Genomic DNA, 69,191 nt, shown 5'->3' on the forward strand with positions numbered 1-69,191 from the left:
AACGTCGTCACTGTGGAGATCGATGGATCACCCATCACCTGAAGCAGCAGAAAAGGCACAGCCCTGCCCCTCAGAACCGAACAGCACCCGTCACTCCTCCCCTCACTCTCTTTAGGATCCGTCCAATCAGCCTCACTTGAGACTAGACTACTCCCCAACGCAATGGCATGGCACCTCTCAGAACTGTATTCATCTTGACCTAGGCTCCTTTCCTGTTGATCCATAGCTGTTCCTGCTGGTGTGCTCATCCACCCGTCACATCCATGTGCATGGCCGTATATAGTCATATACTCGATATGGGCGTGAGATCTCACGCCTGTTTGCTGGTGACCTTATCAGCTGATGAGTACTCGCTCCACCATGCATGGCCAAGCGCCTTCTACAGTGGTGTGCAGCAAGTTTGGGTCATGGTCAAGCTGAAGAAGCAGCAGCCATGTAGGTAGGAGTATGTCATGTCATGTGCACCCCAACCAACTGCCTCGGCGGCGGCAGGAGGCGCCCAGAAAAAGGATCCGGGCTTTCCATGGATCAGGCTGTCGGAAGACTCTGAACCATTGTCTACCCTGTATACAGAGAAGATTCTGTTCTGTATGTGTTCTAGCAGCATTCTCTAAATGATCCTCTAAAATAGAGAACCCTACAGGTTTCCTCTATATACAGAGATTCTCTCTCCTCTTCTCTATTTTTTCTTTACGTTTTAAACACTGGATTAAATAAAAATAAAATATGTTCATAGCATTTGAGGTATGATAGATACGTACGTACAAAAATTTGGAACAAAATACGTTTCTAATATAGGGTTTAATGTATAGAGAACGAGATTTAGAGAACGTTGTTGGAGAGAAATGAGATATAGAGGAGAGAATCTTATAGAGAAGTATGTAAATGACGGATATAAAGAAGGATACAGAGAGCGACGGTTGGAGATAGCCTCATGACAGGCAGCCAGCCATCTCCAGCCAGCCAGCTGCGCGCACAGTAAAGCTTAAAGCAGCAGCAACGCGGCGTGCAGCAGCTCTGATCTGAGATGCTGGCACTGGCCGGCCGGCCGGGCTTTCTTGAGATTCTACACTACACCACACCACACCTAGCCCAGGCAGCCAGCTAGTGGTACTGCTGGGGTGTAGCATGCATTTCTTCGCAGCCGGCCGGCCGGCCGGCCGCAGCCGGCACGCTTACACATCACACACACACACACAGAGATGCAGTTGGAGTCCCCAAGAAAAGCTACCCAGGCCAGGCCAGCGGTAGAGAGACGACTGGACTCTGCATCACAGCACTACTGAGTAGTGGTAGTAGTAGTGTAGACAGGACAGTAATAAGTTTCGGAGTGACAACACACAAAGGAGCTGAGGCTTGCACTAAGTTGCAAAGCTTGAATGGATCCTGTGGTTGGTGCATCCTGGTTCTGTGGTTCAATGCAGAACATACAGTGCAATGCAAAGCAAAAGGAGCCAAAGATCGATGGTCCAAGGCTGAAGGCTTCAAGCCTCCACAGTACAGAGTGGGCAGGCAGGTCACAGGCCAACCAAGCTATAGGACTCCACACACACTTGAGTGTGCACGGCTGTGTGTACATGTATGCCGCTGCCAAGCCCCTTTTGGCATGCCTTTATTTGTGCTGTATATCTTTGCAACTTTATATATGCATCATATAGATAGACATCATAAGATTGCCTCTACTCTCTAGCCAGCTGCATCTTCTGCCTCCGGTCCAGCCCTCTGCTGCCGCCCCGCCCCACACCAAAGCAAAGGTAGATGCGAGCCTGTCTGTCATAGCAACCCCACGCATGTTCTGGCGATTGTAATACTCGGATCTTAATTTGAGTCATACCAACACTGCTCGGATTACACTCTGAGCATGCAATCAATCTCCTGTTTGCCTTGTTCAACCAGATAGATTGTAGCTAGTTGCTCCTTCTGTTTCTGTTGATCTGATCACTTTCGGCAGCTTGTGATGTGCACCGCATTGATGTTTCAGGGTACAGATCAGTCATAAGTACGCGTCCTTGGGTGTGTAGCCAGCAATCAATGGTCATGGCGAAGCAGCACGAGAAGGGCTCACCAAAGCGAGCTTCCAATGAGCCTGCTCCCCGCAGCGCCGTCGCCGGCCGGCCACGGCCAGGCCCGCCGGCTCCTTTCAGGCTTGAGCAGTGTTGCCGTTGCGACGACCACCGCCGTCAGGAGGACGATGGCTCGTCGAACGGCGCTGGCCCGTTGCTCCTGACTCTCGGGCCTCTCGGCCCGGCCACCGACCGCCGCTGCTCGTGTGTCGTCGCGCCGGCGCCGGCGCCGACGCCGGCCACGATGTCCGTCCTGCGAGGATCCCGGTACCTGAGGCCGGCGCAGGAGCTGCTGGGCGAGGTGGTGCGCATGGCCGACCTGGCGGCTGGCGCGGGCGACGAGGAGGCGGCTGCAGACAAGCAGGAGCGGCTCGAGGCCGGCGGTCACCGTGCGGTGCGTCGAGCGGCCAAGAACGACGGCGACGGAATCCAGGCCAAGCTCCTCGCCCTGCTCAGCGAGGTAACATGCTGTTACAGTTCTTGCGTTCTATCGGATAGCAGATTACCACTGTATTTTGCTGGTTACAAAAAAATGCCATGGCAAATCGCTTGCAGCTGGAGAGCCGGCAGGAGCGCTACTTCGGCGAGCTGGGGCGCGTGGCGTCGTCGTTCGAGCCGGCGCTGGGGGACGGCGCGGCGTCCGCCTACACGTCCCTGATGGCGCAGGCCATGGCGCGGCACTTCGGCAACCTGCGCCGCGCCATCCTGCGCAGGCTGAGGCTCCACGCCGCCGCCGCGGCGAAGCGGTCGCCGCGGGCCGGCGAGGAGGGGGAGCACGGCGACGGCGAGGAGGAGGAGGAGGTGACTGAGGAGATGGTGGACAGGGTGGCCCGGCGGACGAAGCTGGCCGCGGTGGCGCGGGCGGAGCAGGCGTGGCGGCCGATCCGGGGCCTGCCAGAGGGCTCCGTGGCCGTGCTCCGGGCGTGGCTCTTCGACCATTTCCTCCACCCGTAAGTGCCCGAAACTTCCGCCATGCGATGTGACCACACACCTGTGCTGCTCGCAGCCTCATCAATGGCGCTTCGTCCCGCAACGCAACAGGTACCCCGACGACGGCGAGAAGCTGAGGCTGGCGGTGACCACCGGTCTGAGCAGAAGCCAGGTTCGTACTGCTGCTCCACACAACATCACAGATTAATCTGCATTTGGCATTGCAATTAGCTGCGTAACTGACAACCAGCTTTTACGACGAGCAGATATCGAACTGGTTCATCAACGCGCGCGTGCGGCTGTGGAAGCCGATGATCGAGGAGATGTACAAGGACGAGTTCTCCGAGGGTTCCGCCGTTTCCAGGGACGACGACACCAGCGGCGCCTCCTCGTCGTCTTGATCAACTATGACTAATCCTGGTGAAGAGCGACGAGCTATTTGAGAACTGGAGATTGTCACATGTCGGTTGGGTATCACCACATTATATTTATTTATATATCCATGCTTAATCACGTGTCTTTTTTCTAAGAAACACACGCGACAAAGATTAGACTGATGAACAAGAGAGAAGGAGGCGACCATGTTTGTAGTGTAGGAATCATGGGATTGTTCATGTTCGTGTTGCTATCGTCAGAGTAGCCAGGTGTCTTCTGTTTTTTATCAGAGCGGGCACACTTGTATAACGAAGTGCTCGTTTTTTCCTCCAGTGGCATGACCACCTGCCATTTTTGTTCATGCTTTCATCAATCATTTCTTCCTGTCCAGTGCTAGAGTTTGGACTCAATTCAGATTCATTTCTTTCCATTTTCGGACTAGCAGCTATTGCATCTGAATGGCTATAGTTAACTGCTATTAGCCATGGCAAACAAGCGGGAAAACATCCTTTAGTCCAGATAACAAAATAATTCAGTTGTTTTGTGTCAAAAAATAAGGGCAGTCTATGTTAGGCTTCGGGCCCATGCAAAATTATCCTCCATTGCGCTTGGGCCCCCATGGCTAATTGTTACAACTGGCTTGGGTCCCCAGCAGCGCCAGTCAAGAAATTGTTCGTTCGGCCCGCTACAACTTGCTACGGTCCAACTGTTCGACCCCAAGAATTAAGGCCCAATGACGGCTACAATATGTTCCACGCTGTACTGATAATTGTTTAAGGAAAGCAGAGCACTGCTGATTCATTCGAGAAGAAATTCTAGATTACAAATGGTTCAATATTACATAAAAATATAAACTCACTCTTCGCTTACATATAAGATACTAAAAGAACTCTAACCCAACTCAGGGTTACCACACGCTCGAAGCCGTAAACTGATAATTGTTTTGCTGGACCAAGACATACCGAAAAAAAAAATTTCGCCTCCGATTTGGCCATCCAAAACTCAAAGCACAGACGATGTCGATGGAAAAAAAATGAGGCGAGCCAAACCAGGTGTGGTGGACTGACCGTGTGAACAAATAACCTAGAGGAAGAAGCGCGGACGTGAGTCTAGGCTTCTAGGGGAATGGGCAATGCGCACGCGCACCCGCATCCCGCGGGTATAGGATGTGTGTGCGAGTGCCGAGCAAACCAGGAGAGGGGGCACGCCGAGCTGACCGAGTCCATATGCATACACCACCCCATGTATATTCACTTATTTTTTGACAAAAAGATGCCCGAGGGTGGATAATTCTTTTTCAGCATTCGCATTTCCACGCACTCGCAAGTCGTAACAAGACCTTGGGTTTGTTTGTCCGGGGTGGTTTGGTATCACCAACCTTTCAGCATCCTAGCATGAACTGTCGCCAAGGATATCAATTAGCCACATGCAAATGTTAATAGTGTAGTGTTTGGCTACCATAACGAGAATATGGAGAAACATCTAGGCCAATTCTAACGCACTGTATCATATCACCATTTCTAAAGCTGCTGCATCATAAATATTAAAGGTAATCGGTGTTTCCTCATATTTCCATGCCGGAGTTGTGTTAGCTAAGAAATGTTTTGAATCCAGTCAACTTCTGATCTCCAATCAGACACCCAAGAGTCAAGACATGAATGAAATGTACAATTTCAACTATTGAAATGAAAGACGCCAATATATACTATGGTTGCATCCCAAGCAAAACGCTTTATGCAAGTGAAAAATCGGAGCATCATGCTAGCTATATTATCCGATGATGATCATGACGGTAAATGCAAACAAATTTTCAAACACAACCAGAAAGATGCTTACAGAAATGCCAGCTAGTGTTTCTTAAGTTACGGCAAAACCGCAAGTTCAGGCACTGTTCGAAAATCCCTCTTTATGTCCGACCAACAGAAACTGCCATTTCAGAGACTAGCAGGGAACCATAAGAGTGTACTATTTTCTCCTTGTGATATACAGAAAATTGTGATGACCGAATGAAACTTCTTTCCGCTCAAAAAAAAAGAGAAACATCCGAAACCAGCAGGTAACTCGCCCAAGCCCTACTCAAATGGTCAGGCACTTTGTCGAGCAGAATGTTTCTTGATCATTGCCTCATCAGCCTCCCTGAAAATGTCAGCAAGATTATTCACAGATATGAAAATTTTGGCTTTAAGAAACATTGAAAGTGAAAGATACATTTATCTAAGATTATCATTTTGTTTACAATGAAAAATATGATAAGTTTGCGCAGAAGAAGTTCACATAGTTTGGAGGTTTACACCAACAATATATCATGGCAAAGCATAGATTAATGCAACATGTTTCATTTGATTACCACAATCCTGGTGTAGAAAATGTCAGACCATTTCGAGCTGCCTTTTTTTTAACATTTTGGCCCTTTTCACAGAAAAAGTTTACGTAAAAAGTTTACGTTTGGACCACTGATAGACTTATTCCGATGTTTGGACCTTGGGGGTCGGCGCCATTATCCACGGCGCCAAGGTCACACGTCTCGACGCCATAATTCATGGCGCCAAGATGCCACATGCCCTGCCTAGCTAGCGCCGATATGGCAGCGAGCTCGGCGCCAGGGTCTACAGCGCCGAGCTCGGCGCCAAAGATCTTGGCGCCGAGCTCGCTGCCAATATACCACGACCATCTTCCCCTGTCCGAGCCTTCCTCCCCATATTCTTACCCCGTCTCAATTTTTCTATCTCTCCTCCACCCGTCCAACCTCATCAATCGACGTATTTGATCTTGAAAATTTGAGTTTTCAATTTGATCCATAGATCTTCGAGAGCAAGGTATCCTCTCTCCCTGTGACGCCCTAAAGATTTACCGAATTGAATCACGCGCTAGAGTGCTTCGTTTAAAAACTGTTCGTCGTCAAAACCCTAGCCCCGACCCCTTTTCCAATGTCTGTACCCTCTTTTTCTTCGCCGCTGTCCCATCCCGCACCGCTCGGCGGTCCGACGACCGCGCGCGACCGCTTTCCGCAATCAACGCCGACGCAATCCCTTTCCCCTCGCGCAGCGCACGAATGTCGCGCGCGTGGCCGACCGGCCGCGGTCGCCGCCGCGATCGACGCCGACGCGACCTCTCTCTCCCTCTTCTTTTTCCCTTTTCCTCCCTCTTCTGTTTCTTCCCTTTTTTTCCCTTTTCTTTTCCTCTCCTTCTTTCCTTTCTTCCTTCTCTTTCTTCCTTTCCTCTTTTCCCTCCTGCTTGGCTTCCGAGCCACGGCCACCTCTTTCCCCTCGCGCGCACGCACGGCCCACGCACGCACGCCCAGCGCGTGCATCGCGTGACCGCGCCGCCCGCCGTGCCGCCCGACGCTCGCCACGCCGCCCGGCCTCCGGCCCCAGCCACGTCGCCCCGTTCCCCGGCCGCGCACGCCGCCGTACGCGCGCGCACCGCCGAACCGCGCACGCGCACGCGTCCGGCCCACGCGCACGCGCACGGCCGTACCGCAGCGCGCACGCGCTGCACGGCTCGCCGCCCCGCCGCTGCTGGCGCCCCGCCTCGCCGCTCGCGCCGTCGCCCTGTGCCGCAAAGCACCCAGCCCCCTCCCCCACGTGCTCGACGCCGCCCTCGGCGCTTGCGCCTTGCCGCACGCCGAGCGCCATTAATGGCCGCCCCGGAGCCGCCCCGCCGGCCACCAGCCGCCCGCCCGCTCCTCCACCACGGCCGCCTATAAATTGGCCCCCCCGCACCCCGGCACCCCCACAACCCGCGCCGCCGCCCCCCCAGCTCCCTTCCCAGGCCCCCCCTCACCGCCCCGCCGGCCCGCACTGCCCGCCGCCGCCCGCCCCGTCGGCCGGCTGCCTCGCGCCACCCCCGCCCGAAGTAAGGCCCGGAATGGGACCCCCTCCTCCCCCTCTCCCTTTCCCCCCAACCCCGAGCCGCTATCGGGCCCCGGGCCGCCGAGATTGGCTGGCGCCGGACCTCCCCCTCCCCTCCTCTGTTTCCTGCTGGCAAGAGGAGGAAGAAAGGGGCAATTTTGCCCTTAAGCCCCTCCCATTTCCCCCTATCCGGTTAAGGGCCCCCACCCTTTGTACACTTTTGCAGGAAGGGCCCCCCTCTTTACTATTTTTCCAAACAAGACCCTTCCACTATGTAGGTTTATTTTCAAAGAGACCCCTCATACTTTCTGTCGTACCCCCAATGTTTCTAGGATTCACAAACAAGCCCCTCTCCTTTCAGAAAACTTACAAATGAGCCCCTGGGCCCCTGTTTAACCCCTGAACCCCTCTTTACCTCGTCATTTTATGTGCGAAACGATCTCCGATCGACCCGAAACTTTACCACGCCCTTTCTAGTATAGTTCTAGCCATGCCATTAAGAAACCACCCAAAAAAATATTACCCCTAACTCCGTAACTAAATTATTTCCGATTCAAGCTCAACGATGAAAGCTTTTAGTTCTTTCGCTTGATTGTGTGTCTGTTTGTTTGTGCCTTAGGACACGGAGTGAACGAGGAAGGTTCCGACTGTGACCAGGTGAACGAGGACCAGTTCTGCGATCCCGAGCCCGAGGGACAGTGCTTCGATCAGGACCTTCCGCAGGGGTTTGATGATGGCAAGTTCAATCCCGCCCTTTGATGCATGTTTCTGTCCTAGTTTTTATAAACGCAACCCAGTGGCCTGTTTTCTAAAATTGCATGGCTTTGCTTGCTGAAAACATGGTAGGATAGCCACCCTATTTGTGATAACCATACCTTGATCACCTGGTTTCATAAAGAAAGTGTGTGTGTGTGTGGGAAGGGATAAAATATGGTTTGAAAGACGAGTCAGATGGGATGGATGGCATTTCTGTGTGAATTGCCGAGGGTGTGCTCGTACCTGTGTGGTAGAGCGAGGAAGGGAGTTATCCATCTTGTCACCTCTAAGGACCGAGTTGATGTGTCATCTCACCTAACTTCCTATCGTGCAAACCACTTGACCGTTGTATGGGCAACGGCTTAGCCCAAATCCCACTAGTTGGTCTGATAGCCATCAGGAGAGCTGAGAGCAGCGGGTGATCAAGGAGAAGGGATAAGCTCTGTGTGACTTATGCCCCGGTTAAACCTCGGAGATAGGTCGAATGACCCCTTGATAGATCCCGTGGTGGCTAGTCAGGTCTAGCCAGGATGGGTAATGGCTTTGATGGGATCTGCACCGGCACTAAGGTGTTCGTGCTGTGGTACCCCACCTGTGGGTAAAGTTGCACACCTCTGCAGAGTTAAAATCTATTCGAATAGCCGTGCCCACGGTATTGGGCAAGTTATGGTGTGGTCACACAACTAGTGTTTCTCTCCGGGAATGGTTGGGCTGGTGTGAGTTGTTTGAAAAGTGTCCGGCAGTTGTGCCGTGTGCTACGGCGGACGGGGAGTCCGGTAGCAGTTTAAAACTTGGATCCTGTGTGGATCAACATCGTGTGCTCTTTGGTACTAGAAAACTCGTTTTGGAAATGTTTTTTTTTAAATGAACCTTTGCATACAACCGAGTTTTCCGCAAATGAACCATAACCTTATCCTTGGATTGTTCTGTGCATTAATTTCTGTTATACCCCCCTCCGTGGGTGTGATTGGACTTGCTGAGTACGTTTGTACTCACCCCATTCTTACTTTTACAGTGGAAGATCCAGACTACATCCCCGAAGACGTCGAGTAGGGTTTCGTCCTGCACCCAGTCTTGCCTGTGGTTAAGGCCACCGTTGGAGTTCCGCATGGCGCAAGACTCTGATGATCCTCTTTTCGTAGCTAGTGTAGTAGTGTGGGTTTTAGTTGTAATCCTCGCGATAGTGGCGCTTCACTGCCCATTACCGCGTAGAGTTGTACGGTGATGTACCATCTGATGTAATAAAAGTGTTATCAGCCTCCTGGAACTGATAAAGCAACACTTTTAAGTCTTCCCTGATGGGGGGAACGCTTCACTCCCCTCCTCAATTTTACGTATTGATTTGGTCTATATTATGTGTATTATTTAGTGTAATTGTTTAAAGTTTAGGGTTTAGTTATTAATATATGTAATATACAATCTTAGATGCCTAGGCGCGGTAAATCTAGTAAATCAAAGATAATGACGGGAACAACATTCACCCATTTGCCGCTGCCTAGTGGTGTTCCTGTGTCGATGTGCTTCTGCGGTGATCCTTGATAGCCAAGTCTAATGAAGAGGAATCATATAACCAGAATTATTGGATGTGTGAAAATTATGCGTTCGACCCTACTCCTCGTCGGATTCGCATTGAGTTGTAAGAATATTTATTTTTCTAATAATATTTTTGCTGTAAAAATATATAGAATCATGTATGCTTTACGAGTAATAGCAGGTGTGTAACAATTGAATGTTTTGCAGACCCCTCCCTCGCTTTGTGACTTTGAGCAGTGGATCAACACTGAGATCGAAGAGGAGGACACGAAGTATCTGCATAGAATGAAAGAGTGGGTTGCAGAGCGAACGGAGTTGTTGGAGAAGAGACGGCAAGAGAAGGTAGCAGAAAAAGAGCGAAAATAAAAGCTGTAAAGGAGGCACGCTGCTCAGCACATGGAGAAGAGGGAACACAAGCTGGAGCGTATTCGCCGTGCGAAGACAGCAATGGAGGAGAATCCAGATGCATTGAGGAAGGGAAAGTGGCCTCCACGCACTCACTAGTATGCAAGATTTGCTAGTTGTATGGTTTATTCATGTAATGAACTTGTCATTGTGTTCAAATTGTGTTCTCATGTACTTGATTTTTTATTATGTTGTCATTTATTGCATCTTCCATATATTATTATGTTATTATGTACTTGACTTTCCAAGCACTGATTATTTATTGCATCTTCCACGAGCTCAAGTGGGCTCATAATATTTATTTTAATTTATTTAGAGATAATAAAATAAGGTAACGAAATGGAATCAAGGCCAATAAAATAGTGCATTACATAAATAAACGCACAACACATGAAGTGGCATGTGAGGACCAATACGAAACAAGGGTAAATAGATCCTGGATTAAATCTAACTTGCCTTAGGTAATTAAACAAAACAACAAACACATAGATGTAACATATGAATAAGACAGATTACTCTCCTAGTACCATTCCCACATAGCAAATTTCCTTCTCCATAGTATCCTCCCATTGCAGGCGGTGGTGGCGGAGGCCTCTTGTTCCTATTATAAGGGCAGTTGCAATATAGATTAATGCACGACACCTTCTGTGAACCGGCACCATTCTTGTTATCGTCCTCATCCTTATCCTTGTCACCGCTGCTCATTTCCCTTTCTAGATTGAAGATACGATTCTTCAGGTAATAGATGTACTTCTGTTGCGGATGAAGTGGAGGAGGATCAACGCACCTAACGAACCTGCAGTTTTCTGGAGCATCTAAAACATATCTCATGTAAATTGTAGAATAGAAGATAAATATGTGTAACAAAACGAATACGATCAGCAGTAACGGTTACAAGCTCGCGGGCATTCGAAGAAATCACGACCTCCATCCGTCCCGCGGACGATCCCCGCCCGCCGCCGGCGCCGCGGCGACGCCTCCCGCTCGGCATGTGATCAGAGCACTGTAGAAGCGGCGGATGGGATGGGAGATGGGACGGGTTAGTTTTGGACAGTGAGGCGGTAGCTTCGATTGGAAGCTAAGGCTGATATCAGCAGCGTTGCTATCAGCCTGTGTAAAATCATAGGTGCTCCCTCGTTTGCGTTTTGCCAGCCCAGTCGGAGCCCATCTCAGCAGAAAGTGAAAACGCGTTTGCAAACTTCCCGCGCGCCGATTGAAATTTCCGTGACTCCCCCGCGCTCCCTGTGTCGAGACCTCCACATCTCGTCCGGTCGTCCTGCCCGAGCGACAGCAACGCTACGCCGCGCTGCAGCTCCTCCCGCCCAGCAGATCTGCCACCCGAGAGCAGCTCCTCCCGCCCAGTAGATCCTCCGCCCGAGAGCCCCTCCTCGCATCCAGCACCTCTCCACCCGGCCAACTACGCCTCGTCCGGAGCCGCGGGCGGCGTCCCCTCCCCACCCGGGCGACACCGACTCCTCCCATGCGGCCACCGTCGTCCCCTATCCGCCCGGCAGACAGCGGCTTCGCCCCTGCGTCGGACGGCTCCCTCCCCCTCCCCTCCCCCTCCCCCCAGGCGGCGAACCGGCGACCACCCACTGCTCCCCTGCGGCCTACAGCGTCGGATCCCCACTCCTCCGACAGCAGCAGCTTCCCCGCCGGTCGACGCTGTCCCTTGCCCGCCAGGCCGGCAGCGGCTGGCGGCCGACGGCATCCCCTGAGCACCCGGCCGCCAGCGGCTCCTCCCCTATGGCCGACGGCATCCCCTCGTGTCCGACAACATCCCCTCCCCACCCGGCCGACTGCTCGGGTACATGCACACTCAGAAGCAGAGTATCTAATTTCGCAATAGAATTAGTTCAAATGTCAATTGCTACTGCAGTGGTTTAGGAGGAAGTAGTTTGCTTAGTTCGGCACATAAGTAGGGTTGCTTATTGCTACTGCTGCGGTGTAGTAGCAAGTTCAATTTCCCTGCTAGTGTCCCGTCTCTGGTTTAAGCGAACTGAGAAGTATAGTTGCTTTGTTGGGTTTAGCATTTAGTTTAGTGAGCCACTCTATTGGTGTTTGTATATTTTCCATATTGTTCATGGACTATAATAAACATTCTTTGTCCCATGTATTACAGTTTGCAGCCGAGCAATGGGTCACCATTACCGACGTGCGATGCGCGAGTACCAAGGGCTACCTCCGGATGGGGAGACGAGTGAAGAAGACGAACAGCAGATTCTCGCAGCATATGCAAATGGCCTACTTGCTGCTGCTCATAGCCAGGCCAAGCGGAGCCGTTACAGTGTCAAACGCATCATGGTCAAGCGAAACATCCGGGAGGGTTGGCATCGGCTGCGTCTTGACTACTTTGACCCCCAAAAAGTTTACCCCGACGCATTCTTCCGGAGGAGGTGAGCACATATGAGCCAATTTTCATTTGTTTCTCATGCCTATGTTGTGACGAGAGTCTGCGTTGACATTTTGTCAAGCTTTTTCCAGGTTTCATGTGTCACCTAGGCTGTTTTGCCGTGTAGCAGATGCTGTTACTGAGTACGATGACTACTTCAAGGAGAAGGAAAATGCAGCCGGGAAGATGGGATGCCATCCTTACCAAAAGATTGCTGCTTGCTTCAAACTGCTTGCCACCGCCTGCACACCTGATTCTCTGGACCGAGAGTTTCGTATGTCTGGCTCTGTCATTATGGAAAGCTTCAAGCATTTCATCCAGGGTGTGGTTGACCTCTTCGAACAACGCTACTTACGCAGCCCAAATGAGACCGATATACAGGCCTTCCTGCAGGTTGCTGAGGACAGAGGGTTCCCAGGAATGCTTGGAAGCTTAGATTGTATGCATTGGGTATGGGAGAACTGCCCTGTTGCCTGGCACGATGAGCACCGAGGACACACACAGAAGCCAACCATTATACTGGAGGCTGTGGTCGGGCCCGACCTATGGTTTTGGCACGCCTTCTTTGGTCTCCCTGGGTCACTGAACGATATCAACGTTCTCCATAGGTCCCCTGTTTTTGATGACTTCGCCTCTTGTAATGCCCCTGCTGTCAACTTCACCGTGAATGGTCACCATTACGACATGGGGTACTACCTGGCAGATGGCATATACCCGGATTGGGCGACACTAATCAAAGGAGTTCCTAGTCCAGTTACTGAGAAGCAGAAGCTCTTCACTTTAAAGCAGTCTGCTTACAGGAAGGATGTCGAGCGAGCATTCGGTGTGCTACAAGCAAAATTTGCAATTGTCAAATGTCCTGCCAGAATGTTCATGGTAGCAGATTTAAAGAACATCATGAGTTGTTGTATTATCCTGCACAACATGGCAATTGCGGACGAGCGAGGACTTCCGCTGGCGACCATTGATGACTTCGAAGATGCCACTGCACCTGTGCTTCTCCCGAGGAACGTGCCAAGCATACAGACTTTGATAGCAAACCACAAAAAAATCGAAGATCGAGGCATGCATCACCGGCTGCAGGAAGACCTCATGGAGCATGTGTGGAACGAGTGTGGCAGCACCTGGGGTAAGGACAACGGATTGCTCATTGCTTGTTTCTGTTAGGTACATTGCTTGGTTGGTTCAAGTTTTATGCTTTAGTTACATTGCTTGAGAATTGTGGTATTTTTATAGTGTCTTTGTTTTAACTTGCTCACTGTTTATGTTTAATCTCCGTTCATTGTCTCAGCGATTGGACCTGCACTTACTGCAGGGTGATTCAGGTATATTACTTTTTATCCAGGAAATTTGAAGGGATAAAGGTTCTATAGTTTTGCCATGAGACATTTGCTTGTAGAAACTGCTACGTCACATGAGACATTTGCTTTTAACCTTTGTCCAAAATTAACTTTGAAAAATTCTTCAAGTATCGTAAGAAAACGTCCGAGAATTCAGCGAGAAAAATAAACTATGTAAATTTGCCTATATTTTTTTATACAGTTGATGGTATCTATTAATACGTTGCTGTACACATATATGTGTTACTTGCGGTTACTTATTAATACTTTGGTGAAGTTATTTGTACATGAAGTTATGGCTTAAGGGAGAAGTTATTTATTAGGGAGAAGTTCTCTATTACATATGTGTGAAAATGTCTGAGAATTCAGGGAGAAGTTATTTGCTTATATACATGAAGTTAGCTATTAATACTTTGGTGACATGAGACATGAGACATGAAGTTAGCTAACAGCAAAAGGGAAAGAAACTTAACAGAATCAGCTTGATAGTGTTTCATGCACTACAATTTTCTCACTGATATAAATTAGTTCCATGAGCAAATATGTTTTCCCATTTTCTAGGTGCCCAAGCTTGTGTCAATTAGCTTATGAATTCAGCATTCCGAGAATATGCTACTAACCTAGGTTGGAGATAGTTCTCCCTAGGTTGCGTTCAAGGATATTCATGGAGATCTTTATGATAGCTTGCTGGAATATCTAGAAACAAAGGAATGCATTGATATTTGAGGGCATCACACCATCCATTAACTCCTGGACCTTCCACTTCGTTGAGGCCAAGCTGCAATCTCATAGACTGGGTCAGCTCTGAAGTGTCTTTCTCTCTGGGGATTGTATCATCCCCATGCTTTGTACAGCTTGTTTTCCTTCTTCTTTTACTAAATTGCCACTTCGCAAATTAATGGTTCGTTTGAGGAAAATTGTTGTTGCTATGTAATTTAAGGGTCCAAATTGAGTGTGTTGGGGCCTTCCATGTAAGCTTAAGATTCGATAATGGAAGAGTTCCGGCTTGCTTGCATAGCCGAAAAGAGTGACTAGTTGCTTGCGAAATGGAAGAATTGCTTTGAAATCACCCAAGTTCGAAACAATGTACGAATTACCAGGATCCTGAACCCTGGACATGACTATTTGCGCATGAAAAAGTTCACATTGGATAGGAGCAGCACAAAACTTCAAGAAAAACTTGAAAGTAAAGTTACCAAATTATCTTGGTTCTTGCTTGCTTCCAGTTCTATCTTTTTACTTTCATCCCTTATCACACGATTGAAATTACTGAGCTCGGCAGAGTCATCACCATACACCATCTTGATGTTATCCAGGCAAGCACTGAACACGCAGATATATCGTATATTCAAATCACCATTTCAAAGTTGACAAAAGAACATACAGATTAGCAGACCTGCAAGCTTCCCTGTCGAATCTACTTCGTGGCACGCCAAAGAACTCATCGAAAACATGTATTTAGATAGAAAGTTTGCTCTGACAATAGAGTGCATCAAACAGACATGATCTTTGTCGATTACAGTCCATTCGGAGAACAAACAAACAAACACAGCCATGAATTATGTACACTGGTCCCCGACTGAAATAAAGGTACATGCAAGAAGTACATAGTTCAGCTTGAATAAGGTCTAGTTTCCATTACTGTTGTCCCCCCCTCGCCGGCGCTTCTCTAGGATCTCCCTCTGCTTGCCTAAAAAGTACTCACGGGCGACATCAGAGAAGGAGCTAAGATCCATCATCATGATCTTGCTATCATGTTCCATCCTTTGGTACTCCAATTGCTCGCGCTGGATCCGAGTTTGCTCTTCCTGTAATGCAAGCTGCCGCCGAGTAGATTCTTCCTTTAATGCAAGCTGACGCTCTTGCACCTGCTTGTATTCGCTGGCCCACATAGCTTCTTGCTGGTTTCTCAGTTCCTTGTTCTTGGCTATTTGTTGAAACAATTCAATGCAAGCAGATGATTCGGACGATTGCTTGCCTTCAGAACGTCTCGTTTTTTTGGCTTTGTCTCGACCAATAGGCCTACAAAGCTCCCCTGCTCCAGCATGGGATTCCTGACCTTCTTCAGCATTCAGTGCTTCTCTGTCCACTACGGAATCTGCTCCTTTGGTTGCAATCCAATCTTCCCATTTCCTAGTGTTCCTTAGAACAGTCCAGCAATGCATGAACTGGAATGGCTTGCCAACCTGTCCAAGGAATAGCTCTTCAATCTGCAGAAGCAAGTCAGCAACTTAAATTAAGTGCACATGTATGATTACGGAATGGTTGTGTCCTGATAAAAGTATGTTACAAAGTTAGTACCCTGTCTTCTTCAGTTTTCCCACTCTCCCTTCGCCGATTAACCTCCGCCTTTTTACCGCAGAAACGGGCTGTGTCCTTGGAAATGTTATGACATCGGGTTGCCAAAGAGTCGGGTGTGCGGGGGACTCTGAACTTGTTGTTCTCATTGTAGTACTTGGCAATGCGCTCCCAGTAGGTTTCAGCAGTCTGATAGGCGCCAACGATAGGATCTCGGCTCACATTTAGGTATGCGGAGCATAGTGCTTTGTCTTCTGCGGTAGAGTACGACGGACCCCTTGAAGAAGAAGCTCTCGATTTTATCCTTTTGGTAGTGCGTCGAGGTGGGCTGGCAATTGGCTCATTGGAGGCAGGATGTATGTGCAGGCTAGGTTCAGGAAACACAAACTGTTGGGACGCAGTTTGGTTGGGCCAAGCCTGAGGCGACCCAAGTTGTGGGACCAGGGGAGACAGGTGCAAAGTTGTCATGTCGGAAGAATGCGGTGGCGGCGGCATAGGATCGAGGTCAAAGGCTGGTGTGTATGGTGGGTACTTGGGGGTTTGGTTTCCACCACAGAAGGTGTCGGTAGGCGCATCCATTGGAGAAGTTGAGCCGGTTGAATGATTTCTGTAACATTGAATGTCAACAACGTACATTAGTACAAGTAAGATGAATAAATATATAGCAGTCTATGTAAGTAGTGTTCTAAACTAGCAAATGCTGAGTGCAAATCAGGAATATGTTCAGATGAAGAAAATTAATTGCTTTGACCTTTGCCGAAATTAGGTTTAGGTGATTGTAAAGGTCAAGTGCATTATACAAATTAGGATACGAATTAGACGCAATTGTCGCTTTGATGCAACTGATTCAGTACTTCACAGATTAGTTCCTAATAATGATTTTCCCAGGAGCAGTGACCCAATTTGACAGGGCTACACAAGGAACACAACTGAACTTGGGAAGAGGGAAACTAAAAACCAGGCGGCGGCCACAGTGACCTTTTCCCATCACCGGCGGTCACTGCTGCGCGGGGGACACAGCGTGCAGGGGTGCCGCGGCTCTTGGCTCGATGGACGCGCGGTCCCCCGGCGTGCCCGGCGCGACCTAGGGGAGCGGCAGTGCAATTCCAGCTTCGGCGAGAACAAGGGGAAATCAAATCAGAGTGCATAGGTGAGACCATTGACATCGGAACCGACGGATATGTGGAGTTTTGGAACATTCCTACCCGGTCCTTACATGAACTCAAATAAAATCATAGCTGCTGAGATAGAACTCGGCGCCGGGCGGGAGGAAGGGGGAGCAGAGGACGTAGGTTGCGGCCCGGCATGGCTTGCATTCCCGAGCTCGAGAGATTTCTCGAGAGCATCTACCGCATGAGGAGAGAGACGCCCTCAGCGAGTGAGACTGAGTCGGATTCGTACCTCGCAGCTGCAGGTGAGGTCGAGGAGCTTGAGGCTGAAGGTTGCCGCGGTAGATCTAGGGGAGCTGGTGGCGCCTCGCCGCCGACAGGCTCCTTCCGCCCGGCCCGGTCCTCCGACTCATCATAGCGGGGAGGAGCTGATTTTGGGGTGCCGTTGAACCCCTCCTCCTGTAGCGACGCCAGGCCGCCGCCGCCGCCGCGCAGTAGCTGCCCATGTGAAGCCCTAGCCTGTCGGTGGCTCAAGTGGTATGCGTCGTTGGCTCGGTGCGGGCCGTTGCTACGACTTCAACGGCCTCCTATTTTGGCAAACGGATACAAACGCTGCTGAGGAGCGGGCCGGACCGCTATTTTCAAATTGCAAGGCCCGATAGCAACGCTGCTGATATCAGCCTAAGGGGGCGCGGCCGTGCCTTTATGGCAGGGCGCGGGGCGGAGATTGGAGAGAGAAGGGGTGGGAAAATCGAGAGGGCGAGATCGGTCGACACGTCTCCGTGTGGACGGTTGAGATGGATCGGGGAGAGCTCGTGGGTATTGGCATTGCTCCGCGGCACCAGCGGCCGTGGCTTGCATGGTGGCGGAGACTCCGGCGGGATCGTGCAGGGATCTGGGTGTGGAAATGATATGGGAACATGCAGCTTAGCTAAGCTTAGATTAGCTTAGTCTTATAAAAATGCAAACGGTGTCAACAACCTGGTTGATATTAAGCAGAATGTTATGGGGTATGTTTATTATAACAGTGGGTTTTTCTTTTTGAAATAATCACAGTGGCTTCGGGCTGTTGAGATTTTGGAGATATGCACCCGAACTTAAGGAGAAAGAGAACTGAGGGTCCGTTTGGAAGGAGTATATCTTTTTTGGCTTCACCTATTTACACAAATCACGCAATGTAACATGAATCTGTTTCGCAAACTAGAAGAAAAATAAAGTAGAAATTGAGGGAAGTCATTTTTTTTGGCTTTATTGGCTTTGATTTGACCGTTGAAATCATTTTAAAAGAAGCCCTCTCAAATAGTCCCATAATTTTTTTCCAGCACATCGTGCCTTACCAATGGAGCACCTAGTGGATCTCTCTTCCTCCGAAACAAGTGCAAACACCCGTCGTTTACTTGACATCACCTTCTCTCTAGCAATTTTATTTTCTACTAAAAATCTTTAGATGCTTTATTTCATATATCATACATATGACTTGTCATGAAGCATACATTAATATTTTATAGACTTGAATTATTTAAAAAAACATTTGTAGAGAGAACAAATGGTCAAAATTGCTCTAGTAAAATAGGTGGTGCTAAGTGTCAATTGTCAAAAACGGATGTTAGTACTTGTACCAGAAAAAAAGTTGATTATCTTGAGTTTGTGACGCGTCTAGCTACCGAGCGCGGTATGAAGGGATGTCAGTGTTACTGACTGTGAAGTTATCTGCCTTTCTACACACCGTCAAGCTATCCATGTGTAATGTGTGTGCAGTATAAAACCAGCACATTACCAACTGCGGACCGGCACGGTGGATACTCGAGAGTTAAAAGCACATAATCTGTGTGGAGAATGGAAGGAATATATATAACAAACGATATAGTCCTAGATCAAAATTGATACTCTGAAATGATAAAGCTTGGAATTGCCAAATACTTTTGCAAGAAACCTCCGCTTATTTTCGGGCAAGAGTGACTGAGTGAGGGTTAACAAGTTCCTATTTACCTTTCCTTTTTATCAATAAAGCAAAATATTATTACCTCCAGTCAACAACAGTCTACGTTAACTAGTCAACTATTGTTGACTGCAGGGAGTGTACACACAAAACGGTACCGAAAGCATATATCAGTAAAGCAGCACGGTTCAGTAACAAAATTGATACTCGGGGTACATTCAGACAGAGTTACACATAGATCAGAACGGACGTTTATAGTAGTTAACATCTCAAATTTGCTAGCGAAGCCCTTATAAGGAATGACATGGCATGAGAACTTGAGCACCAATACCACAGAAATCGGGTGCCTAGCTCATCTCCCAAAGGGTTTGAAACTCTGCCGTTGAAGCACAATCAGTATTCATCTTCAATTTGTAAACGAGCATAGTTCATTGGTACTGCAGAGAGCACAAAAGATCCAGCCAAAGCAGAATTGTTTGCTTCACCGCTAGATTTTTCTTGACATCTCACGTCAGCCATGGCAGTTGGATTATATGAACATAGGTACAATGCAGTACAAAAAAGTGAAGCAGGAAGTGATACATGAGAGACGTGCACTTGACCAAAGGTAAAAGTGATAAACTATTCTCCACCAATGCAATGACTTGCGATCTATTTCTATTTTGAATTTATGATGTTTTAAGATCCTGCCTCTGCTATCAGAAAACATACATTTGTAAACAATCGTGCATAATTCTGAATTTGAAAACTGTTTATGTGAAAGATTTACAATATTCTTTGTTAAAAAGGATTTTGAGCAATATTGAACTACACTATCTGACCATCCTGACGAGAAGGGCAAAAGTTTCTGTACAGAAAGAACTATATTAGTTGTATCTCAAAAGATGAATACCATATCATGGCATGATCAAGTTAAATGCAATCTGATTGGTACTTCAACCCTCAAACTGAGAGACATCATGCAGCTAACCACCCCCCACCTCAATCTGTAGCAGTTCTAAATATCTTGCTTTACCCGTCTAGTGTAAATAAATGTAGATAGACAGTTATAGAAATATATTATATAGGAATAGCAAATTCTTCACAAAATTTCTTGGGTGTATTGATTGCTTGAGAGTTATTGGGAAGCATACCCCACTCTCTGTGGAAATGGTAACACAGCTGGTTAATGAAATCATGCAAGGAGTACCGTGTTACCTCAGTTGTAAGAAACAGGCAGACCCATCTGCGGAGCCGTGAACGTTCACGGACAGTTGGTACCTCAATTTCCACCAGAAGGCTGTCAGGTTCCTGAAAAACATGAAAACGGAATTGCACGCTCCCTTCGCAGGCATTATCCTGTTCAGGTTCAAAGGGACTTTCTCAGCCCATCTCACAACAGTCAAGGCCATGAGGCCTTTACACTGTTGAGAATACAGGCACCCCTGGTGCAACTTTCATCACCAACAATCCCATAGTGACGCAACAATACTTGAGGGACCAAAATAATGCAAAGGGACACAGAACAGAGTTTCCTTTTATTACAATCCATAATGGCATTCACATACTGAAGGTAAGCAACCCAACTTTATTCACATACTGCTTACCATCTCCTAACATAAGATGGTAGAATTGCTGCTGCCGAAGGCCCTAACCAGCAAATCTGCTTCGTTGGGTGGCTCTGAGGAGATCTACACAAATTTTGCAATATTGAGTAAACAAGCTTTTGTATTAACAACTACACAAAATGCAAAGTCTGATAAACTAATAGTTTGGTAAAGTTTCTAAAAGTACAAATAAAAGTTGATTCCAGCAGATAATAGAAAATGATACCGCTAAAAATCCCATAATACAAATACTTTTTTTTATGGTGGAAGCTTTGTATCCTACATGGATCAGTACCCATGGCTAACAATACAACAGAAAAAAAGAAGCATTCATGGCTCAAAATTTATGATAACGTGCTTAGTTTTGTGAAACGATTCGTATTTTAAAGGATTACCGGAATGGTTAAAGATTGAAGAATCAAGAGTACTTCTAAGTTCTAAAGCACTCTCTTCTGCAAATCCAGAAATGATGTAATAGTTACATCCATGCTAACTGACTAGCATGTATGAATACTGAGGTATCAAGTCGGCTAGAATTCTTTAATACTAGCTTAGTTATGTGAAAATGGTTGAACTAGGGAACTATTTATCATATGATTCCTCTATGACAGATTACTTCACGCTTCTTAAGAAAACATACATATTCAAAACAAAAGGTTCATGTGTCTCTGGAGGAAAACTTTAGATAATACGAAAGAGACTGACCTCATTTGTGAGCTGCATAGCTTTCTGGTACGTAGATCTCCCCTCCAGCTTCACCATGCTGTTCCCCGCTAACTGTCTTCCTTGCAGCCAAAAATTCAGCACTCATAGCATTCATTCCTTCCTTCACAGCTTCCTCTACTGTTCCGTAACCATGTTCATCCGCATACTTTCTAATATCCTCTGTGATTTTCATCGAACAAAACTTGGGCCCACACATTGAGCAGAAATGCGCAACTTTGGCACCCTCGGATGGCAATGTTTCATCATGGAAAGACATGGCAGTTACTGGGTCCAGCGATAGAGCAAATTGATCCAGCCATCTAAACTCAAACCTTGCCTTGCTAAGGGCATCATCCCAAGCTTGCGCATAGGGATGACCCTTTGCCAAATCAGCAGCATGAGCAGCAATTTTGTAGGATATCACACCTGTCTTAACATCATCACGATTAGGCAACCCAAGGTGCTCCTTTGGTGTTACATAACAAAGAAGTGCAGTGCCAAGAGCTCCAATGTTGGCAGCACCAATGGCTGAGGTGATGTGATCATAACCAGGTGCAATATCAGTTGTCAGTGGACCCAACGTATAGAAAGGTGCTTCATTACACCACTCCAGCTGTTTCTCCATGTTTTCAGGAATTTTATGCATTGGGATGTGCCCTGGGCCTTCATTCATCACCTAAAAGTAGAAAAATAGCAGGAAGTTTGGTCCAAAGCTTCAACTATTGAGTTATATATAGAAAAAGGCATAAAAAGTTTATCATATAGAGACCATGATCTATAAATGAGCAATTTGAAATTTTGGACCTTGTTATATACTTATATGTCAGTAGGTTTAACAGAAAATTCCTAGGTAAACTTAATCGCACTATAAATGGATATGGCTGCTACTGAAATAAGAGTAGATTGCTGATTAGATGTTAAACAGCTAGACCGTATTAAAAGTGGCATATTTTATGTTTGATATGTAATTTGTAGATCAATCAATCATATTTAGTTGTATTGCAGAAGGATAGCTTGGTTCACTATTTCCCATGTTGTCAAACTCGCATTTTCAAATCCAACAAGTTTTGAGTATAGATCCTCACAAGTTACAATATAGAATATTTTTCTGACCAGGTTTGCATAGGCGCTGTCATCTTCAACTAATCATTTACCTTATGCAAAGTTAAACCATGTGTATATTTCAGTATAATCAGAACAAGTTTTTGAGTGTCACCTGCACATCTTTCGCCCATGCTCGACGTGTAAGTTCCCCTTGAGTCAACAGCTCTGCGAACTGAGCACTATCATTTGCGTCATAAATAGAACCAGGCCTCAAACCATCACCAATTGATAATGCCACATCATATTGATTGCATATGTCAAGAATGTCATCCCAGTGTTCATAAGCAAAGTTCTCCTTGTGATAAGTTAAGCACCATTTTGCATGAATTGAGCCGCCACGCGAAACTATGCCAGTCATTCTCTTTGCTGTAAGAGGAATGTAACGGAGCAGGACACCAGCATGGATTGTGAAGTAATCAACACCCTGCTCAGCTTGTTCAATCAAGGTATCCCTAAAGATTTCCCAGCTCAGATTTTCTGCAATACCATTTACTTTCTCAAGTGCTTGGTAAATAGGAACAGTCCCAATAGGAACCGGAGAGTTGCGAATAATCCATTCCCGGGTCTCATGGATATGCTGCCCTGTTGAAAGATCCATGACAGTATCAGCTCCCCACATTGTGGCCCACTGGAGCTTGTGAACTTCCTCCTCGATGGAGCTCACAACAGCTGAATTCCCAATATTTGCATTCACCTTTACAAGGAAGTTTCTTCCAATAATCGTGGGTTCCAATTCCAGGTGCCTCTTGTTTGAAGGAATTATGGCTCGTCCACGGGCAACTTCTGTCCGAACAAATTCAGGACTAAGGTTCTCACGCTTGGCACAGTATATCATCTCCTCTGTTATGATTCCCTGTTTAGCATAATACATTTGCGTGTAACGAGGACTACCCAGCTTTTCCCTCCTATCAATCCATTCCTTCCTTATCTTTGGGAGTCCTGCAAAATATTTTTTAATATTATAAACTGCATAATGTGTTAAATTGTATGCTGGGACAATGGAACTTCTTTTGAAGGAATACAGCAGTCAGCAGGATAAAGCCCTTCATTTATAAACCATTCTAAATATAAAGCAAACTGTGCATAGAAAAGGAAGAGAAAAATAGCCCAGAAACAGGGTGATGCCAGCACTTCTAAGTTCTTCTGGTTTATCAGTGCTTAGCTTATTCTCTGATACTATCACACTTAGTTTTAAAGGAAATTCGTGTAGCGCATTTTGCATAATATAAAACCATCTCATATTCTTACCCTTTTTCTGAAAATTAGATTAATTAGCCCAATTGAGATTTCTAGAAAACAGGGCATATCAATTTAAAGATATGTAAACATAAGTAAACAAGTAAACAGAATGTCAGAGCAATTCAAGACACAAAAACAAAGCATAAAGCCAGGGAGGTACCAGTCCTTGGACTTATATTTTGAGGACCACTGGTGTCATATGTGTCAAAGTGCTTCTGATCTCCAGTCAAATGGACTCTCCGGAATGGGACCTTGAGGACATGACCAGATTCCTCGTGAACGATTTCACTGAAAAGCATAAGCCACAAAAAAATATAAGCTACTAGAATGTTAGAATGTCCAAGAAATAGTCATAAGGTCAAATGTGAAAGGAAACCATGCCTTGATTCTTTTGTACTTCTTGGAAAGCATTCTTCAAATGATGGGAGTGGCAGAAATTCTGGTGCTGTAGGGTCGACAGTGTGCTTATTTTTCCTGGGTTTTGATGGTTCTGCTATTGACTGGTCAGTTACCGAAGCAACCTTGGGGATTAAACAAGCGAGGCTAGCATTCCTGTCTTGCATGTCTTGACGTGAAATGCCACCAAAACCAGGTAGAAGTGCAGTTTTGGGGAACTTCAGACTGCTGCCGCTACTCCTCAGAGCCATTGTCGATGAAAATGAGGGTTGAAGCGCAGCCATTTCCTGATCAAGGTAAGAACTACTGAATTAGTGACCACAGACAACGCATTAATACAGACTGGAAAAATACATAGCTTCTGTTTGCCAATGTAGAAAAGCGCAGTCTTATGCCCATGTAAGCTGACTGAAGGTTCTCTACTTGGCAGCCGTGCGAATGGTACTACTTAAACTTCCAAATCTACTGCTTTGAGTATGTAATGATTTTAGCCATATGACCTGACAGCAGGATCAGTGAAGGATAGTGGAGGACATCATAACATGACAGCAAAAGAACGGGTCATCTAGCAATTGAATCAATTTCTCTAGCTTTAAGGTTTGACTCCAACTAAGCTGATGCTAAATGCTTGTCCCATGGCCCCACGTTCAGAGATTATTCGTTAACTAATTCTATCTGGTTTCAGCAAGAATACATTAACATCGTTTAAGGTGGTTACAAAGGGGGGTATACTTGAATTTTGGAATTGTTCATTTGTGTGACTATTTATCTCTGCGCCTATTCACAAACCCGAACTATATTTCACCCCCAAGTGTAAACTGTTGCCACATCAAATTGTCTGAAAACAACTCAAATATCGATGATGCACTAAGGAGACGCAAGCAACAAACTGAAGTTCTGAACCACCGTCTACCCGCATGATTATCTATTACTAATGTATCCTCATCACAACCGCAACTAGTACAAACGAAATTCCACCCGCTGCGGAAGCAGAGTTGGACCCAAAACACGGGGCAGATCTCTCTCACCTCGGAGGAACGGCGGGTCCGGACGTGGGGGTGGCGTCGATCGGCGGGAGAGAACTAGAGCAGCGACGCGAGCGCGAGCGCGAGTGCAAGTGCGGAGTGGAGTGGCAGATTTGTCTTATAGAGGCCTCGCGCGGAAGGGGATAGGAGACGGGTGGCCGCACCATCCCTGGAAAGCGAGAAAGGACGGGGGGACGGGGGCGGCGACGGCGACGTGAGATATTTCGATCGCCGGGGAGATATTATTTGCTGGGATACGATCGCAGGAAGAGATTTCGAGGGAGAGTGAGCTCGGCGACGAGTGAATGGCGCCATGGCTTTGGCAGCGACTCGGGGCGATACGGAAGAAAAATCTCCCTCACCTCGCCGTTGTCGCGTGGTGGCGAGGAGATCGTCTGGCTATCGGCGGCCGGCGGGCACCTCGCCTCGCCGGCCTCGCCACTCGCCAGTGGCCCCCCGCCGTTGAAGAAAAATGGGCTAGGGAAACCTGTGCTTGCTAGGGCCCTGGCCCTTGGCTAATGAGGTCATGGGCCTGTTGCGAGGTTTCGCTACTAAACATTTGGCCTATTTTTAGTTTTCATGGGCCCTGGGCAGGAGTGCCATAACAAATCATTCAGCCCATTTATGGGTTCCCATGGGCTCAGTGGTGACATCAAATACCTACGGTAAGAACGGTGCCAATGTGGGGCGGTACTGCTCCCTATCGGCGCGGCGCAGGCGGGAGGCGGGCGGGAGGCTGTCGAGTGGTAGAGAGAGGGCGGGATGGATCCCGCCGGGCGCTATCACCCCGCTCTCGCTGGCGTTGGCACACGCGCGGGGGCGGGAGCGAGGCGGCGCGCTGGCGTCGGCGTGCGCTGGCAAGAGGGGTGGGGCGGGAGTGATGTGGCACGTTTCGATTGGTCCACGCGGACTATCCGTTGAACTAACCATTATTTGACCGTTTGAACTCCAAAAAATTCGAAAAAAAATTGCAAAAAATCCCAAATTTCATCCCCAACCCCCCTATAAATACCCCCACCCGGTTTTCACTCCTTCCACACCCCATTTGAGCTCATTTCTCTCCTCTACAATCCGAAATCTCTTCCTCCATGACCGGTTGGTCTCTAGATTTCCATACCTTCACCGATCTCTTGCAGTCCGACGGGTCACAAGCATCTCCCCAAGATGAGTCTTCTCCGATGCATCACCGCTCCGATGTCAATTCTTCGCCGCAACTACGGGCATTATTCCCCCATGCTGCACCTCCGGCTTCCTGGGCACCTCCACCGTCATATCATTATCCGTACAGTCCGTACTCATACCCACCACCTCCATATGCTCCACCTCCAAGCACAAGGAGTGGGACTGAAGGTCCGTACCCACCACCAAACGCTCCACCTCCATATGCTCCACCTCCATACGCTCCACCTCCATATGGTCCATACCCATCACCTCCGCACGCAACACCCACGGTTCCAAGCCTCGTCTCCGTTGAGTCTCAAAATGAAGGAACGGGAGCGATCGAACCAAAGCGTCCAAAGAGAGTTGACTGGACGATTGCGGAGGAGGAAAAATTGGTAATTTAGTTAGTGTTCATCTATTTAAATATCGTGTTTTTTTTTCAAATAACTAACAATATGTTCGGGCTAGGTATATGCTTGGGTTTATCACTCAAATGACTCTATCACCGGCAACAACCAGACCGGTTTGAGTTTTTGGGGCCAAATAGCGGAGACCTTCAACTCTACCGCGGAGCCGTCCCGTTGTCGCACCGCGAAGCAACTGAAGGATTATTGGAACGTGTACAACCGCGAGGTGACCCTGTTTAATGGATACTACATCCAAGAAGAAAGAGTACGTCAGAGTGGAGCAGACGATGCAATGGTCATGGAGGGGGCAATGGCGAGGTACGAGAACGACCCGAAAGTGACGACATCATTCAAGCGCCATCATTGGTGGAGAGCTGTTCGCCACGAACCCAAGTAGGCAGCGAAACATGGTCCTGCAGTGGATCCGATGTGAGTAGTAATAGAACCCGCCTCGGCGTTTCGGGTGAGTACAGCTCCGGCGGAACAGAAGACACCGAGGAGGACAATGAGACTCGTCCAATAGGCCGTGATAGGGCCAAGGCGGCTAAGCGGAAGGAGAAGGCTAAGGGGAAGGAGAAGGGGAAGGAATCCTCATCAAGCAGTGCAGTAGCAAGTAAAGCATTTGCAATGAAGAACATGTGTGGTGGTTTAGTGAAGGCTAAACTATTCAAGCAATGGAACATAATGAAGTCCCGATCAACCACGGATATGGACGAAGCAGAAAAACGTACTCATTTCAAGGCCGTCAAGATGGTGGAAAAAGAGCTTGGACTAGACGAGGATTCGGAGGAGGATTAGAATTTTATTTTAATTATTATGTATTTTTGCTATTTTTAATTGCGATGTAATTTCCTTTTTATTATGATGTAATCGGTATTTTTTTAGTTGAATAAAATTAGTTTATTGAATTATTTTGCGTACGCGAACAAAAGAGAGTGAAATAATTAAATCTGGAAAAAAAAAGCTGACGTGGAGGAGAGAGAAGTAAGAGCTGACACTATAACCTGTGCATTGGAGGGGTGGGGTGAGAATGAGGGTGAGAGCTGACGTGGCGGGGAGATATCTCCCCCCACCACTGAACTCAGTGTAAGAAAGGAAGAGTTCCATCACACAGAGAGAGATCAAAAAGGGAAAACCTAGACACTCAAAAAAAGGGAAAAACTAGTACTACATGTGAGCTGAGAAAATAATTCCAAAATGGAGAAGATTTTTCAAACAGAGACGCTGGAAAATTCAAATTTGCAAACAACAATTGATTTGGAGTAAACCGGATCACCTCCCGGAATGCGTAAAGCAAAACAAGCATGATGGGGCTTTGGATTGGATCGTTCGCGAGTTGCGGAGGCCCAAAAGACGTTGACGAGGAAAACCAAGTTAGCTCGTCTCAAACAAAAAAATTGAAAGTGGCGAGACAGGAAGGGAGTGGTTAGTGGAGCTGAAGCTGACACCGTGAATAACGACCGGATCAGCAGGTGAGAGGCTCGGTGCGCGGCTACCTAAAGTGGAGGCCGAGCCACCGGATGCGCCCGCCAGCCCGGCCGGGTCTAGCGGTGCCGCGGCGCGGCGCTTGTAGGATTCTCGCCAACTCTACGCGACGTCTATAAATATGCGGGGCCCAAAGGCCAAAGCGAGTATCTTCAACTGATTACTCATACCTCGTATTTAAAATATACTCTTAAAATATACTCTCTCTTCACTTATCAAGATAGAAAACTCTCTCTCATACAGAAAACTCTCATCATAAATGATTTTACCATATCAGCAAATTTGCTGATGTAGCATGACATTGAACGCTCGTGATACTCTTATGATATTTTTATTGAGATTGGCCTAAAGCTGAGCTAGAAAAGTTCAGTCACATTGAGAAACTATTGTCAAAGAGTGGACGGTATTTTTCTTTTGTTAGTTTTTTTGGTGATTCGGCCTGTTTTAACAAGGGGAATATGCTAAAGGAACTCGATGATTTGGTTTGGGATATTGGCAGGGAACCATAAATTGGACAACCTGTGTAAGGTGTCAGCAGCTAGACGAAAGATGCCTCTGGATTTCTAATATAAAAGGCAATGAGGCGAAATAGAGAGCTTCAATATTTCGGGGGAAAAGCCAGTGTTTTTCTGCGAAGCAAAGAAAAGCCAAAGTATTCTCGCCAAAAAAGAAAAAGAAACGGCCAAAGTTAGCAACGTTGAAGCATTTTAGTTAATTTCAAGCGTAACGTCTAGGAGTTAACGCTCACAGTCTCACTTGTGCGTCTCTGAAATCCAGAGTTTGCCACATGGATACGGACGCCTTTATATTAAATCGAAATCGAAGTGCTCTGTTCTTTTTCCCCCTCTGAATGTGATCGATGATGCATCATAAACTAAAAAGGCAAAAAATTGAAGATCAAAATGGCTAATCAGTCTCTGTTATTCGACTAAGTAGCACTATGTACAGTTCACGTGAATACACCGGTGATCTATCAATATCTAGATCAACAAAAGAACGAAGAGCACATGCTTCTAATGTCTAAACCGATCAAAAAAGACGAGGGCTCGATCGAGCGCCGAATCCTCACGAGCTCTCGATGCCGGCGGCCGGCCGGAGCAGGTCGTACTTGGCCCAGACGGCGTCGAGCGGGCACGGCCGCCCGGCGTCCAGCCGGTCCCAGGGCTTCCCCTTGCCGCTCCAGTGCAGCAGGCTGACGGCGCCGGCGTGGAGCCCGCGGCAGAGCCCGCGGTAGTTGTCCCCGCCGAGGCCGTGCTGGTTCCACCGGTGGTCCACCGACGCGATGCGGCCGGCGAAGACGAGCAGGAATGGCGGCAGCGAGCCCAGCTCGTAGATGCGCACGCGCTTCTGGAGCTCCATCCACTCCTCGATCTGCGCGGTGTAGCCCGCGCGGCGCCACCGCGCGAGGTCGAGCACCATGACGCCCGTGTTGAAGTAGCAGGCGCGGCGGCCGGCGAAGACGGAGGAAAGAGCGGGGGACGCCCAGAACCCCGGCGTGAAGTAGGCGGTGAAGTTCGCGCCGCAGTACTCGGGCGCCGCCACGGCCGCCTCCTCCCCCGGGAGCGGCGTCGCGGCGAGGGCCGCGATGTCGTCGGTGAGCACGACGTCGGAGTCGAGGTACACGACGCGGCGCACGCAGGGCGGGAGCGTGGAGGCGAGGTAGGACCGCGCGTAGTTGAGCGGGCGGTCGAGCGCGCCGCGGATGGAGGTGGAGATGAGCCCCGCCACGCGGGCCTCGTCGGCGAACGGGTACACCCGGAACGCCAGCGACGGGAACGACGCGCGCACCGTGGCCCGCAGCTCCCCCGCCGTCGCCCCCGGGGCCGCCGCGGAGGCGACGAAGTGGAAGAAGATGGACTCCGGGCAGGACGCGTGGCGCAGCACGGAGAGCACGGCCGCCATGGTGCCCCGCAGGTACGACGCGTCCAGCGTCATGGCCACGTGCACCGCCGCGCGGGGCGAGCACGCCGCGTCCGCGTCCGACGGCGGGAGCGGCGGCGGGCACTGCGCCGCCGCAGAGTTGGTGAAGTGCGGCGCCTCGCGGTACCTCGGCAGGGCGGCGGCCGCGGCGCCGACGGCGCAGAGGAGCAGGAGGAGCACAGGGGAACGCGACATCTCGGCGAACTGGAGAAGCGTGTGTGGGTCGGTGGTTGGGTTGCCTTGTTGGAGGCTGAGTCCGTGTGAGCGCGCCCCCGTGCATTATATACGGGTGAGAACGCGTGTGGAGTCAAACTTGGGTCAAAGGCTTGCGGGGCTACGACTGACTGGCCGAGCCAGCCGGCAAAGCGTGTTCGAAGTTGATTTGAACGTGTCAAGTGGAAAAGAACGCGATGCGATTCACTTGTATAGTTACTAAATTAAATATATACAGGTGTAATCTTTCCAAAGTTACAGCTAGTTTGCGTGTGGCGTGACGCCAGTGACGGTGAGGTTGCATTGCATTGCTAGCGCGTGAAAAACAATTGCAAGTGTGGTAACGAAAGCGAATCCGGGGGTGATTTCGTTGGCTGAATGCTCCCACTTGTTTATCACATGGTGTCCTTTTGTTGTAGTTGCGTGAGGTAAATAGGTGTAGGGTGGTGGGCAGTGCGCTTTACTTGATGGGGAGATTACGGAGGATATGGGGGAAAATGATCGATAGTATTGTGCAACTGCGTTCTCTCAACGAGAGTACATGTAAGTGTGCTTTCGTTGGACTTTTCAATCTGCTTTTGTTTCTGCAAAAGCCAAAAGCTAACTAAATAGCTTAAAAGACCTACGTGGTTTTGCCCAAAAGCAGTTTTTACTGCAATACAAATACAAAAGCACCTTTTCCCCTGCTTTTAGTGGCTTTTGGAGAAAAAAAATTACTCACCTGCTACTGGTTATGAAAAAACGGTTCGCTCTTCTATTCTCCCACCCGTCCGACTCCCACGTGTCTCCCACTCCCCTCCCACCCGCGCCTCCGCCCCGGCCGTCGCCCCGCCCACCTCCGCCCTGGCCGCCGCCCTGGCCCCCGCCCCCCGCATCCGCCTAGGCCGCCACCTCGCCTGCCTCTGCCTCTGCACGCTGATTTGTAACAAGGTCGCTGATGATTTCTGTTAGTGCGAGAGGAGCATAGTTATGTTGAGATATATCATAATTTTACGAGCTATTTACCTTATGTAATTGCTACACTTCTATTTATGTGGGCTATATGGATGAAAAACTTAGAAAATTTAATATTTTTCTTTCAAAAAATATATTTACATGCGAAATAGTGAACATATTATGTTTCTACGGGTATTTTATATATAGACAGTCCCATAAACTTTCAGGGTATTACAGGTATTTCACCTGCAGCATACAGTTTTCCACAGCTCACAGCTGTTCTGACCAAACGGTTTTCCCACAGCAGCTTTTTCACAGCAGTTTTTCCACGGCCCACATATGACAGAAGTTTTTCCACAGCCCACAGATCACAACAGTTTTTCCAAAAATCACAGCCCAACCAAACACACCCTAAGTTAGGCTGGCTATCAAAATCATATTAAAGCTCAAACTCAAGCAAATTGGGATTAATATAGTGGGGGATCCACGATAGATATCCAAAATCATTTGATTTATTTATTTTGATGTGGCAACAAGCTAATAATTAGTCTGTGGTATTCCCTGAGCCAATGTCGTAATCCAAGCAGTTAGTGTGGCAAGAACCGTGCTTTATTTGCCTTTTTCTCTTTACGCCTCCTAGACTGGCAACTTATCATGAACGTAGTGAACAACTGAAAACCCAGCCCTAAAATTAAGGATCAATCCCTTCCCCAACAAAACAAAAATAATTTGTGCTGTATTTTGAATAATCCGGCGCCGCACCGCCGATTTCCTGAACTCTGTACTAACTAGCACGCATATGACGCCCATGTCGCTGAAATTGCTCACAGGATTCAGGCATCTAAAGCGCTCTGACTCTGTCGTCGTGCTCGTGCAGAGCTGAGTTTTAAAATGGCGCCTTGTTTCGTCGGTGAGGGAGCTGAGATTGTTCGTTTCCTCATCGCGTTTGCTCGAAGCAGGTGGTGGGGTTCCGTGGGCCCTCTCAAGGGAACGTGCCACGTGGTGGCATGCCGCCCGACGAGGCATCTAGCTCCAGCTCGGCAGAGCCCACTGCCCATCGCTTCGATCTCGGTGCTCCGCGCACGCTCGATGAGATGCGATCGCGGGCGTGGAGCCCCGAGCACAGGCTGCCCTGCCCCTGCGGACGCAGCACCTTCTGTGCGCGAGACTGAGACCTCGAGGGCTTTTTCGAGGTCCACGCACAGAGGAGAATCGAGTGGTAGGCGATCTCAAAATGAGCTTCGGATCGGGAGGCTGAGCTCGCGGCGTTTCCCGGTATCAGTGAGTGCGCCGCCCCAAAACTTCCATTTGATACTCCCGTCTCCTCCCCAGCGGAAATTGGCAAGGAGAATCAATGGCGAGTGTCGGTGTGCTCACAATCCAAAAGTACTACTACTAATACTACAATCCAACTCAAGGATGATCTTCCTTTTATCATTTGCATTTAAAGTGAACTTATGAGAACATGGAGCAGCCGGTTCTAGCAGGATACACTAATGCACTCTACATTCCATAGGGAACACAGCATGGGCCACCACATATTCAACACATTCCAGAGTTTTCGATGTGCTTCAGTGCTTACACTTTACACCGCAATAGTAGTTCTAAACGAGGGACGCCACATATCCTATAGCTTTGGACGTGTGTACATTGAAACAGTTCTAAACAAGGGACACCAACATATCCTATTGCTTTTGATGTGTTTACTTTACACTGCAATAGCTATAAACAATCTCGCAAAAAAAATAGCTATAAACAAAGGACACCACACATATCCTAGCGTCAAGCATTGTAGTATTTGACGATTGGCACTGTTGGAAATGAATTGCTATGGCCTACACAAAGGGACAACGCGATCGATTGCGAATTCCTGATAGTAGTGTGGTTGTCTCATGGTTAGTAACACAGAGTTTACAGGACAGAAATGACGAAGGGAAGTTAAAACCGTTACCAATGCGGCAATATTTACCTAGGGCCTGTTTAGTTCCCAAACCGTAAACGTAAAAAAACCGTAAACGCAAAATTTTCGAAGGAATCTTACTAATTTGAAGTACTAAATGAAGTATATTTACAAAACTTTTTGCATGGATGGGCTGTAAATCGCGAGACGAATCTAATGAGCCTACTTAATCCATGATTTGCAACAGTGATGCTACAGTAACCATCCGCTAATTATTGCTTAATCATGGATTAATTAGCATTATTAGATTCGTCTCGTGATTTACAACCCATCCATGCAAAAAATTTTGTAAATAGACTTCATTTACTACTTCAAATTGATAAGATTTTTTTGCAAAAAGTTTTTTTCCTTTACGGCACGCAAACTAAACAGCTTCTAGTCAAATCTGCATGTATGGCATCAGAAGTATCCACCAGTCGTCATGAGCCACCAAAGCACCAAGTAACATTGATCAGACTGATTATTGGGCAGAACAGAGAGATGCACCGACACACACGAGGCAGCAGCAGAGCTGGAGGAGACGAGATGCTGAGCTGGGAGACATGACCACAGGAGCATCTTTAAGTTATTGTGAAGAGCAAAGAAGCAGCAGGTTCCTTGGAATACCCTACAGATCCCACGGAAACTATACCTGGGAGCACTAAAAAAAGGACGAAAATATCCTAGTAAAATGCGGTAAGCAGAAGCACAGCAGCATTTTCACGTGTAGGAACCGTACGGCCTGCACTAGCTAAGGAGGGTCAATGCAAACTTTCAGCTGCAGCATGTCAATAAATTTGTATCTCTGTAGCCACTTAAAACTACTTGCTCCTAACTCTGATGATTCTTCCAAGTGAAAGAAAAAGAAAAGAAAATGGAGTCAAATATACCTTCTGAATCCTGATTATCAGCAAAAAAATGAAGTCAAAGTTTCTAAAATTGTGGAAAACTGTGCCCGATCAGAGTACCTAACACGGAAATGGTAGTTATACTTGTGAGGGTGTGCTGTGTCAACTAGTAAAGAATAGCCTACGGCAGCACCTGATCAGCTATTCATGTTCACAATATTCAAACTTTCGAAAATAATGTTAACAATGTTCGTCTTGAATTCCTTTCTGACATTTGTTGATCCAGCAGGATACGATCTTCAGCTCAGTGCAAGGTACTAGATCTTGAGAACATATGTAACATTTTTGTATGAGGGGTATATCTTTCGAGACAATTCGTGAGCCAACGATAGAACATTTAACGAGATGGGAAAAATACCTCATGTTTACAAAAACACAAAATACAGAATGGAAAAAAGGGGGTCCAACTAGCAGCTTGGTTTCTGTCAAACTTGCAATGTAGCACAATGCAAGTAGGGGACTGTTCGTTTGATGCTCAAAGGAGAGCCAATGTACCGTACGGCTTTTATCAACTTCTGAAAATAACCAACCAAATTCATCTATTGTTTGGTCTTCTGGCAATTCTGTTAGTTTGGTTCAACGCGAAAACGCAAGCTCCGGCCGAACGGCCGGCGACCCGGATTGCGGCGGCCGAGCCGGCAACCAGATGCTCGGCTCCATAGATTTCCATCCCGTGTGCTTCGATCGGCGCTCACGAAGCAAACAGGGCAACGCCAAACTGCCAACGGGTTCTTCAGCCGTGTGGCGGCGGCACGCCAAACTTCCATGTGATCCTACCATGTCGCGTCGCAATCCGTAGCTTGCCTCCCACGGCTGCTACCACTCCGTTCCGGTTCCTTTTCCCGCGGCGCCGGCGAGGGCGACGACAAGGGTGACCGGCTCAACTGACGAAGGGCAAGCCCAACAGGACTTTGACGAGCGAGCTCACGAGCAGGTCAGCCGGTCTCAGACGGGTAAACCGGCTGCTAGCTTTTAGGCCAGCCAGCCACGCCGTTAGGTGCGAACCCCATCCATCCACGCACGAACTCTACTGGAAGTCTAGAACACGAGACGCGCAAGGAAACGACCGTCGGATCTCGGAGCCAGCCGGCTGCCGTTCAGCAGGGTTACAGGCTTACAGCTAGCGCCGTGGACTAAGACCAACGCACCCATCACCACCGCTCCAAGCTGCTGTAGCATTGCAATTGTAGTTGACAAGAGCGATTCATCAACCACCAGTCACCAGACATGGCATGCCGTAGACACGACGACCTGGCGACCGCGGGCGCCATGGTTCTTCAGGGTTGGAAAACTCGGCTACGGTTCCGGACTTCCAGCGGCAGCAGCGGGTACGGCAGCACCAGCGGCGTCTCCAGTTCTCCACGAGACCTCCACGACGGTGGCCCAGGGAGGGATCGCAGGCGGTCGCGGCAGCAGCAGTCAGGCGGAAGCGGTGGCGGCTCCACTAATCATTTGCCCACCCCACTCCCGGCACCCAGCCAGACATGCGTTTCCTTTCCACGAAGCTTCTCCGTCGACCTCCTTTCTCCGTTCCGCCGCAACCTGCCGATCCGATCCCAGTCCCCATCGCCACCTCATTCTCATCCGCCTCCGCGATCGGCCCCGCTTTGCTCGACAGGCTCGCTGTCCGGAGTGCAAACGCGGCGGGGCTTTTCGACGGAAAGGCGAGCGGGGTCGATCCGGCAGGTCGCCACAGCGCGTCTTGTCGGGTTGACGAACCGGTGCGATATGGTCATATCATATATGGATTATGGATAGCGCATATTTTCTCGGGTGGCAAGGTCGGCGCAACTGACCAAGTGGTTCTCAACTGAATAAAGCAGCCAAGCAGGAAAGGGCTTGCTCTGGGGCTTCGCCAAGCCTCTGATGGTTCACTGTCCCGTCCCGTTTTGGGGTCCCTGGACCATCGCCCAATTCGAACTGCATCGCGCAAGTTGAAGGCAGCAACACGTGGTTCATCTCTTTCTCTGCACGTTTTAGTGGACAGGGTTGGAGAACTGGTTCATCCACTTGAACTCCGGAAGGTCAATCTGGCTGGGTGCAGGGTGACTGTGCCGGAGGCCGGAGCACCATCATGTATTATGCAAAAAATTCAACGAAGTCAAACCGATGGCTTAGGCAGGAAGCTCAACTCAGATTTCGGTAACAACTGATTAGGATCCTGCGCCGAAATGCGAGTTCTGTTTCTAGACAAAAGGGGTTGCAGGTTCACAAGCGGCCCGAATTGGCAGCAGGACCCATGTACATCTCTAGAATCTGAAGTAGCAGCGAGTGTATCGTGGTTATACAACCTGCAAAAAAAGAGCAACTCGTCTTTACAGTTACTGCTACCAATATTCAATCGTCAGAAACCTTATACTTCATTGACACTTAGCACCCCAGAATGGCCGTCCTGCCTGTCGTTATAATGCAGTCTGTTCTTGCTTTTGCGCTTCAGCCTTTTTCAAGGCTTTCTAGTTTCTATGTTCCATTGGCCAAGATTTCTCCCACCCTGTCCCCAATCCAATGGTGGCTTCAGAGACGCATCGTATCTCCTCTGCTTGTCTCGTGCAAGTTCAAGATGGCTGGGTGCAGCCAGTGAGCAACGGCCCTATGCTGAACTACTGAAGAACGTACGGTTTCGTGACCAACGTAATTGCAGGCTTGCAGCTGAATTTGGACACCGAGTTCCATAAACAGGGGTCCCAAGGAACTTGGATACCGCTTGTCATTATCAGCAGTTCAGTACATTCTCTCCGGCCACTATGAACTACATTACGTAAGATGGCGTGTTTACCACATACACGCATGGACTATGGAGTGCAAATTGATGGAAATAAGAGAGTTGGGACTACACAAAACACTAATTCCCAATTCTCATATATTCTGTCTCATGCTATCCATTTCCAATCTAAATGGTACAGACAACAGATGCAGGCGGGAGATGGCTACCCAACAATTGTACATCACGTTCCCCTCAAAAAATCATCAAAACTAAACAGCAATAATTGCACCAGGTTCCTCCTAATACTATATAAGGTGCTGTAAAAGGCAGATACTTGCCTAGAGCTATAAATACATATTCTATGGACACTTCATGCAAATACACGAATAACTTATGGTACTCAGCACCAAGCTATAATACAGAACCAACACTGAAATAAGACAATTCTTAAGCCAATCAGCCATCACAACGTCAGGAATGGCAGGAGGCTTGCATTGCAGTTGCACCCCCCAGAATTCCAACCATTATGAGCAGGGCCTCCAGGCCCAACAGCTTTAAAATGCAAGGAGGCTTGCAATCACTAGAACTCCAACCATGAGAAGCAGGGCCTTCAGGTAGATATCTGCCTGCTGCTGTTGCCCCAAAGGTGCTTGCCGGTGGATGCCGTGGGCGTGTCCCATATGCCCACCGTGGAATCCATGCCCATGGCCGTACCCATAGTGGAACCCAGCTGGCTGCGCATAAGCAGCGGCATCTGGGAATCCATGGACTTGGAAGCTAAGCATAGGGAACAGGCCTCCGAAAGCAGCTGAGAATGCATAATTCCCCCACCGTGCATTCGCCAATGGGACTCCTGTGCCCATGAACCATGGGTTTGCATTGGCATTGGGGAAGTTGTTGTTAGCATCAGCCTGTGGAGCTGTGGCAGGCCTCTGGCCAGTCGGGCGGTGAGGAATGTCAGATTCAGGCATGTTCTTTGATCTTGGGTCAACACGGTCCTTGCCACGTCCATAAAGGGGGACAAGCTTGTCTTCCTCGACAAGGGCCTTGCACACCGGGCACTCTGGCGAGTGTGCGTGGACGTGCAACCATCGGTAAAGGCATGGCCAGCAGAAGAGATGGCCACAAAGTGTCACTATTGGCTCTTGGGGCAGTTCAAAGCATATATTGCACTCAAAACTCCCCCCAGCTGCATCGCCGCTGCTGCCAGCACTTGTCGATTCACCAACATTGGCTGACATCTTGCTGATAGTCGGAATAAATTGAGCTGCAATTCCCAAAGATAACAGGATCACCAAAATGGCTACCAATAAAATTCATAAAAATGATTGAGAATAGTAATCCTAGTACAACCAACAAGTAAGAAACTATTACATACAGCTACAAACAGCATCTCATTTTTCTACTTGGCACAGTGAAAGCCACCAAAACAGTTTATGTTTAGGGGAGGGGTAAACTTCTCACGGTCTTGAGTAGAATCAAGCCGCAAACCAATAAGTATTGCAGCAAGAAAGATTGCCTACATAGTTATGATAAAGATAGACATATAGTGATAAGAAACTCCCCAAAAATCTAAAATTTTATTTCCAACAACTAGATTATCTTCTAGATGCACAACCTGACGATTTCACAATGGAGATTCTGTTATCCTAAACACAAGTCAGGTAAAGTAATTCCCTAGAATAGACACCCACAATAACCCAAAGGGGGGAAATCGAATTCCCACGAGATTGGTTTGAAGCTTCACGCCAAACTCTAGAACAACATGTAATTACCAACGGGAGCCAATCGAATTTCATCACAACCGCTCGCCCAGGCCAGAAATCGTTAACCTTTCGGAGTAGATTCCAACCTCCTCTGTGAAGCAAACCCCAATTCTTTGCCCTCCGATATCACCGACCCGCGCCAACAGATCAGACTAGCATCCAAACCACGACCCCGTCCCCCCGACCCACTCCAAATCGCCAGGAATCCCCGCCCCCAAATCGAGAGCAACCAGACCTAGCGCAAAATCCACCCATCGAATCGGGGCCAATAACACCGCATCACCGAGAACAAAGCCCTAAATCACGAAAGAACTAGGCGCGGAATCCGTAGGGGGAGCACCATTACCTGCGAGCGAGGGGAGGTAGCGGGCGACGGACGCGGAGAGATTCGACGCGACGGCGCGGCGACCGACGGGGGCGACGAGGCGAATAAACTCTACGCTCCACGCTCCACGCTCTACGCGGTGGTGGTGACCTGGACCCGCGGGCAGCACAAAATTAGGGGAGGCCGCGGGGCCCACGCCGGAAGATTCTAGAATCGGGTAGTTTCGCCGGTTCGGGGCGGGCAGCGCTACCTGACTGGTGAGTGGTGCGGCGCGGGGAGGTCGTCTCCCGGGAAGGGATAGGGAAACTTCGCGGCAGCTGCTGCGCGCAGAGGCGGGCGGTCACGCAAGGGATCGTCACGTCCCGATGCTGCCGTCAGTTCGCAGCGTTTCCACTCGAGTACTTGACCCGCAACCGAAGCGCGTGGTGGACAGACAGACAAGTGCTTCTAGTCATTTTTAGGGGTGTTGGATTCAAGGGCTGAAGCCGATAACACATCGAATCTAATGTTTATCACTAATTAGAAGAAGTATTAAATATAAATTAATTATATAGATGGAGACTATTTCGCAAGACGAATCTATTAAATCTAATCCATCATTAGTGTATGTTTACTATAGCATCACATTGTTAAATTATAAATTAATTAAACTTAATAGATTCGTCTCGCAAATTAGACTCCATCTGTGCAATTAGTCTTCTATATTTAATACTTATAATTATAACCAAACTTATAATTATACTTATAAAAAGGTGGGCTTTCTTTGCGACTGGTTTGGAAAAGTAGTCGAAACAACCTAAACCGCGGTGCAGCATCCATCCTCTGGTTTCACTGTCAGCTCCCAAACCAGCCTCATGCTTCTGGACATCAATCCCAGCTGGCTACTCAGTCACCTGTATTTCCAAAAATGTTGGTAGCACAGCTTGTTCAATCAAATTATTGCATAGATGATGAAGGGGTTAAAATGAGTAGAGACCGTTACTACTTAAGAAGCTTAGCCTTACAAATCTATATCAAAACCAAATATACTGATGAAGCAAGTTAAGGCATTCCGTAATCATCTTGCTGTGTGATGCATATGTAATTTACTGACCAGGATTAATTGAAGGCACAACCAGCAGACTTCCCGGCGCCTCACGTTCCCATGCCTCGTGATCACCCCAGGCCAAACTTACATAATAACAAACAGCAAATGTTCAGCATCATCAGTAAAGATATAATTAGGCCGGACCTAGTACTGCAAGAAGAATGATGTCTTGGTACCATCAACTCTGCTACTTTCTTCTACCCTCCTGTTGCTACTGCTGAACATCTTTTGGTTACCTTGGAGTGCTAGAGCAGCACGCATCTCGTGACCTCTTACTTATAAAGATATCATTGTACTGAAGAAACTGGGCAGGTGGCCAGTTATGTGAGCTTTGCAAATAGCCATAAATTCTGCCTCCAAGCACATTCAAAGTGTTGGCAGTATCTCCTATAAAAAGGAAACAGCAAAAAATTTGCTCTTTTTTTCCATTTGGACCCAAACACCCTATGGCAAAAAGGAGAAAAGAGGTTTAAATGAGCTTTTGCCAAAACTTTTGCCATTTGGATCCAAACACCCCTATGGCAAAACTTTTACCACTTTTGACAAATGGCAAATTTTTTGCCCTTTTGGCCTTTTGCACTTTGGATCCAAACACTATCTTATTCAGTGAACTGGTTATTTTCAGGTTTAGACGTTTAGTCTACTGATCGAACCAGCTGCTCCATGTGCGTTTTATCGCCAGTGCTTTTTCTGAAAAAAAAATCACTTTCCATGCAGGTAATTTAGCCTGTGTGGCTATATATGTATGATAAAGTTGACGGAGAGAGGATTTCGCAACCCCATTAATAAAGTAGAGGTTGAATTAATTTAATTAGAAAGGGCAACTTCTCACACCACCAAAGCCCATATAAATCAGTTCTATCTTCAAGACCTACTTATCACTTAACAGTGCTCCAACAAAAGTGTAGTCAAGGAATTTGATAGGTTCAGGAAGGGTTTCCTTTGAAAGAGAAATGCTTTTTAAAACACCACTGGTGACCACTGACCATTGCTTAGTAGCCTGGAAAATGGTTGTCGATGCCAAATCCGAGCCTTCAACCAGCTGGCCTTGGTTTGAGTGCCAATGATGCATTTTATCTTTCTATAAGAAGTATACCCTCCTTTTCTGTTCTCAAACCATCACTCCTTTTGGATTTCACTATGATTTAGATCTGTTCTTGACAATATGGTGGATGAATTAGGTAAGTGAAATGCATTATTAAGGTAGTATGCAAATGCAGCTCAACTATCTTTAGAGAAGAGGAAGTGAGCCAAGGAAACTACATCATATCACGAAGTTATTGAGTATATGCTTCAGTTGTCATTAATATAGAGTAATCAACTTCCCATACTTGGTTACCCACAAAGCTGGCCAGAAACTCTTCTAATGTATTCATGTGCTAAACATTTCATCTAATAAATGAATTCCTTGGTTGTAAAATTCAGTTGTTCTTGGCGTCATGCGACAGCTCCCCTGAAGAAAGGAACTGAGTAGCTTTTCATCACTTGACAGAATATGCAGCATGAGGAATTTTTATAAATCCTGGTGCCCCTCTCAACCTCATACGTGAGGTTATGTTCCTAACGCGCTGTGCACACTCTGGAATACCGGAGGAGGATTTGGGAGCTCCAGGGCTTGGACTCAAGCTTTTCCAGCATATGAAAATCAACCTTCCAAAAGAAATCAACTGAGGAATTAAAAGGTGAGGAGGATGTCGTTCACATTTCATTTCCGAGTTGCCCTCTGTTTTTATATTCCTGGCTCGTGCTGCTTTAATTTGTTGTTAGGCTTCCGGTTGTCTTCGTCCTGCTTATAAAAGGTATGCTCTTGACTCTCGGCCTGTGCAGGACTGTACTAGGAGGTACTCCAATATTACAGATTGTGCAGTTACTGCGCGAATACTACTTGCTACTGTAATTAATAACTGCACGAACGAGGTCCTTCAATCAGTAGCAGAGGCAGCGGGTGCACAGGCTCACCCTCATTTATATGCTCAAAGGTGAGAAGACGATTACATGCATTATTGTTCATTGGAATTACTTGATGGTATTCCTACTCTGTCCAAAATCCTGGCGCCACATGCTAGTAACTTAGTAAGCTTGGAAGATATGTGGCCAGGCTCTTCAACTCATGCAATTTCTGTCACGGAATTCTCTGGTCATTTGAGCTTGTTTACCTGAACGAAACAAGAGGACAATATCACGATTGTATATTTATCAAAAACGAGGGAAGAAATGATGCAACAAACGTTTACCTGCGACGATTCTGAGCAACTTACAAATGGGAACCAAGCATAACTGCTAAGGAAATTTAGTTGTCGAGGACCCAACTTGGCACAACCATCGCAATCTGAATGTCGGTAGGTTCTTGTTGGTCAGACTTGCGAAACTGCCACGTGATTGTTGATTCAGGTTCATTCTCACTTGTATTCAAAACGTCATCGTTCAATTTTCCTCCTCATTTGTTGACAGGCCAGCACCATGTATTTTTACTATTTTCGTTAATAACGCTTCTTATTGGCTGCATGCGAAACTACCATGCTAACCTAGGATTGCTTTGCGCGGTTGTATTTTTATCACCATTGTACATTGTTCCTTTCAAATCAACTACACATCAGTTCCCTGTTTTTTTCGTTGATTGCAAAAAACTCAACCATTTTATCACCACGTGCTACCAAACTGCGCTGGGAAACTTGTCACATCTTGTAAAACAATATCAAACAGAAGCTCTCCTGCTTGGTGCAGGGGCCGTGGATAAACCAGATGCAGCTTACACTGTCATCATGTTGCTTCCATGCACTCTGGCAGGAGCGGCTCCCAGCATTATGCATTCAAGCAGCAGGAGCATCCACCACACCAGACCAAGAGTTGAACACTGTCAGCAACCAAGGGAAGCCCAAGACACTGGGGGCAACTGGGCCGCGCCGAAGCAGTCGGGCCGCTCAGCCCAATTCCAAGTACGCTAGCAACAAGCGGGCGTGAGCGGCGTGCGAGTGCGTGAGCTGTGGCCTTAAAGCGAGAAAGGAGAGAGGAGAGGGATGAACATTTTTGTAACAAACTTATTCCTACCGAGAACAAGCTGTCCTCGTGACTCTACCTGCCCCTCTGCTTCCCATTTTCTCTCTCTGATTCTTGCTTCCTCCCAAATTAGCTTCCGCTACCTCTAATACCCTAACAAACACGGTTCAGGTGAAGCCTGGATAGCTCTCCATCCTCATCAGCGGCACAACGCAGTTGCTATCATGGACTCTTGATCTAAATAGCTAGACCCAGTGGCGGACCGTGACCCAAAACTATGAGGGGGCCAAATTGCCAATATAGCTGTTTACTAAGAGGCTATCAGCTAAACAAGTGCTAGATTACTCATAGTGCTTCATTGATTGGTCATTAGGTCTTTAGAAATCCCATCAAGCAAGGGGAGGCTGGAACCCAGTTTCATCTCCACTGGGTTCCGCCCCTGGCTAGACCCTCGCGACCAATGCGCCGGAGTCCGAGCGGACGCCCAGGATCGCCGGGCCCTGGATCCGCCCCTGCGCCTCACGGTCCTGCAGCCGAACAAGACATGACAACGAAAAGGTCATGGCATGTGTGCCTTCCTCACAACCAATGCGTCCCCGCAAACATCACTCCGCCGCTCCCAGTGCTGCTGTGGCCGACGCTGGCGACGCTGTCCTGCTTTTAAGTTCCGGCATGCCTCCCATTTCCAATGGTTATGGATGAATTCCAAAGCTAGGATCCACATGGTCACATCCTTTGATCAGCGAATACGCGTGGAACTCATATACTACTTGAGGTAAACCGTAAACGGCAGGAGTGCTCGATCAGTGTGGGGGGATAAAGAAAGAACCCAAGGCTGCTGGAAGGGTATATGGTGTGGATTGGAGTAGCTGTGTCTTTCTCTTGTGTTTGCTCCCTTTCTGGGGGCAACGGCGTGCCTTTTATCCTGCTCACTATTCCTGACATCCACCACATGCACTTTTTGGATGGAAATTGATATGCGTTGGCATGGACCTGAAAAAGAATATACCTCGTAGATGTGTGTTCATTTTATCCCCCTAAAATGAGCGGATAAGGTTGACCCACTTCGACGCCGTCAAGCGCCGTCTCGAATCCGTCCGTGGAGAAAATAAGGGTGAACTAAAAAAACAAAAAAGGGTCCGGCAGGTAGGGGCAATGGCTGACACGTGGAATTCGATACTAACTGTTCATGACAGTATTAAAAGGGCATCATCTTATCCCTCTCAATCCCGCAAACAAAAAATAGAAATGGATCCAACCTATCTAACCAAACACGAAATGTGTTGAACCTAATCCAAAAAATTAGGATACAACCCATCCCACTTTTCCCAAATCAAACACAAACTAGAGGACGGGAACGAGAGAGAGACTGAGAGCTGGATGCGCTTTGCAGCTAGCTGCTATTTTTTTGTATATACAAGTCATTGATCATTTACTTTTGTTCTTTCTTATCAATTTTTCATATCTTTTTTTAAATCATGCACAATTTGTATAGATTATCATGTTTAATTTGACTTATCTTTGAAAAATAACTATTAAAAATAATTATTACAATTATAGTTATTCTTGAAAAAGTTGTCATAAATATTACCATTTGCATATAAAATGGCTAACTTGTTGGTTACAAGATTTAGATAAGAGCCTAGATGCTAGGAAGAGGAAGACTCTCTGAAGATGTGAGAGAGAAGTAGAGAGGTAAATGCGAGATTGGTTGCAGTGTACAGAGAAGTAGAGGGCTGGAATGTGTACGAGAGACCCTCGTATGATAAAGTAAGGACTCAAATTTGAGAAATTGGTTGGAGATGCTCCTATTATCCATTAGTTGGGATATGCTAGCTAATTGGACGAGAATAAATCTTGATGCCTCCGATCCTCATATTAAGGTGTGCTCTATGGAGAAGAATGGCGATCGGGTTTGGAGGCCCATCGTCCATGGCGGCAAAAACGGTGCTGCCGAGAGTAGCAGCCGGAGGTAGGAGATGAGCCTGTCCAGGCATCTTTTGGGATGGTGAAAGGGAAGAGGCCAAGCAGAAAATGACAAAAGTACTGCTTCACCCGTGAACATGTGAGCATCCCATATTCTCACGCCGTGAGCTTCCGTCAACATCTCAGGATCAATCTCTACAACTAGAATTCATACTGATGGTAAACAACGTGGGTGGGCATATGCCCGTGCGCGCAAAAAACCACACTCGATCTAGAAAGTGCATTGCTCCCTTTCTTTTTTTGAAGTATATGACCCTTAGAACATTCAAGAAAACTAGTTCAAAAATGGCTGCACGCATGTGGCCAGTCCACCAGGCATCAGACATGGCTGCATTTACCATCAAGAGCTCCGTGATCAGCTATTGTCCGCCCTGAGAATCCCAACCATCCAGGTCATGCATGATGGCTGCCACGAATCCTTGGAGAAGAAGCGGGATGTTTTCGAGTGGTTGGCATATGCTAACTAATTGGACGAGAACAAATCTTGATGCCTCCGATTCTCATATTGAGGTTGCTGTTCTGGTGTGATCTGTGGACAAGAATGGCGATCGGATTTCGAGGCCCATCGTCTGTACCAAATCAAGTAGAGATAAAAAGAAAGGCATCCACATTTCCTTCATGTATTTCACAGCTGTTGTCTCTCCTAAAATCTAGCCAGACGCTTTCTTCTGCTTCCACTGCCTTCGTCCTCCTTATAAAGAACCTGGCTAGTGGATTATTGAGCAGGAGGTAGGTGAGCTATGACCAGCGGTAGTATTGAGAAGAGATCGTGCATGAGTGTGTGGGGTTTTTGGTTGGCTTTTAAAGCTCTCAAGCCCATTTTTAAAGGCATCACACTTACTATCGACGGAGTAGAAGCTACTCCAGAAAAAGGAATTGGTAGAAAACAAGTGGTCGCCTTGCAGAAACAAGTGTCGTTGCACGTCTAGTCTTGTGAAAATTTTGAGCCTAAATACCTCGATCATCTTGTTACAACACATTAAGCACCTCACCCACCCGGTAATAAGCACCCAGTGCATATGGTTTTGCGGGGAAAAACATCTTCTCCACTAAGCAGCATATCCAAATTCAAAGCACCTATGTTGTACATTCCTAATAGCTAAGACCTTTCTAGAGCAACACCTGACTTCAATATTACTTGGAGACCCATTTCTCAAGACTGCTGAATGAGAAAACGGTAGACATGCGTTAGGGGCAGGTGGATCACAACAACACGCTAAGCAAGTGCTAAACCTCGTCAATCTCTTATTACTAGTATAATGCCCGTGTTAACGCTACGATAACATCTGAAAATACAAATCAACAAACAAAAGGAAATATGCAAACTCTATCTATTGTTAGATCATTAGCCCATATATATATTCTGTTGAGCAAACCAGAGTATAACTTGGCTATGGTAAGAGCATTACACAAATAATGAACACATTATGCAAATGATCAAACTCGCCTATCTTAAGATTGTTTTACCACATCAGACCTATCTCACCACCTTATTATACGGCACTTGAGATGCATGTGTTTCCCAGCCTTCTCAAAAAAACTTAGTGAGCATGATAGAATCATCAAAACAATCTTTAGATGGAACTTGCAAATTGGATGCACAGTTAGACAATTCGTTCATCCTCCTAAAGGTCATTATAACCAAAATCACATTATTAAGTTATATGATTGAACACCAACTGAAGATGTTTCAGTGTGAATATTATGAAAGTTACAAATAGTTTCAGTAGTTTAACTGTCCTGGCATCATGACCCTTCTTTGTTTGAACCTTAACCACCTGTTTGGACTTAGAGTCCTTTTCCGAGCCGCCGCTGCTGATCTCAGCCTTCTTAGGCAGTGGCTACTTCTTAGCATTCTTGACCTCTCCTCCTTGGGAAACAGTGGTGGCTGAATCGTTTCTAAGAAAAAACACAGTTCATCTTACACCAACAAAATTCCTTTTATCACCAGTTCAGCTTCATAGAGGACCATGTGTCTTAAGTATGTGAAGAAGTCAGTAACCTGCACAACAGAACATATAAGATTTCAATCATTGCATAGCACAAATAAATCTTTTTCACCTTAAGCTTTGGAAATAACCAGTCTTTGATTAGGCAAGAAGCAAAGGCATAATCCTTTTCATCTCTCCTGAGAAATGAGCCGGAATGCTTTGAGCCTAAGAGCGGGCATTCTCTTTCTATAGAGTAACCATACTCGGATTGTCAAGTCCTTTAGACAAAATAAAATGTGGATCAGTGGACTGTTTGTAACTGTTTCTATGCTCTAATTAGGTGCCGCGTCGTTTCATCTGAAGTGCATAGAAAATTAAATTGAATGTTTTGCCAACTGGCCCAGATCTCCATTCCAAGGAATAAAACACAAGATGAATGTAAAAGAAGTTATCATCAATTAGCATGCAACAAGCATGAAGTGTCATACTCAACTCAACTCAACCTGATGTGTGATCAAATTAAATAGTTTACCTGTTGAGTAGGCTGAAAGTAGGATGCATATGACTATCTGCTAGACTTGCTATAGGACTATGATGTGGTGTCAAGCTTATAAGGTATTGAATAATATACTAAATGCAACAAGACTGCTCACATATCAACCTTAATAAATTTAATATGCAAAAAAAACAGACCCATACTGGGATTATTCGGAACCAGGAACAATGTAAGAGGATCATCATTTTCACCATTAGTTGAAACATCAGTAGTTTCCTCCAAGATTTGTTCTTGAATATTCCCTAGAAAATAGAGGGGTAAATTATATAATCTGACGGATGCTTGGCACTGGAATAGCTAAATTGATCCGTCATGTAAATATAAATCAACACCTATATACATTTTGTTCTATAGAGGTCAGGACTACATACATCAAGCACCAGATATAGTTAAGTCAAACAAAAATGTCAATAACTCCAGCTAGGTGGTTGGTAGCATGGGGAAAATAAGGAACTCATCTGTTCCTTTGAACAGGAGGCGCAACCATTTTCCTAACAAAATTTATTCATCCGAAAAACACATCAGATGCATCCACAAATTTCAACGATTAGCATATTGCAAACAAATGCATCCATAATGGATTGAGAAAAATATAAAATACCTGCAGTACCTACAAATAAAAAGAGGAAAATGATTGTATGAAACAATAGCGCAAACAACTAAAAATATTTATTTTTACCGAGTCATTTTCCACTTTTTCCGTGCCATGCAATCATCCACCCACCAGGCCACCACACTGTGATATCCAATTTTCAGCATATGTTCTTGCAACCTGTATTCTTTTTGCAATTTTAGCCAATAAATGGAGCAGCTCCTTCTGATCCTTGCCATCTTTTGGAAGTACCAAAGACTTGTGAACAGCCTCTGGTGCTAGCAATCGTTGTCCTGATTCCTGAAAGGTTGAAGGCTTCACATCAATTACTTCAATTTTGAGACAAGTCAAACAGAAAAATGGAAAAAAAAAGCAAGCATGCTACCTTACAACCCACAATATCAGTAGACATGACTACATGAGTGCAGGATGGCCATGTCCACGTCCACCCCACTGTTGCCAACACCCTCAGCATCGCCTCCTGCACTGTTCCGGCTTCAATTGTTGGTCGACCAATGCCTTTATTGCTTAATCTAAAACTCCAGCACCATGAAGCACAAATTGCTAATCCTTCTGGGAAGGACGGAATTAAGCAAATATAATCATCGTTTAAAACATGAAGATCAGAATGCATAGAACAGATTACCAGGGGCAGAAAATTTAAAGCAATATAATGATCAGTGGTAATATACTTTTCATCTTTTGAAGGGAAGCAGATAGCATGTGCTCCACAGGCACAGACCATGCATTGAGAAAACCACAAAGTTTTCACCTGGTGACCACAGGGTGTCAGCCTGTTAGCCAATCATAGATAAAATTGATGATAAATTATTGAAATGTGCTTCCCCTTGTCTTACATATTCATTGCATTCTAAAATGTAAAGACAAATCTCTATCTAGATACCAAAAAAAGGTTCTACAAAATACAATAGGAGAGACTTCAAGTTTTAAATGTTGTTTCTCCATCAAGAACCATGGATGCAAACTGAATCATATTCAATCTTTAATAAACTACAGGTGACCCAAGTTGCAATATTTTTTTTTTCTTAGGAACCCGATGCATGACAGCCATGCTTTATGTTGATCCTCACACTGAAGCAAGGAGAAATTTCTGGCAACGGTAGAAACCACGTGTTATCTAATAGATATAACGGATCAAAGTCATGACGACCTGATTACACTTTATCCTCTCACAAAGTCACTCAGCAGCTCATTCGATGGCGCGCGCTGCCCTTCATCTGCATTCGGTGTTACAAACTCATATCAGCAGTACGCTGAGCAAGCTGACTGCTTTTTGCCCAATGCAACGAATCCTTAGAAGGAACAAGGAAGGAAGAGGCAGGGTGGTTTCCATCAATTGAAACTGCTAGGTACTTCATAGGATGAGGATAAATCTTGATGCATCTCGTTCGCATATTTCAAAGTTCCCGATGTGGAGTGAAATGACAAGAATGAGAATAAAGGTTCAGTAGGAACAGGATGAAGGTCACAACAGTAAAAGAGAAAGATAATGGTAACATTCAGGTTTCGCCCCAAACTTTCACCTTCTATAGGTTCCTAAAATCTTACAGAGTTGCTCTGTTTTCACTGCTTTCTTGCTCCTTATAAAGAACAGAAGAAGACGCACTTTGCACTAGACGGCAGATGAGTTATGGTGGAAAATGGCACTGATGAAGAAGAGATAGTGCATTCAGTTTGTGCTGCTACTTGCTATATAGCAATAAACAAGTATTACTACAGTAGAGATAACGCAGTCAGTTTGTGTTGTTACTTGCTATATAGCAATAAACAAGTATTACTGCAGTTATTACTTTTGGATGTACAAGGAGTCCCTTAGTAGAAATTAGAAAACAGCCATATCACACAAACGAGTGTTGCACGTCTAGCTATCTAAACCAACAGTTTTTCTAGTTGCAAAGAAAAATGCATCTCAAGCGCTAAATAACTTCAAGAATACCTTCTCTCCTGATGATCTGGGGAAAAGAATCAAACTACAGAAACTTTTACAGGATAAGAAGTTAGAATAGAATTAGCCACGCATCCATACCGGGATTCCATGCCAACGCGGCACGACCAACCGCATGCCTTCTGAATTCTGATCCGGTCGCCACGGCTACCGCGCCGCCGCCGTCAGCTGGTCGGTTCAACGACGGCCACATCCTCGTTGATCCTCTCCAGCGGCGTGGTCCCGCGACTCTTCACAGCCGGCGCGCCGGGCTCCGCCTTCCCGCTTCCGCCAGCGCCCGCGGACGGCGCCGCGCCGCGCCGCGCCTGGCCTGCATGGCGCGCGCGAGCTCCCGCATCAGCTCCTCCTCCGAGTAGCGGTCGCCGCCGGCGCCGAAGACCCTCGACGTTGGCCGGCCGACGCCGGCCCTCCTGGGGCTCGCCGCCGCGAGCAGCCTGTCGAGGCCCCTGAGCCCGCGGACGTAGAGGTCGCGAGTGCCGCGCATCGCCGCGCCCTGCGACCTGCGGCCGCGGCCGCGGGGGTGGTCGCCCATGGCGAAGGATGGATATGCTGGCACGATGCCAGGCAGAACCGGGGCTTCGGATCGTCGACGTTCTTTGAACGCAACCAAGGCGTGAAGTTTTTGTTTGGTGAGAAGTGGCAACATTCGAAACTTCAAATGAAGGTGTGGATGGGCATGCAAGTGGCACGAATTTTGGGGGGCTACTACGAGTCATACACGTGACCAGTAGTTAAAGTGTCACATAGTAATATTTTCTAAAATCGTATATCTAAATCAAAATCTGACTGCACCATTACATTCCTTGCGACGAAATCTTTAAAATCAGATCATACTTGGATGTTTTTTTGGAACATTTTCTTTGAATGTGGAATAACTTTTTAAGCTGGAATTATATATAAAAAAATATTCCATCTTATATGATGGTTTGACTGCCAGTTACATGTGTGACTTCTTATATTTCCGCAAATTTTCCTAGGGCCGGGCCCTCGATCGGCTTTCTCTGCAGCTGAAGTGTTTCTATGCTTTGTTTATGCAACTTATTTTTGTGATAAAATTAAACTAGAGGGAAGAATGTTCGGCAGTCAACCTGCACGACGGAGCAAGCAACATGAACAACGGGAGACAATAGCAGCCTCGATAGAGATATAAACATACGGGTGCACCGGACGTTGACAGCCGGGAAATAATATCTAGTAAATCCTAATTGATGACTTCTGCACCCTTTTTTTTCTTCGAAACAATGACTTCTGCGCTGTGAGCCCCAGTTGCTCAGTGTTCATCTGAAGAGCTTGACAACGTTGAGGCCCATCTCTCAATTTTTATTCGGGTGGAAAACAAAGCAGTCAGTGCCGGACTTTTCCTATTCGTACGTGTGACTTGGACCGGCGACCGGGGAAAGGATTAGATCTTCGCAAGTCCACGACCACGAGTTAACCAAAGCGCCAACACGCTCGTCAACCTCTGCTGTCGCCTGCCAGTGACCATAGGATCGATTCAGCTAGTCTCCCAAGTCCCGACCCATGGACAGCGTAACCCAGCATGGCACGGCGCATCACATAGACTATGCTGATGTTGGGGAGGCTGCGTCGCCAGCGCGAGCAAACGAAGCTCCTTTGGTTGTGCTCGCGGACGAAGCTCTCCAGCCAGGGACAAGTAATGCGCGGTACCGCGCTGTAGCACGCCCGAAGCCCCGCGCACCGGGCTGCATTTCAGGCCGTCCGTGCGTCGGATGTTGCAGCGTTGCTCCGATCTGGCCATTTACTCGCCTGCATGTTTAAAGCGTCAGCACATACTCGATCGTCGGATCGAACTGTCCCTTAAGCATGTCGCTTTTCTATCCTCTTTTATGAAGTAAACAGTGAGTAGTGGTTGCAGTAACTCAAAATGCACTTAATTTAAATTGACAGACCAAGTTCTCCAAATCTGACTGGCATGCTAATTCCTGGCTCCTCGCATTCTCATGTCTCCTGGCATCCCAATTCCCAAACCAGGCTTGGCATACGTACAACATGGCAGCCTAGGTATGCTTGGTAGAGGAGAATTAAGCTATGTACTAAAAGAAGAATGATACTAGCTTGGAACCATTATATGCTATTTTGTTTCCCTCATGTTCTCATATGAAGTGCCTCTAGGAATCTTTGAGCAGCAGCTCCTCGCCTCCTTCCTTATAAAGAGACCCGGATGTACCGACGAAATTGGGCACTAGACAGGTCTGGTGGGCTTTGCAGATACCAATGAATGAGGCAATCAAGTTGTACTGATGTAGAGGGTACTCATTTTTTTTCCTTTTGTTTGCTCTTCTTATAAAGGGTTTGCAGTCATGCACACAGCGCTAGTAGCAGAAAATTCGCAGAGACAAAATATTCTTACCAGAAACAACAGTCTTTTTCTCTGTCACATATATAATTCCCAAAATATTCCTACTTTTTAAACTGGGACCCGGAATGGTAAAAACCCATGCAAACTCCTAGACAAAGCGCGAATAGTGTCTGTTGGAAACTGAATATTTTTTTTTCATTGGTCAACCTTCCTTTATCTTGGAACCATGGGAATACATGAGGAACAGGCACACTCTGATCGTCTCTGCTGCTGGGCACAATCAATCACCAGGTGCATGCATAGTGCTTGAATGTTCCTGGCGTAAGCAAGTAGGCAAGTTCCTGGCGTCTCCAATTCCCATGTCTTCCTGAACATCTCAAACAAGGCCTTCACATATAGAAATCGGCAATGTTCAGCACGCTTTAGTAGAGGAAGATCAAGCTGCAACACGAAAAGGCAGGTAGCTCGGCACCATTACCTTTTGATATTTTCTCTTCCCATTCTAGTTCCCTGCAGTAAATGTGTCGCCTGCATATCAGTCTATCGGAGCAGCACATCTTCATATCTGCTATTTATGTAAAGTTCAATATACTGAAGAAGCTGGGGTGCGTAATGGTCGGTCCAGTCAATGTGCTTTGTAAATATATAGCAATAGGTCAAGCAATCAAGCTCATTCAAATATAAGTAGTAGAGCAATCCGAGCATGTGTGCTCCTAGAGTGGCATGAATTATCTTTGGAGTTACTAATAGCTTTACTGGCTGCACTGTAGCTATCTGTTCCAAAATACTGAGTTTTTTTTGTCCACATCCGGGCTTCTGTCGCAGCCAAAATAATATGCAGGTCACGTTTCATTTTCACAGGATAGTAGCCAGTGTTATGCACCTCTATGATTCGGCAACATGCATATCCTGCACATATATTTGTCTAAAAATTAAAAAAAGATTCTCTTAGCTCTTCGTTTCGAAAAAAAAGGAAAACAGTAGAAGACATCAAAATTAAGTGGCATAAATCCACTAAAAACACTGCACGATCGAGCAAGCAACATGGACAACATGATAAAATAGCAACGTTCAGAGACAAATACGGGTGCAGCTCCGGACGTTGACAGCCGGGAATTGGAACAAACAATATCTAAAACAAAAGAAAGAATGGAACAATCAATGACTTCTATACTTTGAGCCCCCATTTCTTAATATTCATTTGAAGATCTTGGGAACTTCGAGCCCATTTCTCAATACTCATTTGAAGAAGAAACAAAGTAAGTCCAGCATACGTGTGGCTTTGGACTGCCAACCGGGGAAAGGATCAGAAGAGGGGAAATTCAGGAAATGGCACCGGTTTCCATTGGTGTTCAGGGAATAGCATTTCAAATTCAGAATTTCACCAAACAACACTGGTTTCATAACATGGATTCGTAAAACAGCACTGCACATACTTTTTCTATTCTTTTATTTGTCTTTTGGTATTTCTTCACATGCAAAGAGACCAAATTACCCTCGCTGGCACAAGGGTCTCCCTCTCTGATCCTTCCATCCAGATTAAATAGCAGAATAATAAATTTCACCATGCCAAGAAAACAAATATAGAAGACTCTACATGTTATTTGTGACCTTCCTTTCGGTTTGGATATGGAGAATTTGGTTTTAGAAAATAACCATCAAATTTGCTAGAAAATTAAAAATGGCCAAAATCCGTTACGACGCTGGAAATCATTCGAAAATACAAGGGGTACGTTGATTTTTGCTTTTAGTAAAATCGTGGGGGAAACTAAAACAAGGGGGAAATAAGGATTGGTGGTGTTTGGTGAATTGCTTGGGTGCATGCAGTGCTATGTTGTGGATATGCAGGATACAGATGCTGTTTTGTGAATACCATAAGAAAAAAGTGCTATTTCCTTAATTCTCCCGATCAGAAGAACCTTGCAAGATGATCTAGTGAGAGCCTTTGAGAAAGATGATCTAGACTTGAACAGACTTAACTATGTTATGTTAAACCTTATCCCTAAGGAAGTAGATGCCACAGAGCTCAAGAAATTCAGGCTTATTGCCCTGATTAATTGTAGCTTTAAGATCTTCTCTAAGGCTTTGAACAACAGGCTAGTCAGGATTTGTGACAGATTGATTGCTCCTAACCAAACTGCCTTTATAAAAGGCAGATATATTCTTGAAAGTGTAGTAGCAGCCCATGAGATTATTCATGAGATTGCTAAAAAAGGTGAATCTGGTATTATTTTGAAACTAGATTATGAAAAGGCGTATGACAGAGTTGATTGGGTTTTCCTTGAGGAAGCTTTGTCTACTAGAGGTTTCTCTGAAAAATGGTTAAGATGGATAAGGAGTCACTAGAGGCGGTTCAGTTTGTGTCAGGATTAATGACCAAAATAGTAGCTACTTCACTGTTGGTAAAGCTGATGTCTTTACCAGAATGCTTATTAAAGCTGCTGATCAATGGCTTATTCAAGGGCTCTTACTTGAAGTCCAAGAGGGTGGGATTATAAGTCTGGAATATGCAGATGACACACTTATCTTCCTTAAAAATGACATAGGTCAAGCAAGACATTTCAAATACCTTTTAGCCTGTTTTGAACAGCTATCTGGTATGAAAATAAACTATGATAAGAGTGATCTCTTAACCCTAGGCATGACAGAAGAAGACAGTAATAATCTTGCAAGGTTGCTTTGCTGCAACATTGGGTCCTTCCCTATAAAATACCTAGGTGTCCCTCTCCACTTTACTAAACTGACGAGAGAAGACATCCAACCAGTGGTGGATAAACTTGTTAAGAGGATTGAGGGGTGGAAAGGTAGACTGCTATCAAGTGCTGGCAAGCTTACCTTGCTCAATTCTTGTTTAACTAGCATACCAATATATCTTTTGTCTGTTATTAAATTTCCCAAATGGGCCATTGAGAATCTTAATTCTCATATGGCTAGCTTTCTTTGGCATCATGCAGATGGTAAGCATAAATGCCATCTATCTAATTGGGAGAGCTTAGCTCAATGTAAAGACCATGGGGTTGGAGGATTCCTGACATAGGTAATTTGAACCTATGTCAAATGAAGTAATCTGAAAGAAAATAATTGATTATAAGTATAACAGAAGCCCCAATGTGTTGTGCTTTCCTGAAATTGCCTCTTCTCCTTTTTGGAAGGGGGTTCTCTGGGCTTATAAAGCAGCACAGGTAGGAATGAGATGGAAGATAGGTGATGGCAAATCAGTGAGATTTTGGGAGGATTGGTGGTTTGGCAACTATAGCCTTGCTACACAATTTTGGGACCTGTACATCATTGCCAACCAGAAAAATGTCAGTTTGGCAGATGTTTAGGATGGCACAGATCTTAAAATCTCCTTTAGGAGGATGCAAGATTGGTTGAATTTAGTAGATATAGCTGAATCTGCTGTTACTTACACTGAAGACTGTGATGCCATTATCTGGGCATTCGATTCTAGTAGTAAGTTCACTGTACAAACTATGTATAAAATTGTGAGCTTCAGAGCCATTCAGCCTGTTTACAGTCCGGTTGTGTGGAACTTGAATATCCCTCCCAGGATCCATATTTTCCTTTGGCTGTTGAGTAACAAAAAACTCTCATTAGGTCAAAACGGTTGGATGATATATCATGTTTGTTCTGTATTGAAAATGAAACAGTACAACATTTGTTCTTTGATTGTTGTGCGGCCACCTTAATGTGGAAACATGTTTCTGAAATTTTTGATATCCAAATTGGTGTGGATTTTGAATCTGTTGCCCGGTGGTGGATAAGCAACAAGAAAAACTGTGTGCTTAATATGTGTGGAGCTGCTTTATTATGGTGTCTATATATAGAAACTGAGAAATGATATATGTTTTCAGGGAAAGAGTTGGAGGAACGAGAAGATACTGCTGAACAAGATGACACAAATGTTGGAGAACTGGCTGCTACTTTGCAAGGATGGAGATGCGGAGAAGATGAGATGGGCGATCGGAAGACTGAAGAACAAGAGCCAGCAACCTCTACGGCTGACCGGAAGCTCTCCGGAGACGGCGATTACTATACAATCACCATTGGTTTGTCAGTTATCAAAGTTGGAAACATCCAGGCCGGCCTCCAGTCACATCGTTTCTGAAAGTGGTGAGGTGCTTGAGTCAGAGGTCTTTTTGGATATATTTCCTGATGTTGTGAGGTCTAGCGGACGCGTTTAGAATGCGTGTAAAATTTGAACCTGAACCTCTGAACGCTGATGCTTTGTTTCGATGAAATTAAGCGTGGGAACTTTTTCTTAAGAAAAAAAAAACCTTGCAAGTTCCACCACCTTTGGTAAGCAAAAGCAACCCAGCATGAGGCTGACCTCAGCGGCCGAACTGGACGTGGGGAAGCTCGTGGGATCGGAGTGGTTGGCGCCGCCGAAGATTTGTTGAGGCATCTGGCACTCCGGCAGTTCGGCTCGCGTTTGGTGCCATTCCAGCAGAGCCAAAAGCGCAGCGTCGCTGTCTCGCGGACGCCGGAATCCTATCGAACCCAAGCTCCCAGCAGAGCCGAGACCTTCCGCGCGTCTCATTCCACGCCACCGCTCCGATTCGGCTACTTGCTTCCCTGTATATTTAAAACGCCCAGCACATGCTCGTCAGACTCTGCAAATATATGACTTTGTACCTTGTTTTGCAAAGAAAGCAGTGAGCCGCCGCAGTAATTCAAATGCACGTAGTTTAAACTGACTCACTGACCGTTTTCTGAAGGGTCATCAGGTGTGCTGCTAGTTCCTGGCTCCTCGCATTCCCATGTCTCGTGACCGTCCCAAACCAGACCGGCATACATCGGAGATGGCAGCATCAGTACACTTAGTTTAGTGGACAATTGAGCTATGCGCTAAAAGAATGATGGCTTGGTACCACTGTCTGCTACTTCTTTCTTCACCTCCCCTCATGTTCTCATGATTCATGAAGTGTCTCTAGCTCTAGGAATCCTTGAACGGCAGCTCATCCCTTCCTCCTTATAAAGAGAGCCTCATGATGTACCGAGACGAAATTGTACAATGGTTTGGTGGGCTTTGCAAAGGAGTATCAGCGAATGAGGTAGACAAGAATGCTTAGAGTGTAGGCAGGAGAGCAGTTGTGCCGAGTAACGTGGAATTATTTTCGGAGTTATGTCTACTGACTGTACTCTATGTATTCTCCAAATCAGCTTCAGATGCAAAATCCTATTTTGGAATTGATTGTGTGTAGGTAAAACAAGCTCGGGGAAGGATGAGTAGATGATTCATGGTGTGATGGACCTTAGGTAGAAGATCATATTCTAACAAAGAAATAAATAATACATTAAAATGCAGCGAGAGTGCATACTATAGAAAAAATTATTTTCTTAAATCAATAACCACCTTAGCTTATGCTAAATCCTAAAAACAGACAATACCTTAAGAGACCAGAATAAATTAAATTGCACCAATCAATATAACTAAAACACAATATCCAACTTCATGGTCTACTGCATCCATTCTAAGATCTCATGGTGCGCGCATGTTGGCAGTATAGCACGTATGTACAACATGTTACATTACTACTACATGTATCCTGCTATACTCCTTTGGAAGCGTTGGCGAAGGGAAGCTACGCGTTGGCCCATATTGTAGCCTAAAGGCTCAAATCTAGACGGCCCAATGCCCCAATCAGTCCCCTTAAGGAAGGCACCAGCCCACTGACAGGGCAGCGTACAGTATTTCCGAGACTGAAAAACTCGGGCGAGCGAGGTCACGCCGCGCGTTACATCGTGCTGTGGTTAACTCTACTAGGGTCTATGAGCCGTTCTACCGATGGCAGTGGAAAAAAATATAAAAGTATCTTCAGTAGGTTATTTATCTCTCACTTTAGTAGCAAACAGTGTAACATGGATTTAAACTAGGAGTAAATTTATCCCACATAAACAGAAGACAAGATGGCGGCCGCTGGCGACTACGACGCCGAGGCCGAGCTGGCCAGGTTCCACGAGTCCCGCGCCGGCGTCCGCGGCCTCGTGGAGTCCGGCGTCACCGCCGTGCCTCCACTCTTCTTCGCACCCACCGTGCCAGCCCCGCAGGCTCCGGCGACTCCGCCAGCCTTCACCGTCCCGGTCGTCGAACTCTCCCTCCCGCGCGCAGACACCGTCGCCCTCGTCGGCGCCGCGGCACGTTCGCGCGGCTTCTTCCACGTCACCAACCATCGCGTCCCGGCCGGCATCGTGGCGGCCGCCGCCAGAGCCTTCCACGAGGAGCCCCTCGCCGCGAGCTCGGCGTTCTACTCCCTCCACCCCGCCGGGTCCGTCGCCTACTCCACCGTCCCCATCACGCAGCGACGGGGTGTCGATGCCGCTCCGATCCTGCCATGGCGCGACTCGCTCCGTGTCCGCTTCGGCCCGGGGGAGCCCGAGCTCGGCAGCCTGCCCGCTCGGTGCCGGGACGCGCTGCATGTGTACCAGCGGCTGCTGAAGGGCTTCGGGAATGAGGTGGCCGGGCTGCTGTCGGAGGCGCTCGGCGTCGGGGCGGGGCGGCTGGAGCAGAAGCTGCAGGTGAGAGGGTGGTTCATGTGTTACAAAATAGATGACATGAAAAACTAAGAAGAACGGATCAACCCATATGACATGAGGATTTAACGTGGAAAATTCTTCCAAAGTAGAAGGAAAAAACCACGGGCGCCAGCCAGCAGAACTTCACTGTATCGAGTACTTACAAACGTCGAGGATTTACAATGATCTTAATTTATCCCGATCGGCGGTTTACAAGAGGTATATATATAGAAATCCTAATCGATCTGCACCATGGGAGCCTATACGCCCCCCGCACCCCCGTAGGCGTCTCCGGGTGCAGGAGTCCATCACAATGGGCCACTTCGGCCTCCGCTTCGCTACGTCCGAAGTCGGCCTTTATACGTATACAGATGAATTTGGATCACAACTTAACATCATGGCGTGCCACTGCTACCCGCCGTGCCCGGAGCCGACGAGGGTGGTGGGCAGCCTCGAGCACACGGACCCCGGCTTGTTCACGGTGCTGGCACAAGATGGCGTCGGCGGGCTGCAGGTGAGGTACCACCACGACGGTGCTGGGGGTGGAGGCGACGGCGACGGAGGCGTCTGGGTCGACGTGGTGCCGGCGAGCTGTGCGCTTCTGGTCAACATCGGCGACTTGCTCAAGGTACACATCGTCACGGTTGATTTGGTGGTTGCCTAGCCATATGAGAAGGACATCAGAGTGATATTGTTGGGTTTTAGGTCGGTGGTAGGAGGAGAGTTAGAGTGGTGCAAGAGGTGCAACTGCCATACACATTGGAGCAATGGTTCTAGGCTAAAAATTCCAAGCACTTGCAGCTCATTCTTGCGCCGGCGCTAAAGAATAAAAAAATGAAACGAAAAATAATATTGTACGTGCGTTGAAACTGTAAAATTTTGACGAGCACTTATACAGAAATGGTCTTTGATCTTTAATATTGGTTCCGGCCATAGTTGGATCGGGGAGTAATCTAGGCATTAGTTCCGGATCCAACGACCGGAGAGCATGAGATCTCTTTAATTTTTGTTGGAGTCACCAATTGGGACTAAGGATAGATATCGTTAGTCCCGGTTTAGTCCCGGTTGATGTTACTAGCCCGGATCAAAGAATTCTCCACGGGATAGTTCAAAATAATAGCAGCCTAACTAGAGTCACATGTATTATGTAGGTGGAGTGACAAGTAAGCTCTGCGTGAAGCGCGAGAGGTCTTAGGTTCAAGTTTTAGGTGCGGAGTAATTTTTTTATCTTGCACAGACCCTTTAATCCGACTAAAAGACTAAAAAAAGTTAGGATTCGGGACTATATGATGATTCTGTACTGGTGGAGAATGATTCGAAAGTTGTTATTTATGTATGTGGGTGATTTGAATTGTTGAGGAGCCCATTTGAGCAAAATTTTGGACTAGACACGCTATGTGGGGGTCCCACGTGCCTATGTAAAAGTTCGGTATTTAAACTTTCTATCTTGCCTTCGTAATGTAAAGTTTTTACAAAACTGATTAGCAGTTGCCATGGGTGATTGATTTGTTGTAGAGTGCATTTGTGTAAACTTTTAGACCAGATGCATTAGGTGGGTCCCGCAAGCTTGTATAAAAATTTGGTGTCAAAAATTCTGACATGATCCTAGTAGCATCGTCACGGGCTCAAGGCCCTCCGCTGATCTGCTCACGCAACCATGCCTGACACGCGCGACGGGGGAACGCTAATATCGCTAAGCGGCTAGACTTCAATTTTGTCGCTCAAGGACGGAAACAACTAACTGGGCTGGCCGGCTGGGCCAAATCATTGGGGAGGAGGACTGCTCAGGATTATTTTTTTTGTTTAGCCCAAAAAACTAATATTTCTTTTTTTCGAAATGCTCGGCCGCGTGCTTCGGTTCATCGTTGCACTGAACAGCAGAGATTTCTTAGGGCTATGCAGTATGTCCACATCAGGCATTCCTTTTCCTGGCCCTAGCGAGAATGGCGAGTAGACGTCTTTCGAATCCAAGGCGGCTGCAACGATGGACGAAACCGAGCCAGCACCTGATCGAGGTTGCTCGTGATAGAGGCTTAGGATCCACTAATCGTGTATTAGCTCGGTAATTTCCAACAAGACAACAATGTCTGACTGATCTAGATAGAAATCGAGAGAGAGAGAAAATCCCGTACCCCCTGTAGAAGTCCCGGCCTCAATGTTGTTGGCCATGGCTTGAGGGAGTCGAGCCGGAGTCGTGGACGAGAGTGGACGAGCGGCAGTGAGGTCGAGCAGTGCCGGCGGTGATGATGCAGAGGCGGCGGCGATGGTGCTTCCCGTCGCTTCAGCGCCCACCCTTTGTGATCGGATCAATTAGGGTTTTAGGTGGGTTCGTAGGCAAACGGTGAACTTCGTCGTCCGTGCCCCGGCCCCCACCTTTCTTTTATTATGGCGCTGCGCGACGGGGGCCCACCCGCCATTGGGTTGGCGGTGCGCCCCCGATCGGGGCGCGTAACCAATTCCGGATCGGTCGTTGGACCGATCCGGATTGAGATCAAACTAACATTCTCCCCTTTGATCTCAACTTACTTACTCACTTCTTACGTCCGATTTCACTCAGATCAGTGCATCGAGCATGCCTCGTCTCAACAGTTATTACCGCTGGATTAACAGCCACAACACACTTTTCTGTTTGAAACAGAACCGTACTTTTGGGCCCTTACTTGTCCAGGAATCATAAGCTTTCCCGTAAACCCATGCCGGCTAAGTGTTCTCTGAACACATTGGGCGGTAAGCCTTTTGTGAGCGGATCCGCTAACATTTTCTTTGTGCTCAAATACTCAAGACTGATTGTATGATCCTGGATTTGCTCTTTAACAACATAAAACTTTATGTCGATGTGTTTGGCAGCTCCACTCGACTTGTTGTTGTGAGCGTAAAATACTGCAGGCTCATTATCGCAGTACATCTTTAGTGGTTTTTCTATGCTGTCAACCACTCTTAATCCGGGTATAAATTTCTTTAGCCATTTAACCTGCCCCGATGCCTCGTAACAAGCTATAAATTCTGCATACATCGTAGACGACGCAGTGACTATCTGTTTGGAGCTTTTCCACGATATAGCTCCACCTGCGAGAGTGAACACATAACCTGACGTGGATTTTCTGTCATCCTTATCTCCCGCAAAGTCTGAGTCTGAATAACCCTCTATTACTAGAGATTCAGATCTCCTGTATGTTAACACGAGGTCTTTCGTTCCTTGCACATAACGCAAAGCTTTCTTAACCATTTTCCATTGTTCTATCCCTGGATTACTCTGGAATCTGCCAAGTATCCCGGTGACAAAAGCTAAGTCAGGGCGTGTACACACTTGAGCATACTGTAGGCTTCCGACAGCTGAAGCATATGGTACCGCTTTCATCTGATCGATTTCGTACTGATTTCTGGGACATTGAAATTTCCTATAACTGTCGCCCTTGACTATAGTAGCAGGTGTAGGCTTACTCGAATGCATACCGTACTTCTTTAGTACCTTTTCTAGGTATGCTTTCTGCGATAATCCTAAAACCCCCTTGTTTCTGTCTCGGTGAATCTCAATTCCTAAAACGAATGAGGCTTCACCTAAATCTTTCATATCAAACTTTGAGGACAAGAATTTCTTTGTCTCTAATAGTAGATCAATATCACTGCTAGCAAGCAGGATATCATCCACATATAAAATAAGGAAAACAAATTTTCCATTCTTAAATTTCGCATAAATGCAGTTGTCCTCCTCATTTTCTTTGAAACCAAATTTTCTTATGGTTTCATCGAATTTTAAATACCACTGTCTGGAGGCTTGTTTTAATCCATAAATGGATTTCTTTAGACGACATCCCATCTTTTCTTTTCCTTCCACGACAAAACCTTTCGGCTGTGCCATGTAAACGTTCTCATAAAGATCCCCGTTGAGGAACGCCGTCTTTACATCCATCTGATGTAATTCTAAATTATAATGTGCCACTAACGCCATTATAATCCTGAAGGAGTCCTTGCATGAAACAGGAGAAAATGTTTCATTATAGTCTATCCCTTCTCTTTGCGTGAAAGCTTTCGCCACAAGTCGCGCTTTATACCTTTCTATATTCCCTTTGGAGTCACATTTTGTCTTGTAGACCCATTTACAGCCTACTGTTTTGGCTCCTTTAGGAATTTCTTCTAGATCCCAAACATCGTTGGTGCTCATCGATTTCATTTCGTCTTTCATGGCTTCCAACCACTCAGACGAATGAACGCTTCTCATGGCTTCTTCAAACGAAGTGGGGTCACCCTCCATCTGAATTTCCTCGCTATTATAGATTTGATAATCACTCGAAATAGCGGACTTTCTTATTCTTTGAGATCTTCTCGGTGCCTCAGCTATCGGCACTTCTTCCACTTGGGGCTGCTGTTGCTCCCCCTGATGTGCGGCTATCGGTTCTGTCGGATCCTGAAGGACAGGTTCCTGGTTCTGACTCGTCGCCGCAGCTGGAGGACTAACAGCAGGTGCTGGCACCGTAGGTGACGCAGCAACTGGTGAAAAACTAGCAACAGGTGCTGACACCGTAGGTGAAGCAGCAACAGGCAACACGAAAAATGGATCTTGGATCATCGGAGTAGGTACGAAGACCCGCTTCTCTTCAAGATCAATTTTCCGAGCTACCGTGCTCCCCCTCATCATCTGATCCTCCAAAAAGACAGCGTGTCTCGTTTCTACGAACTTTGTATATCCGTTAGGACAGTAGAAACGATAACCTTTCGACTTTTCTGGATAGCCAATAAAATGGCAACTTACTGTCTTAGGGTCTAACTTTCCGATATTTGGATTAAATACTTTCGCCTCAGCTGGACAGCCCCACACATGTAAATAATTTAGTGTGGGTTTTCTCCCTGTCCACAACTCATACGGTGTTTTAGGCACCGACTTACTCGGTACGCGATTAAGAATATGAATAGCGGTTTTTAACGCCTCCATCCACAAATTAATCGGTAACGTGGAGTAGCTTAGCATACTTCTCACCATATCCATTAAGGTACGGTTACGTCTTTCAGCGACTCCATTTTGCTGAGCCTCGCCCGGTGTAGAGTACTGGGCTACTATTCCATTTTCCTGTAGAAACCTTGCAAAAGGTCCAGGAACTTGGCCATACGGGGTGTGACGACCGTAGTACTCACCTCCACGATCAGATCTTACTATTTTTATTTTAAGATTTTGCTGATTCTCTACTTCAGCCTTAAAAATCTTAAATTTATCTAACGCTTCTGATCTTTCTTTGATTGGATAAATGTATCCATAACGCGAATAGTCATCCGTAAACGTTATGAACGAATCATAGCCGTCCACGGATTTTATGGGAAATGGACCACAGATATCTGTGTGCACTATCTCCAAAACCCCTGAACTGCGTTTAGCTCCTTTCTTTATTTTCTTAACGTACTTTCCTTTAACGCAATCGATGCAATATTCTTCATTTGAAAAATCTAACGGATGGAGAATATTTTCTTTAATTAATCTCTCAATTCTCCCCCTCGAAATATGGCCTAAACGACAGTGCCATAATTTCGCTGAATGTTCGTTGTCGCATCGTTTGCGCTTATGACTTGCGTCGTTAGACGTGCGTTCAATACTCGTGGTATTGCTAACAGAATTTACAGTCTCATGCATAGGCAACATATAAAGTTTGTCTTGTCGGATGGCAAGACCAACACACTGACTTTCAAATAAAATCTCACATTGTTCTTTGCCAAAATGGCACTTATAACCATCATCTGCCAAACATGATACTGAAATTAAATTTCTAGACAAAGAGGGTACATAAAGAACATTATGTAACTGGAGTTTAAAGCCGTTCTCTAATTCTAACGTGAGTTGACAAACTGCTTCAACGTCGGCTCTAACTCCATTGGCGACTTTCAGCCATCTATCCCCTCTTTGTAGTATCATCTTTGTACTTATACCCTGCAAGGAATTAGCAACATGAACAGTTGCACCTGAGTCAATCCACCAAGTAGATTTAGAATAACTTACGTACAGGGTCTCATCGATAAATGTGATAACATCCTCACCTTTCTTAATTAAATGCCGTAGAAAATCTGGGCAATCTTTCTTGTAGTGTCCCGTCTTGTGACACCACATGCATTGATCCTTTTCAATGTGTGGTTGATCTTTCTTCGCACCCTTGCCCGGGTGAGTCGAAGAAGAAGAAGAAGAAGTGAAACCTCGTTTGAACTGAGGTTTCCCTTGTGGCCTCGTGTTTTTATCTGAAGAGTTGTTTCTTTTGTTGTGCCTAACATAGTTGAGCGTGTCACCATGCGAGGCTTTGAGTCTTTCCTCTTCTTGCACACACATCGTAATGAGCTTCTCTAAGTCCCATGTCTCTGGGCTGATGTTGTAGTTAACAACAAACGTCTCAAACTCTTTCGGCAGAGAAGCCAGAACCAAATGGACAACAAAAGCATGAGGAAGCTCCATGTCCATAGGTTTTAGCTTAGATGCCATATTGCTCATTTTCAGTATGTGCTCTCTCACACCACCGCCAGTGTACTTATCATTGACTAACTTCTGAATCAGAGTTTGTGCATACGCTTTTGAGGAGCCAACAAATTGACTCTCAACTTTCTTTAAGTACTCGACTGCGGTGGCGCAATCTGGGATTGCTCCCCTGATACTATCTATGATGGAGCTCTTGATCACCATCAAACACTTTCTGTTGGAAGAGATCCATTTTGCTTTCTCAAGATCAAATTTCATTTGAACACTTGCATGTTCTCTCTGACGAGCCTGCCAAGCGGCAGAGGTCTCTTCCGGATCCCTCACCAGTTCCTCAGGACAAACGGGAAACGGTGAGGTGATGGCGAAATCGATATCTGACAATGCGAGAGCCACTTCTAGCTTCTGTGCCCACATCCCGTAGTTGGAACCATCCAACGGCGGTATAGCATTAATGAAGGTCATGGCATTAGATCCTCAAATTTAAATCAAGAAGGGTGAGAACTGCTTTTATAAAATAATAATTGCATATCTCAATTTAACGTTGGTCAATATTAAGATATACAATTAACTAGCTGCATTAATTTTAAAACACCGTTGGGCAGAATTAGAGCAAATGCATGAAACTGACTTGAAAAATTGTAATATTGCTATTATCAACGTTGGTCAGAAAATAACAATATTATAACTGAAGAAAAAAACTGGAAACTGACTCCTTTAATTATAATATCTCGTTGGGTCTAAAATAATTAAAGGATATAACTTAATTAAATTGGCAGCGGAAAAAATAAATAGTTCTAACTTTCAGAAACATTCTTACTTCTTTCTCTCTATAGAAATTATCACGTTGGTGAAATTAAAGTAGAGATTAAATCATGCATTAAGTGGTTAAAAGAGTTTCTGAGAAAATTACAAAATCTGACTGTGCACCAGCCCAAAATCGAGCCCAGAACGGCCCGAAATGGCCCGGCCCAACGCGGCAACCGCGCGCGCGGGGCTGCTGGCCACGCACCAGGCCGCAACCTGGGCCTGGACCGGCAAAGCAGCGCCCCGCCTGGGCCGTAATCAGCCCGCGCGCGCGTGACCTCCCTGTGGCCGTCGGATCAGATCCGACGGCCGTCCGGCCGTTGCGGGCGGGTCAAAACCCCGCGTCGCAGCCGCTCCCCGCAAACCCTAGCGTCATTTCGTCCTTCTCTCCTCCTCAGCCGCTCCTCCTTCTGTCCCCCTCAGCCGCGACGGCGACCGAGGCGATGGCGCCGCCGCGAGTCTCCTCGCCGGCGAGCGCGCTCGCCTGTGTGTGAGCGCGCCGCCGTCGAGTGGGCCCTAGGTGGCCAACTAGCCCACGCTCGAGGCCCGGTGTTAGATCTGGAGCTCGAGGAGCTCGGGATGGTGCAGCTCGGGATAGATCCCGGAGCTGCAGTGGCGGCTGCGGCGCTTACCCGTGGAGTAGAAGCTCCCGGTGGCGAGGTAGGGTATTCCTCCTCCTTCTTTCTTGCTCGTTTGGGGATAAAGCTAGGGTTAGGGTTAGCACGGGGTTAGGGTTTTGGGCTCGGGGTGTGATGGGATCTGTCACCCCGAAGGGTTTGACTCGATTTTTTTTTCTTCTTACTTGCGTTGCAATTTTTCTCGGATTAAAGCTATTCCCCTCCTTCTAAATGCTTTGGATCGGTCCTTGCCCGATACTAACCACGATTAGATAGGCTAAATTGATACCATTGATAGAGGCTTAGGATCCACTAATCGTGTATTAGCTCGGTAATTTCCAACAAGACAACAATGTCTGACTGATCTAGATAGAAATCGAGAGAGAGAGAGAGAAAATCCCGTACCCCCTGTAGAAGTCCCGGCCTCAATGTTGTTGGCCATGGCTTGAGGGAGTCGAGCCGGAGTCGTGGACGAGAGTGGACGAGCGGCAGTGAGGTCGAGCAGTGCCGGCGGTGATGATGCAGAGGCGGCGGCGATGGTGCTTCCCGTCGCTTCAGCGCCCACCCTTTGTGATCAGATCAATTAGGGTTTTAGGTGGGTTCGTAGGCAAACGGTGAACTTCGTCGTCCGTGCCCCGGCCCCCACCTTTCTTTTATTATGGCGCTGCGCGACGGGGGCCCACCCGCCATTGGGTTGGTGGTGCGCCCCCGATCGGGGCGCGTAACCAATTCCGGATCGGTCGTTGGACCGATCCGGATTGAGATCAATCTAACAGCTCGTTCCTCTCCGGCGACGCGACCGTTTGGCTGATTTCTTGTGCAGAAGAAGCAGGGCTGCTTAGCATCCAGCAATTGGCAAGGTTCGCATGATGGAGAGAGGACCCAAATCCCAGTGCTTCTCATTCCGAAATGTGGAGACAAAGTTCCTAAAGTAGTGTGGAGTGTGGACGACACCACTCTCTACCAACACATCGGACTTCAGAACTTCTCTCCTTTTTTATCTTGCATAAAATCCTTTGGCTCCTTCAGCTTCCAGTTTCCATGATCGTCCTTGTAAAAAATCGGATAATTGGTTCCATCTTAGCGGTGAAGGACGAGCTAGATGAGAACTGGAAATCAAAGTGGCAATAACAAGAAGAGATTCGGCATTTAGTGTTGCTTTGTGCTAGTGTACAATGGATGAGTTACTACACTCATTAACAAGACACACAGTACTAGGCCTAGAAAGGTGGGGGACATCTATTCCTCGCAGCCGCGATTGGAACTCATCCAATCGCAGTTGCGCCGCTCTTCTTCTTTTTCCTCTGTCCCACCCTCTGCTCCCCCGCTTGCCCCCTGCCTCCCCGGCGCCTCCACCGTCACCCTCCACTGCCGCCGACGCTAACCTTTCTTGCCGCTGCGCCGCCTTCGCCTTGCCCCGCCGCCGGCCACCGCCCATCGGGGATCTGTCCTGCCTGCCGGCGGCGCTCCTGAGCCACCTCGCCCTCCGACGGCCGATCCGCCACCGCCGCCCTCGGCCCCTCCTCTAGAGCCGATGGCTATGGAGCCGACTCCACCCCCGGCAATCCCGGAACCCTAAAGGCTCCCCCACCTCAGCCACCACCTCGGCCACCGGCAGCCTCGCCAGCGGCCGCTCCGCCCACCTCCCACCCCTCCCCGGCCACCCCCTCCCTCTCCCCTAGCTTGCAACCCCCCTCCCCTAACCCCGGCGGCCATCACCATCGCGAGTCATAAGAGGAAGAAGCCCCTCTGAGATGGATCAGCGTGAAATCGCATATGCGATGAATAGATTTTCCCTAGAAAGGTTGCACATGCTCGACCATCCTTTGGCGCATATATATACATTCCCTACATACGTCACTGTTGGTTGGGGCTCCTTTCTTTGCTGGATTTTAAGCTCATCACACATACATGTTTGTCCTTGGCTATATATTGAAAAAGGAAACACTTATTGATATTTATTACAAGTTGTACCACGGTTTGTCCAAACTTTTTTTTTTGCCAGAGTCTCAGTTTATCTATAACGTAAATGGCATCAATTTGACAACTATGCACTCGGTTCGTGAGGCTCTGGCTACAACTTCAACATCGCCAGAAGCCGCAGACCTGTATTTTCAAGATGCCAGCGCATGCTTGTTAAATCGCATTGTAGCACACCAGGCGAGGGGATGCGGTATCGAACATGTAACTTAAGTGACCAAGATGAAAATGGTTGACATCAGGAAGCGGACCAGTTCCTGATGCCTCGCATCCCGTGTCTCTACTCCAAAATACCTGCCTCAGTGCCTCGATACTATACCAGCCAGCAGTACCTGCCTGTGTGTGTACTAAACGAAGGATAACTTGGTATATCTTCTCCTCTCTTGTTCTCAGCCTCTTGGGAGTTGGGATCTTGTAGCAGCAGCTCCTCATCTCCTTATTTATGTAGACTGTAGAGAGCCCTCAATGCACTCATCGAACTGCCCAAGCAGCATATGTAGGAGCACGCCTCGCTCTAGTAGCAGACGTGCAAGCGTGCAACACATAGGCAAACAAGGTACGGGCGAATCGGCGTGCAACCA

At 46.9% G+C, this 69,191-nt stretch overlaps 7 protein-coding genes and 1 long non-coding RNA gene across 13 annotated transcripts; 4 read left to right on the top strand and 4 right to left on the bottom strand.

Annotated features, from left to right (window-relative positions):
• The first annotated feature begins 1,624 nt into the window (after positions 1 to 1,624).
• On the top strand, positions 1,625 to 3,694 carry LOC112874034 (BEL1-like homeodomain protein 11). Its single transcript, XM_025937183.1, has 5 exons — positions 1,625 to 1,754; positions 1,982 to 2,523; positions 2,619 to 3,013; positions 3,105 to 3,165; positions 3,260 to 3,694. The coding sequence occupies exons 2-5, from the start codon at positions 2,032 to 2,034 to the stop codon at positions 3,392 to 3,394; spliced, it is 1,083 nt and encodes a 360-aa protein (XP_025792968.1). The 5' UTR covers positions 1,625 to 1,754; positions 1,982 to 2,031; the 3' UTR covers positions 3,395 to 3,694.
• An 8,379-nt stretch (positions 3,695 to 12,073) lies between these two features.
• LOC112872702 lies at positions 12,074 to 12,972 on the top strand. The gene is made up of 3 exons (XM_025935773.1): positions 12,074 to 12,309; positions 12,398 to 12,744; positions 12,914 to 12,972. Exons 1-3 carry the CDS (start codon positions 12,074 to 12,076, stop codon positions 12,970 to 12,972), a joined length of 642 nt encoding a protein of 213 aa, XP_025791558.1.
• LOC112877537 lies at positions 12,766 to 13,796 on the top strand. The gene is made up of 2 exons (XM_025941859.1): positions 12,766 to 13,434; positions 13,651 to 13,796. The coding sequence occupies exons 1-2, from the start codon at positions 12,990 to 12,992 to the stop codon at positions 13,665 to 13,667; spliced, it is 462 nt and encodes a 153-aa protein (XP_025797644.1). The 5' UTR covers positions 12,766 to 12,989; the 3' UTR covers positions 13,668 to 13,796.
• A 5,350-nt stretch (positions 13,797 to 19,146) lies between these two features.
• On the bottom strand, positions 19,147 to 25,205 carry LOC112872838 (phosphomethylpyrimidine synthase, chloroplastic). Of its 5 annotated transcripts, none has more exons than XR_003224731.1 (8): positions 25,050 to 25,205; positions 24,007 to 24,308; positions 23,786 to 23,913; positions 22,499 to 23,325; positions 21,283 to 21,958; positions 20,578 to 20,661; positions 20,189 to 20,415; positions 19,147 to 19,367 (listed from the first exon to the last, which is right to left on the bottom strand). XR_003224731.1 is itself a non-coding variant. In XM_025935877.1 (6 exons), the coding sequence occupies exons 2-5, from the start codon at positions 24,303 to 24,305 to the stop codon at positions 21,284 to 21,286; spliced, it is 1,929 nt and encodes a 642-aa protein (XP_025791662.1). In that variant the 5' UTR covers positions 24,306 to 24,308; positions 25,050 to 25,205; the 3' UTR covers positions 20,463 to 20,661; position 21,283. The 5 variants fall into 5 exon arrangements, 1 of the variants encoding a protein (XP_025791662.1); XR_003224729.1 differs by having other exon boundaries at positions 19,147 to 19,838; XR_003224730.1 differs by having other exon boundaries at positions 19,147 to 20,394.
• Positions 25,206 to 28,878: 3,673 nt separating this feature from the next.
• LOC112875822 (probable galacturonosyltransferase-like 1) lies at positions 28,879 to 30,257 on the bottom strand. Its single transcript, XM_025939803.1, has one exon. The coding sequence runs from the start codon at positions 30,212 to 30,214 to the stop codon at positions 29,165 to 29,167; it is 1,050 nt and encodes a 349-aa protein (XP_025795588.1). The 5' UTR covers positions 30,215 to 30,257; the 3' UTR covers positions 28,879 to 29,164.
• Positions 30,258 to 36,846: 6,589 nt separating this feature from the next.
• Positions 36,847 to 39,049, bottom strand: LOC112877143 (E3 ubiquitin-protein ligase RNF5-like). Its single transcript, XM_025941349.1, has 2 exons — positions 38,832 to 39,049; positions 36,847 to 37,986 (listed from the first exon to the last, which is right to left on the bottom strand). The coding sequence occupies exon 2, from the start codon at positions 37,958 to 37,960 to the stop codon at positions 37,274 to 37,276; it is 687 nt and encodes a 228-aa protein (XP_025797134.1). The 5' UTR covers positions 37,961 to 37,986; positions 38,832 to 39,049; the 3' UTR covers positions 36,847 to 37,273.
• A 7,451-nt stretch (positions 39,050 to 46,500) lies between these two features.
• LOC112877404 lies at positions 46,501 to 48,752 on the bottom strand. Of its 2 annotated transcripts, none has more exons than XR_003225476.1 (3): positions 48,350 to 48,752; positions 48,047 to 48,259; positions 46,501 to 46,882 (listed from the first exon to the last, which is right to left on the bottom strand). It is a non-coding gene; the product is annotated as an uncharacterized LOC112877404 (long non-coding RNA). The 2 variants fall into 2 exon arrangements; XR_003225475.1 differs by lacking the exon at positions 46,501 to 46,882 and adding an exon at positions 47,553 to 47,609.
• Positions 48,753 to 58,155: 9,403 nt separating this feature from the next.
• On the top strand, positions 58,156 to 63,216 carry LOC112872703 (DIBOA-glucoside dioxygenase BX6-like). Its single transcript, XM_025935774.1, has 3 exons — positions 58,156 to 58,776; positions 59,156 to 59,389; positions 63,097 to 63,216. The coding sequence occupies exons 1-3, from the start codon at positions 58,156 to 58,158 to the stop codon at positions 63,214 to 63,216; spliced, it is 975 nt and encodes a 324-aa protein (XP_025791559.1).
• Positions 63,217 to 69,191: the final 5,975 nt, after the last annotated feature.

Source organism: Panicum hallii, chromosome 9 (genome assembly GCF_002211085.1).
Source record: "Panicum hallii strain FIL2 chromosome 9, PHallii_v3.1, whole genome shotgun sequence".
NCBI classification, from domain to species: domain Eukaryota; kingdom Viridiplantae; phylum Streptophyta; class Magnoliopsida; order Poales; family Poaceae; genus Panicum; species Panicum hallii.

What these genes read in the sequence shown, in the direction of transcription:
- LOC112875822 (XM_025939803.1), bottom strand. Translation starts at nt 30,214, where the DNA reads ATGTCGCGTTCCCCTGTGCTCCTCCTGCTCCTCTGCGCCGTCGGCGCC.
- LOC112872703 (XM_025935774.1), top strand. Translation starts at nt 58,156, where the DNA reads ATGGCGGCCGCTGGCGACTACGACGCCGAGGCCGAGCTGGCCAGGTTC. An exon ending in AGCTGCAGGTGAGAGGGTGG is followed by an intron (nt 58,777 to 59,155) that starts TTCATGTGTTAC and finishes TCACAACTTAAC; the next exon opens with ATCATGGCGTGCCACTGCTA. An exon ending in ACATCGGCGACTTGCTCAAG is followed by an intron (nt 59,390 to 63,096) that starts GTACACATCGTC and finishes TCGGTGCCTCAG; the next exon opens with CTATCGGCACTTCTTCCACT.
- LOC112874034 (XM_025937183.1), top strand. Translation starts at nt 2,032, where the DNA reads ATGGTCATGGCGAAGCAGCACGAGAAGGGCTCACCAAAGCGAGCTTCC. An exon ending in TCCTCGCCCTGCTCAGCGAG is followed by an intron (nt 2,524 to 2,618) that starts GTAACATGCTGT and finishes AATCGCTTGCAG; the next exon opens with CTGGAGAGCCGGCAGGAGCG. An exon ending in TTCGACCATTTCCTCCACCC is followed by an intron (nt 3,014 to 3,104) that starts GTAAGTGCCCGA and finishes GCAACGCAACAG; the next exon opens with GTACCCCGACGACGGCGAGA.
- LOC112872702 (XM_025935773.1), top strand. Translation starts at nt 12,074, where the DNA reads ATGCGCGAGTACCAAGGGCTACCTCCGGATGGGGAGACGAGTGAAGAA. An exon ending in GACGCATTCTTCCGGAGGAG is followed by an intron (nt 12,310 to 12,397) that starts GTGAGCACATAT and finishes AGCTTTTTCCAG; the next exon opens with GTTTCATGTGTCACCTAGGC. An exon ending in AATGCTTGGAAGCTTAGATT is followed by an intron (nt 12,745 to 12,913) that starts GTATGCATTGGG and finishes CGTTCTCCATAG; the next exon opens with GTCCCCTGTTTTTGATGACT.
- LOC112872838 (XM_025935877.1), bottom strand. Translation starts at nt 24,305, where the DNA reads ATGGCTGCGCTTCAACCCTCATTTTCATCGACAATGGCTCTGAGGAGT. An exon ending in AAATATAAGTCCAAGGACTG is followed by an intron (nt 23,326 to 23,785) that starts GTACCTCCCTGG and finishes AATATTTTGCAG; the next exon opens with GACTCCCAAAGATAAGGAAG. An exon ending in CATGGGCGAAAGATGTGCAG is followed by an intron (nt 21,959 to 22,498) that starts GTGACACTCAAA and finishes TTCTACTTTTAG; the next exon opens with GTGATGAATGAAGGCCCAGG.
- LOC112877537 (XM_025941859.1), top strand. Translation starts at nt 12,990, where the DNA reads ATGGGGTACTACCTGGCAGATGGCATATACCCGGATTGGGCGACACTA.
- LOC112877143 (XM_025941349.1), bottom strand. Translation starts at nt 37,960, where the DNA reads ATGTCAGCCAATGTTGGTGAATCGACAAGTGCTGGCAGCAGCGGCGAT.